The 71,659-nt window shown below is 39.5% G+C and overlaps 4 protein-coding genes across 6 annotated transcripts; 3 read left to right on the forward strand and 1 right to left on the reverse strand.

Moving 5' to 3' along the window:
* Positions 1-562: 562 nt before the first annotated feature.
* On the reverse strand, positions 563-5,213 carry tm4sf4 (transmembrane 4 L six family member 4). Of its 2 annotated transcripts, none has more exons than XM_063460152.1 (6): positions 5,182-5,213; positions 4,737-4,951; positions 3,606-3,695; positions 2,390-2,535; positions 1,690-1,870; positions 563-1,282 (listed from the first exon to the last, which is right to left on the reverse strand). In XM_063460152.1, the coding sequence occupies exons 2-6, from the start codon at positions 4,905-4,907 to the stop codon at positions 1,268-1,270; spliced, it is 603 nt and encodes a 200-aa protein (XP_063316222.1). In that variant the 5' UTR covers positions 4,908-4,951; positions 5,182-5,213; the 3' UTR covers positions 563-1,267. The 2 variants fall into 2 exon arrangements, with proteins under 2 accessions (XP_063316222.1, XP_063316223.1); XM_063460153.1 differs by having other exon boundaries at positions 5,194-5,212.
* A 1,655-nt stretch (positions 5,214-6,868) lies between these two features.
* Positions 6,869-21,336, forward strand: LOC134647158 (glutathione hydrolase-like YwrD proenzyme). Of its 2 annotated transcripts, XR_010096810.1 has the most exons (13): positions 6,869-7,083; positions 10,089-10,242; positions 10,320-10,473; positions 11,110-11,316; positions 12,669-12,821; positions 12,903-12,993; positions 14,052-14,223; positions 15,126-15,282; positions 17,524-17,706; positions 18,179-18,263; positions 19,357-19,452; positions 19,572-19,705; positions 20,612-20,656. XR_010096810.1 is itself a non-coding variant. In XM_063501377.1 (12 exons), the coding sequence occupies exons 1-12, from the start codon at positions 6,984-6,986 to the stop codon at positions 20,755-20,757; spliced, it is 1,698 nt and encodes a 565-aa protein (XP_063357447.1). In that variant the 5' UTR covers positions 6,869-6,983; the 3' UTR covers positions 20,758-21,336. The 2 variants fall into 2 exon arrangements, 1 of the variants encoding a protein (XP_063357447.1); XM_063501377.1 differs by lacking the exon at positions 19,572-19,705 and having other exon boundaries at positions 20,612-21,336.
* A 2,517-nt stretch (positions 21,337-23,853) lies between these two features.
* Positions 23,854-30,711, forward strand: tm4sf18 (transmembrane 4 L six family member 18). The gene is made up of 4 exons (XM_063500977.1): positions 23,854-24,236; positions 27,353-27,421; positions 27,909-28,051; positions 29,571-30,711. Exons 1-4 carry the CDS (start codon positions 24,057-24,059, stop codon positions 29,767-29,769), a joined length of 591 nt encoding a protein of 196 aa, XP_063357047.1. The 5' UTR covers positions 23,854-24,056; the 3' UTR covers positions 29,770-30,711.
* Positions 30,712-31,761: 1,050 nt separating this feature from the next.
* On the forward strand, positions 31,762-48,062 carry cp (ceruloplasmin). The gene is made up of 24 exons (XM_063500894.1): positions 31,762-31,981; positions 35,025-35,269; positions 35,361-35,573; positions 35,833-36,006; positions 36,154-36,245; positions 37,360-37,522; positions 37,614-37,752; positions 37,842-37,981; positions 38,538-38,678; positions 38,765-38,809; positions 38,911-39,125; positions 39,673-39,823; positions 39,978-40,190; positions 41,997-42,201; positions 42,754-42,893; positions 43,090-43,218; positions 43,452-43,558; positions 43,643-43,698; positions 43,800-43,871; positions 45,331-45,422; positions 45,530-45,669; positions 45,753-45,809; positions 47,676-47,781; positions 47,865-48,062. The coding sequence occupies exons 1-24, from the start codon at positions 31,821-31,823 to the stop codon at positions 47,888-47,890; spliced, it is 3,222 nt and encodes a 1,073-aa protein (XP_063356964.1). The 5' UTR covers positions 31,762-31,820; the 3' UTR covers positions 47,891-48,062.
* Positions 48,063-71,659: the final 23,597 nt, after the last annotated feature.

Raw genomic sequence — 71,659 nt, forward strand, 5'->3', positions numbered from 1 at the left:
AAATTTCTTGTGCAATTTATTCTGTTTTTTCAGTTAAAAAAAAAAAAGATGATGCAAAGGTTTAAAACACTCACAAATGCTCATGTATCAAATACAATACACTTGGCATTACAGTTTTAATTATTATTAAAATGTCAGAGCCAAGATTTAGGAAAATCAGCACAGGCATTACAAAAAAATACAGAACTTTTTCAAGTTTCATATGTCTCAATAAGCACATTGATCAATACCTCATCAGGTAATCTGTAATAAAGCTTTTACCAAACTAACAAATCCAAAAGCTAAGGACATTTACTCCACATATTTAGTTTAGTTAGTTTTCCAAGCTCACAATATCATTTCAGGTAGTTTTTGTTTTAATTTTTGAAAATCTAGTTGTTCGGGTTTTTTTGTTATTTTATTTAACTAAAATGTTTTTCCTCCACACCTACTTTTAGATTTTATTCTAGTTTTAGTTAATTATAATAGCATTTGTCTGGGGGATGTGTAACTTTAAGTGTGTGATACTGAAACTGATGCTGGATGATATCAATATAAACTAGTTATTGTCTAGTGAACCAGTGAAAGATAAACTTTATTAACATACCATAGAATTAAAAGTTTTATGAGAAAGGGGGAAATATCCGCAGTGATTAGTTTGGGTTTAAAGCAGTAAATGTAGTACACATAAAAAAATAGATTGGTTTAAGAAATGAACCAGTCTTTTAATAACGCCACTCTCTGTAAGACGTTATTTTTTTTCTTTTTTTTTTTAATGGTGTAGGTAAATTTACATCTTCCCCAGCAGGAGGCAGTCAAGCAACAGATAAAACTCCTTATCTATAAAAGAAGCAACCTTTAGGAGTTACATTTGTTTGACTACACAAGAAAGAAAATTGAAAAAAAAAATCCATAGTATGTCCCATGGTCCCATTTGCTATTTATACATTAAATATATTTTAATTAAATAATTGTAGAATTAAAGCAAGTTTAATTCTACAAAACTAACCCACATAGCAGGAGGAAATCAGGGACTACAGTGGCTAGTGTTGGAAATTATTTGCAGCATAGCAGATTCAGATTTCATATTACGAAGACAGACTCATCTGTGGTCATTAAGAAAGAAATAGGAAACTCTTAAAGAGCTCGTGTCATTTCCAGTGTTTTCTGATAAATCCCACATTGGAATCAATGAGCTATTTGACAAAATATCACTGCTATATGAGTCGGATCATCTGGAACCAGAATAAATACAGGAAAGTCAGCAACCTTCAGCCACACGAAGTGCTCAGTGCTCATCACCCTGAAAGACAAAAATTATTATTATTTTTGTGTGTGTGTTTTTTTTAAAATCTTTGTTTATCCTCAACATATAAGCAATTACATGATATCCTCCAGCTCTATGAAGCTAATGTGAGAACAATAAAGCATGAAGCCTGTAATTAAAACTGCAAAAGAGGCTCCAGGAGCTTTAGAGGCCAAGTAAGGATTTTTTTTTTTTAAATCCTTAAGCAAGTAAAAATGTAACTGAAAGTAAGATACTTATTCTTGTCATAGAAGAAAATAGAAAACTATGCTTTAGATAGGTGCATAAATAAATAACTATACAATTATGGGTTGAATTCAGGTCTCCCTGCACATTAGCTAATTCATGTCACAAGTTCATACACAACCAACTAAGGAGAAACTCATAGCAGAGTAGAGACTGACCCCTCCACAGCAGTCCCCGCACAGAGCTCCCAGCAGGCCATTTATCACCTGAAAAGCACACAGCGCCACCTGGATCAGACCCATGACCAGCAGCACAGAAAAGAGAGACAGATGCCAGGGCACCACACCCGCTGGCTCTTGACACACAGTATCCCTCAAAGTTGCGTTGCCTAGGTAGTCTCTGTAGAGGAAGGGTTAAAAAGAAAAGAGCAAATGTGAGATGTGTTGTGAGCCACAGCTTATTTTAAGATACAAGAGACAAGTGCAGCAAAGGTAGCACTAATACACTTCAACTTTTAAATGTTCGATTTAAGTTTAAATTTAGTTGTGCTTAAAATAAACAGCAGTCCCTACACTGTCATTGACGCAGAATTCTCAGTGTTTGGCTCTTAGCAAATCAGTTGCCAGATTCAGTGTGAAGCCCTTTTACAAGACAGTATTTGTATGTCTCTCTGTTTGTGTCATGCATCTGTACTGCAAACAGAATCCCCAAACAGGCCCCACACTATCTGAAACGAAGCCTTCGCTGAGCACTGAGAATTGGAGGTGCTACAAATTTAGCCTGTTTAAATTCCAAATGCTTTCATGTGTACCCAGCTGAAAGAAAGGACATGCTGATCATTCCATTGCTATGGACAGAGTGATAAAAAAAACAAACTACTGAACGCATTTTAACACTTGATTATTCTCTATGTCTCACCCATTGGAGAAGGGATAGCCCCAGTCGAGTGTGGTGCCGTTTGAAAATAAACACTTAGGTCCACGGTTGATGGCCACTGCTGAGACTATAACTGAGTAACCGGCGCCCACAACACCAATACCTGCAAACAGCATCGAACTCAACATCTGCAGAGAGAGAGAGAGAGTGGGGAGAAGCATGGTCAGTTACTCATACTGAGAATCAAAACATTTAACAATGCCCCTTTAAGCTTCTTAAAATAAGACATCAATGAAGTTATTGTGTTAGTATCCAGAGGCCGTGCTCAAGGCCAGGTGCACAAAGTGACACTTGCACACATTCCTGAAGTATCGATCAGTTGCGTGACCCTAACTGTACAACGCAGGCTCTGTGCTACACAGGGTGTGTTACTGTGATCGAATTTGTAGTACTTTATGGGAGGGTGTAGGTGTGTGTTTTCCCAATTTATTGCTGTGTAAATCATGAGGGGATGTGTGTACATAGTTCATCTGTGTTTGTTTTCCATTATACGCTCAGAGTATCTCAACGCTGAAGTTAACAGGTGACTGGTAGACACTCAAGCATAATACCTCTAATATAAATGTTGTTTTTAATAGTTTTAAAACTGTTAGGAGGGAAAAAAAAAACAAATGACAAAGAAAACTTAGATTTTTTGCAGATTCTCTGAAGACCCTTGTCCTCTGGGAACAGAGGTCTAACATTTCTGCCTAGACTGGAAATTTTAAAAATCGAATTTTCACATTCCTTTTAATTTAGATTAATGCCCAATTAATTGCATCAACTTACAGTAATATTTGAAGACATTTCCGATCACATTTGTGCACTGGGTCATGCTCTAGGTAGCAATTATCTAATGCAGCTGTATGCTATATATATATTTGAGTGGCTTTTCAGTCTTGTTAAATGTGTGTGTGTTTTTGACTCCACGGAACATCACTGAGCTTTGCTTGTCCAAGCAAAAAGGCCAGGTTTGGCCAAATGGTCACACCTTTTTTTTTAAACGCACCGCATATTCACTTTATTCCATGTAGCTGCCTCCTTTTAAGCATCTTTTTGCACTTTCGTTGTTTAAAGGGACAGTTGATCAGTGCCATCGTTGATGTCACTAGTTACACTTGCTGTTTATGTGTAGTCCAATTGAAACTCAACATCTCATTTAAAGGAGAGACCTGTTTCAGACAAACAGATCAAAATTGAATGCGAAAAATCTTCTCACCGCGAATCTCCGACCACAGCTTTCATTGCCACAACAACCGCAGCAGTCATTGTTCTTCAGACCCAGGAAGACCAGAGCAGGGAAGATCATCTGCCACCCAAAAACACACACAATTCACACACAGGTCATTAATGAACCAGTCATTCATTAAAGTTGCAAAAAAATTGTTAATAAAATATTTGTATTAACAATTACATATATAATATTAACATATTAATCTTTTGGGGGCAAATTTAGCATCAAGTCATTTGAAAGACATTCTCTGTGAATTCATAAGTTGACTCATAAATTCTTAATTCTTTCCCCTAAACTAATTATTTAAATATATATATATATATATATATTTTTAAGATCTGCAACTAATTCCTCTTTTTCATTTTTTTCATGTCATTTACGTTTGGGATTTACAGTCTAAAACTGACTGTGTATCTAATGATAAATTTTCCTTTGTGCAGTTTTCATATACACATCATAATAACAACAATAACAAAAAAAGAAGCTTACAATTTTTTCACAACACCGTTTGACATGCACTGCTTAACAAATGTATAAAAAACAAGAAAACACAAATATTTTAGAAATGTGCCAAAAACTTGTTTAAACCTAAATTTGGACTGGCATAACATTCAATCAGTAAAACATATTTTTCGGTTCACCATAATTAGGTGTAATTCTATACTTTTGTAATTTCTCTCTTTTTTGTAAAACAATAAATTAGAGAAATCATGGATAACAACAATAATTATATTTTAACATGAAAAAATACTGATTAATGAGTTTGCATGTACAGATGGATTCACTATTACAGAAGCATAAAAATTATTTTGGTAGTTACTAATACTGTTAATTTAGGGGAGTTGTGACATAAACTTTTTATTGAGTGGTGGTCTAATTAACTGGTTAAGTGCAGTATAACAAATACTTTGCAACTTTCTGATATTCTGTAGGTATTAACCATTTAATTCCAAACTTACTGTTAGATTATTTACTGAGAATAAATTTAGTTATACCAATAATTACTGATAATTACAACATTCATGGCTAACAATCATGACATCATGAGCTGAAGATGAATATTTAATTCATATTTTAAAAACATAATTTCATTGTATTGTTCACTAATGCACTCACCAGCACTCCAGATCCCAGAATGCCTCCAAAGTACCAGACCTGGTCTGTGATGTTTTCTCTGTCCACTGACTTTCCTCCGGGAAAGAAGAGCAGGATGTTGCACAGCACACACACAATGCACAAGGGTATCAGAGTGAACCCCAGACATCTGGCAAAGCCACCCGAACACATTCTGACGCTGATGTTTCGACAGCTCCCAACGACACCAACAACACCTAAAGTTAGAGAAGTGAACTTTAAAACTCCACCTGGGATGCTGTTTCCGTTGAATTATCTCAGCGAAATGATTTTGACTTAAATTAAGCCCAGTCTTTATCCACTTCAAGGGGCTCAAACGATAAAATGTTGAGATTGTGACACCGAAGAATATCACTGCACCTATTACAATCGGCCTGTATTTTATCTCTAAGTGCAGTGACCCCAACACGCCCTAAAAGTTTCTCACCAAATCTCAGACCTTTTGAATGATGCGTCTGCTTCACCTGTCCCAGATATGTGAGAATAGTTAATACTTGAATGAGCCTTTATAGAACCCCCCTCTCCCCTCTCCCCACCCCCCACCCACGCCTTCCCCTCACCCTCCCTTCACCCCATCCCCGCCTATCTCTGTGTGATCTCATTGCTTCAATTTTACATTAGGCAGCTGTAATATGGCAGGATCTCTCCCAGTCGTGCACGCAATGTGCAAACACACATGCACATGCTCATGGCTGCATGCAAACACACCGAGAGCCATTAATGCTGAATTACATACCTGTGTGTGCACACAGACACAGCAGTGAAGACACAGCGGTCACACTAGTTAATGTTCTACATTGAGTTCACATGGAGACAGAAGAGGAAGTGACAGACAGTTGGTCTATACAGTGAGGCCCTCTTAGCTGTTAGTCACCTGACACAGTGAGTAATCTTGGAGTGGAACATTATTATGAGCAATGTTCTTCATTAATCACTGTAGAAGTGTCAGAAACACCCAGTAGAAGTACAGTGGACCACAGCCTTTCTGGTAATAAATTATATATCGATTAAATACGAAAGGTTGTCGAGTGAATAACATGTGAATTCTGTCTTTAATCAACTCTCATTGTAAATGAAGGCATCTATTGATGTTGATTGGTTAAATTTAATTTGGTCTTTTCAAGGTAATCTGGTGAACTACTTAACAACAAGGATCTGGATTAGACATTGGTCTCTGATATCTATTTTTGTGTGAACCTGTCCCTGTGATTTTAGTTATGATAGAGACAGAGAAGCATCAACTATTGGATCTTAAGCTGGCCTAGAAACCCTTCCACTACATCATATGATTGTGGATACCACACTATAACTTCCAGTTTTCATGTCAAGACAACCAGTGAAATTAAAGACTACTTCACAGTAACTGTTCAATTAAATTCCTGGAGATGTTACAAGATGACTGCTGAGCAATCAGACTTGCTTCTGGAAGGATTCTGGTTTTTAATATAGTGAATAAGAAGAAAACATGTTGACAAAAGACGTCTAGTATCACATAAAAAGTATTCCTTGTTTGGCAGGAAGTAAACAAATACAGTAAACTATATTTGGCTTCCTCAGGTGGATCTACAGCATTTGGTCAGTCTCTTTACACATTTTTAAATATACCTGTTACTATTGATAGAGACGATTATCCGTTACTGTAAGCTTTAATTGAACTCCCAATAAAAGGCTAACAAATGTGAGTAGCTGTTAGATAACTATAAAACTTTAAACACTTGGATTGTGAATTGTATTTTCTGGCTGTTATTTTGTATTTATTGAATGATTCAATTCAATTAAATTGAATTATTAAAATTCCATTCAAATACAAAAGTGCATTTTGTTATTTATTTATTGTTTTAATAGTCCGATTTAACCTTTGTTCCACCTTTTGAAGAACCCGCATATCTAATGGAAAAGCAATTTCCATTAGATATTCCATAATCAGATTTCGTTGTAGTTTTTTCTGATAGTGTTGAGATTGTGCCAGTTCTCAGTTTTCCGAGTGAAAACTTAACCTTAAAGCAATTCATAAAGTGGCACATAAACGCAGCAGTAACAACAAAAACAACAATAATACTGATTATCCCGCTGATCAACGGCATGATCGATGTTGTCTGCGATACGCTTATCTTGTCTGCCTTGTCGACATCTGAGCAATCGATCAGAGGAGTAAAGTCCAGTTCTCGTTTGTACTCGGCCGTCATTTTCACGTAGTTTCTGCCTCAGTCGCTGATATTTGAAACCAGAATGGGAACCGACTTGACTTTCTCCTCTCGTCGGTCCCCTGTTGTGTGTTTACACGGCTGCGTGGCTTCCAGCCAACCTTTAGCTTCCAGTATAGGACTGGGTAAGTGGGTGGAGTGCCATGGAGATTTGAAACGAAAAGACAGCCAAAAACTTTATATTCTTATTTCGAAGTATGAGCACAAAGAATCTGACTGCGTGAGCCAAAATTTACCAACATGTTTGCAACCCAAAAGACAAAAAATAAAGGGTGACAGTAAAGAGTCAGTTGGTGTCGTAAGCGCTAATCTGATGCTATTAAACCATCAAATCTCAGCAACTGCTATGAAGACTGTGCTGAGCCAAAAAAGGATTTCCGGTATGTGCCAAAACATCATTGCCCGTATTCAAACCGTTATAAATGACTTACTGGCCAATAATCTGTTAAACATATGTCAAACGTATCTCTCATGAAAGATATCAAGTCATTTTGAGCCACAAATAAGAGATCTGGCCAAGAGGGCGGCGGCCAAAAAGGACTGGATTTATTATAGTATTGGTCATAAAGAGTCATAAAGATACTTGTAAGACAGACAATTTCTTAATCGTATATATTATATATTTTATATATATATATATATATCTCTATGTGCTGTGAATACTTAAAAGAAGAAAAATAATTTGACTTTAAGCTAGATGAAAACACAGGTGAATATATATATATATTTTTATATTGGCCACTAAAATTGGATGCACCTGTATTCCAGTCAAAATCCTTCTCCACCTATAAGCTATATGTTTGAAGCCACCTCAGTGTTTTTGTTTTGTCTATAAGATGTTAGAAAGTCTTAGATACTGGTTTGGTCCAACCAGAAATTTAAGACTGAAAGATATTCAGTTCACCAGTGGATCACTTTGTAAACCCTTGCAGCTGAATACCAGAACCTTATGTCAGACTTCCTTGTGGGACTTGACAATGCATTAGTTAAAATAGATACAACAGAGCATATAGGTCAGAATCCCGATTATAGGTATAAAATTGTTATTGTGTTGATCATTTCTCGTAATGTCTTGTTTCACCTAATACAATTATTTGCTCTTTTATGTAATGTGACATCCTTTTCTGCCAAAGCTTGATTGTGATTGGCTGATTTGTTTAAAGAAATCAATACATCTCACAATATTGATTAGTATTCCAGTTAGAGTAGTATTTCTATTTGCATGTATATGAACCCCTCACAGAGCTGGTTCTATTTATTCTTTCATTTCTGTTTAATATATTTTGGTGCTTCTGAGATACAAATATAAGTGGAATATAGTTTGCAGAGCCCCGAAACTGACAATACCTGTGGAGTCCTCAGCCATTGGATATGGATCGTGGATCTTTTGAGCCACTATTGATCATGTGCCTCATCACATGAGCCAAAGTGTGGAAAAAGACGTAGGTCATTATCAGCAGAGGTTTCGGGTGAAACCGTTGTAAAACTTTGCCTCACCCTGTCATGTGACCTATTGACAACACCTGACACAAGAGGGGTTGAGGTGAAGGTGACTAGGAGGTGATCTCAAAACTGCATTTTAGGTAAGCCACCTCCTCTGATCTGTCCAAGATGGTTGTTCACAGTGGACATAGATGGCCTCTTTCACTCCTCTTTCAAGCCATCTGTCTTCTCTGTCCAAAATGTGAATATTGGAATCCTCAAAAGAGTGACCGTTATCCTTTAGATGTCTTATCCTGTTGAGGTGTTTCTTCTATGTTGTGCCATGCATTTATGGAGTGGCTGTTTGGTTTCTTCAATGTAGAGGTCTGAGCACTCCAATAGGTAACCAATTTTTGTCTCAGGGTGTGGCTGGGTCTGAAGTGTACTGGAATATCGTGCTTGGAGATTCAGAGATTGGTATCTGCATGATTAAGTACTAGGAGTACCATATCAAGAACAGGGAAAGGGAGCTGCTGGTTGAAGTCTAATGCAAAAATGGTTTGCATGACATAAATGAGATGGTATTTAAATTTATTTTAAAAAAGAGTTGTGAACAGTAGAAAATTCTAAACACATTTCAGCATTACCATTTTAAAAAAGGAGTGTCAAATTAACTTATAAGAGAAAAGTGTTCAGTCACACATATTCACTTAATTGTATATTGATTATATAACCAGTTATTAATGTGGGCCAAAAAAGGCTAAACAGCAATTACACATTTGCTTATACAAGTGAGGTGGTGCGTTTAGGCAAGTGAGCATAAATCTGGTTTGTTGGTGTTTTGCGACATCTACAATAAATATATAAGCTCATTTGTAAATCTAAAAAGCTAAATTGGGCTGTGAGAAAAGAATTCAGCTAAAACATGATGTGGTAGTGTTCTTTTTGTCAAATTATGCTGGAGTGTATGGAGGTAAGGACCTAAATGCAAAGACGCTGAGAGTTAAATATCAAAAGCTGTTTATTTGTAAGCTGTTGTAATAAAAAAGTGGAAAGTGGAAACAGCTCAGTAACAAGAAACAGGTGAAGCTAATCAAAACTAACAAGAGAGATCCACAAGTACAAATAGGCGCAGTGATTTCTATATGAATACTTTTAGAACAACAAAATTGTCGTAAAATTGCTCGCAGCCAACAGGAAGAAAAAAACCCCCAAACATACAAAAACCCCCAAAGATGAGCATTATTACTGATGCTCATCAGGGATAAACAAAGACATTAGATGCTATTAAAAAATATTTTAAACCCCCCTACTATCTGAGCACAGAGGTCAGAGGGGTTGTTCTAGGAATGGTGACACTGTGACTTGACTCATCATTAGGTGGTGAGTTTACATAACATAACATGCTTTGGACCAGGTTTGGTTTGCAGCATAAGTTACTATGGTGATGTACCCTGGTAAGAAAAGAGCCACTATCACAGGATAGAAAGCCCTGGGTTAGGTTATGTGGATAAAACCAAATCCTGCTTTGTAGTACAGGCCTCAGAACACCAAAATAAATAACGAAGAATTAAAAGCCCAAGAAAATGCAAAACCCAGGGTCCAAGATCCAGGACCATGACAATTTCATTCTAGGAATGCTGTTGTGATCTAATATGTTGCACAAACCAGTCACATCCATCAGTCATGGGTACGCATTTGTGTCCAGATGTCCTGAAGCGTGGTGGCAATGCGGCAGATGCTGCGGTTGCCATAGCAGCAGCCCTGGCAGTAACAGAGCCGTGCAGCACCGGCCCTGGTGGAGACGCCTTCTGCTTGTTCTACAACGGAAACACTGGAGAGATCAGAGGGATTAACGGCAGGTGGAGAATCCTTTGGTGCTTTCCTTGTTTTTCCCTACGTGTGCAACAATAAACCAAACCTCTCTCTGTGTCCTCAGTGGTCATTCTCCCCGAGCACTGACCCTGGACTTCCTGGAAGGACAAGGTTACACCACAGAGAACCCTCCTTCAGTGTTTGATGCTCTGAATGTTACAGTCCCTGGGGCCCCAGCATGTTGGTGTGATACTGTGCAGCTGCTAGGAAGTCACAAGGTTTGCTTATGTTTGTCTTCTATATCTGTGACATGGGAGTGTTTTATAGAACACTCTGGCAGCCCGTCTAAGATAAATCATTTGACTGAGGTAAATACCTATAAACCCTGCAGAAGTGACCAGCATGCACAAACATGCCTGGAAATAGGACTTGACTTTGAACAAAAAGAGACATCAACAAAGAATAGAAAAGCTTATCATTGCCTCTGTAGAGATTTCCTTTCTTTGGTCACAGCTGCAATAACTTGTCCATCTAAGGTTAAAATTGATGCAGGTCCTTGAAAGTGGGGACAAAGTCTATCTAAAAAAACAAACAAAAAAGCTTTGAATCAAGAGACTCCCATTATATTCAAAGACTCCCATTATTGGAAGCAACAGAGATCAATATGACTTGTTCATTACTTCTCACCTTATATGTAGGTTAAATGACGTGCAATGTAAATATCACAGTATAATGGCGATGAAGGAAAATCAAACACATTGCTAGATGACTAACATTCAAATTAGTGGAATTCCCTCAGAAAATTGTAAATTAGTTATATCCTTTGCTTATTTTGTCACGGAGCAGTATCTCACTCTTCCTGTTCATTTCAGTTTCCTGTTACATGCATGTGTTTCCTCTTCCTACTTTGCTAGCTGTCCTTACAGGAGGTCCTGAGTGGGGCTGTGGAACTAGCAGAGGTGGGGTTTCCTGTGGCTGAGTTAACAGCTCACCACTGGGCGAACTGGGTGTCTGCTTTGAGGGATGCTGGAAAGGAACTGGGTGGAGAATTGATGATTGACGGTCATGCGCCCAAATGTGGACAAGTATTCCAAAACACTGGCCTGGCTCGAACTTTGAAGGTAAATCCACAGGTCACTTGAGGAGCAGAATGTCATTTATTTCTAATAATTTGTGTTATTCACACAAGAAGGAAACACAACAATGTAGAAGTTGTGAGAAACCCCTGTTTGTTCTGTGTCATTATATGATTTTTCTAAATTTAACTTAGCCTTTTATACTGCAAGGCCTTGGATAAACCCAGAGGTATCATAGGAAGTTAAATCTCTAATAGAAGAGTAATGGAACAGTGGAGAGGAAGTAGTGAAAGCAGAACAACAATAGATAATGGGGATCAGATAGAAATGGATGGACGTATGTGATACTTTTAAAAGCTTGTCTTTGGGCAGAAAAAGCTAAAGCAGCATAGCCAGAAGGGAAATTTAATAAAAATGACAAAACAGGTTGTTTAGCTTGGAACAGGCAGAAAAGCCCTATCTGAGGATATAAGGGCAGCAAAATGGCTCATGTGGTGTCAGCATTCTGGCTGTACAGCTTACCAAGACCTGGCAAAATTCTACAGGGTACAGTGTGTAACAAGATAGTCAGTAGAGGGAAGAAAGGATTTGTGTGATGTATTGCTCCTGACAAATAAAATGGTGATTATGATTTAAGTGTAGTTTTAAAAGTTACGGTGAGTAATTTGTTATGACCTGAAGCCAATAAAGCTGGACTTAAGCTTTATTCAGCTACTGAAATGTGAATGCTGCTTTTTTTAGTGTTATGTGTCAGTACTTTAAGTACTCCACCTTCATGTGAATGTCCAGCTATGACTCTGGGTCTAATTTTGTATATGTAATGGCACATTTATACAACTATTGTCATTTCATAGATTCCGGAGTCAGTCAGACTAAAGAAAACTATGGCTTATGTCATTGTGCGTTTATCTGAGTGCGTGGTTGCCTGCTTGTGAGTCACCACTAAAATATGCATTGATTGATGATCTACTGCATTCACCTATCAAACAATCAAGCATTTATAATACCATAATGCAGGAAGATGGCCAAATATGCCCTATCTCAACACCCACAGACACACGCACACACCTACACTCATGACCATGAGGCAGTGGAAAGAACAGCGATGACCTCAGCCTCATTGGATGATTAGATTCTTCGATTGTTCTTCGACAGTTGTGCTTGACTTCACTGTGGGGCAAAGTCACAAGCACACACACACACACACACACACACACACACACACACACACACACACACACACACACACACACACACACACACACACACACACACACATTGACTGGAGTGAACTTTTAAACGCTGGACAAGTGTTCCTCGATATCATGTTAACCACCATCTGTAAAAAGTTTTGTACTGTGGCTGAGTGAGCAGTACATGAGCTCATGTATCGACAGGAGCTCGGTGAGCGTGGCAAGCCAGCTTTCTACCAGGGCAGAGTGGCCCAGGCCATTGTTGACATCATCAACCAAAATGGGGGAGTCATGACCTTGGGTGACCTGAGCAGCCATGACAGCGAGGTCATCACCCCCATAAGCACAGAGTACAAGGTCAGAAACCAAAGATGCCGGTCATGTGTGTATTTTAATAACATGGTCAGCAGAATGAACTTGACTTCATTGTGTGTTTAGGGTGTACGTCTGTGGGAGCTTCCTCCTAACAGTCAGGGACTGGCTGCCCTGCTCATGCTCAACATCCTGGAGAACTTTCCTCAACTCAAAGGTAACCATAGGGACAGTGAAGAAGTCCCTGCCAGGTGCATTAGTGCCTGTTGTAAAATCTTAAATATACAGTAAATATGAGTCTGGAGAAGTGGCTGAGTCATAAAAATAAAAACCATATATCTCCTGCATTTCCATAAATCACATTTTATAACCCAACCCAGTTAGTTACAGTGTTCTGCCTGTTTGTCCCAGCCCAGCACGGGGGAAATAAAAAGCTGCTCAGCAGAAAAACTAAAGAGACATTCAAAATATAAATAAAACAGGAAAATTAAAAAGGATTTTCCTGCATTATGGAAAGTCAGCTCGCTGGTGATTTCACTGGTCCAACCTGCCGTCCCTGCACTGGAACACATCGCAGTGGCTCTGATTTACCTCTGACCAAAAAGGGAAAAGGATATGATTGTCCACAAAAACTAACCTCTGTGAGGTTAATTTTTTTCCACATAGCAGGGATGCCAAACATAAGGTCCCGGGGGCCAGAATCTGTCCAGCAAAGACTAAACCGGCCCCCTGGACCGCTTTGGAAAATATGAAGGAAGCTTTATCTGTAACTGTAACTGATAAGGACCTTCCCCGTGTCCATTTATACTGCACCAAAGTAATTATGTAATAGATATACAATGAAATGCTAGAAATGTTTCTGTTTTTTACGCTATTTACTACAGATTTTTTTCCCCATTGGCTCCACATTTAAAAAAAAGGGATTTATTTTGTGAATTAAGAAAATCATTCCATTTTATATTTACAGGAAAGACTGGACAATGAGCTACAGGAACTTTTTTCTATAATTTTACACATTAATTTCTTCTAATTTAAGTCCAAAGAGTCCTTCTAATGAATTTCTTTCTTTCACTACAGCACCACTTCTTTATCACGTAACTTATGTTATCTTATGGATTAAATATGTACTACTTCTTTACACTGACAGAAAGTAAATTGTAAAATAAGTAACTGTTTTTGTTTTTGTGCAGTCAGAGTTCATGAACCTGCATACTTGGCTTTTCCTGGGCCCTATAATACATTTCTATGTGTTTGTGTTTGTGTGTGTGTGTGTAGCTAAAGGCCATAACAGCTCTGACTATATCCATGTACTGGTTGAGGCTGTGCGATTGGCTCTAACAGATGCTCTGCATTACCTGGGTGACTCAAGTCATGTGACTATCCCTTTGGAAACCTTACTGGACAAGGGCTACAGTCACCAGCAAGCACAGCTCATCAGCACGGACAGGTGTGTGTTTCTGCGTGTGTATATCTGTTAGTACCAGTGTGTACCAGTCGTCCTCTGTTGACTTTAGATAGGTCTGTAGACTTATACTTCCCCTGACCTCAGCGCCCATCCCTTCATGTCTCTTCCCTCACATTCACCCAGGGCGTGTGTTGTTGTGTGAGTGTATATTTTAGAAACAATGTGTTTTATTGTCGAGGACTTTGAACTTGATCTGGTCTTTATCAGCGGAAAGACAAACAGACTATAAAAGTTAACAACAACACAATAATTGTATTAACATATATTGATATATACCGGGTATTAAATCCTGCTTTTTTGAAATTGCCGAGTTCATTTCGGTGTCACTGCACCATCCAACACACACAAATCCACACACTAATTCTACGTCTCGCTTCCATGTGTTGTCAACTTAACCTTAATGAGTTAACCAGGTCCAAATGAGGCATCAGTTTGATTCTGATGTCTTGTTATCCTCACAACCTCTTCACAGTTTTAATGTTTAGATGCTTCTAATAAACTAGGCAATAATGGGAAGTCATATAAAAACAGGAAATTATAAATATTTTTTACTGCACTGCAATAGTCTGGTTATTGTAAAAGAAATAAAAATCTACAAATAAAGGTACCTTAAGGCAGGAAAACTCCTCACCCCTCGTTCATACCTGTAATATTGTGTTTATGGCAACATTTATTGCATAAGCATGAAACTTTTCAATTATCTTTGCAAACTTGGTAGTTTGGTTTTGTTCTTAAACCAACACAAGTTTTCTTCTCAGTCTACTTCAGTCTTAATTTTTCTTTCATTTTTCAAATATTTTGATAACCAAATAGTAAAAAACAGACCTGTTAGGTGAACTTATTAATGAATATGATTGTTGTTGTATGTTTGTGTGACTCTGTAGGGCCATGGAGCGAGTGGAGCCCGGCCTGATGACAGGAAGTGACACGGTGTATTTCTGCGTGATAGACAGTGAGAGGAATGCATGCTCCTTTGTCAACAGCAACTATATGGGCTTTGGGACGGGGCTGGTCCCTAAAGACTGTGGATTCTCACTACAGGTCTGAAGGGTCAGAAAGAGAATGTCTTTATTTGTGCGCATGTGAGGTAGCAATGGCGTTTATCTGTTTGATTTACTGAAAGACTAGGAATTCTTCTAAATCATGGAAAAATGCTAAGAATTTAGAATAATATGAGATTATGCTTCAAATAATTAGGGTCATTTTTTAAATGGTCAGCATAAAACAAGATCCTGCATTACCACTTTCAGCTGATTTCTCAGCTTGCCTCTTATATACTGTATTAATAAAGTTCTATAGGTTTTTATAATTAAAATAAACTTCCCAGTAACACAGCAGCACATACAGTCAGGTCCATAAATATTGGGACATCGACACAATTCTAACATTTTTGGCTCTATACACAACCACAATGGATTCCAAATGAAACGAACAAGATGTGCTTTAACTGCAGACTGTCAGCTTTTATTTGAGGGTATTTACATCCAAATCAGGTGAACAGTATAGGAATTATGACAGTTTGTATATGTGCCTCCCACTTCTTAAGGGACCAAAAGTAATGGGACAATTGGCTTCTCAGCTGTTCCATGGCCAGGTGTGTGTTATTCCCTCATTACCCCAATTACAATGAACAAATAAAAGGTCCAGAGTTCATTTCAAGTGTGCTGTTTGCTTTTTGAACCTGTTGCTGTCAACTGCCAGGATGAGATCCAAAGAGCTGTCACTACCAGTGAAGCAAGCCATCATTAGGCTGAAAAAACAAAACAAACCCATCAGAGAGATTGCAAAAACATCAGGCGTGGCCAAAACAACTGTTTAGAACATTCCCAAAAAGAAGGAACGCACTGGTGAACTCAGCAACACCAAAAGACAAGGAAGACCACGGGACACAACTGTGGTGGATGACCAAAGAATCCTTTCCCTGGTGAAGAAAACACCCTTCACAACAGTTGGCCAGATCAAGAACACTCTCTAGGAGGCAGGTGTATGTGCGTCAGAGTCAACAATCAAGAGAAGACTCCACCAGTGTGAATACAGAGGGTTCACCACAAGATGTAAACCTTTGGTGAGCCCCAAAAACAGGCAGGCCAGATTAGAGTTTGTCAAACAACATCTGAAAAAGCCGTCGCAGTTCTGGAACAACATCCTATGGACAGATGAGACCAACATCAACTTGTACCAGAGTGATGGGAAGAGAAGAGTATGGAGAAGGAAAGGAACTGCTCATGATCCTAAGCATACCACCTCATCAGTGAAGCATTGGGGTGGAAGTGTCATGGCGTGGGCATGTATGGCTGCCAGTGGAACTGGTTCTCTTGTATTTATTGATGATGTGACTGCTGACAAAAGCAGCACAATGAATTCTGAAGTGTTTCGGGCAATATTATCTGCTCATATTCAGACAAATGCTTCAAAACTCATTGGACGGCGCTTCACAGTGCAGGTGGACAACGACCCAAAGCATACTGCAAAAGCAACCAAAGAGTTTTTGAAGGGAAAGAAGTGGACTGTTTTGCAATGGCCAAGTCAATCACCTGACCTGAATCCGTTTGAGCATGTATTTCACTTGCTGAAGACAAAACTGAAGGGAAAATGCCCCAAGAACAAGCAGGAACTGAAGACTGTTGCAGTAGAGGCCTGGCAGAGCATCACCAGGGATGAAACCCGGCGTCTGGTGATGTCTATGTGTTCCCGACTTCAGGCTGTGATTGACTGTAAAGGATTTGCAACCAAGTATTAAAAAATGAATGTTTGATTTATGGTTCTTATTCTGTCCCATTACTTTTGGTCCCTCAAGAAGTGGGAGGCACATTTGCAAACTGTTGTAATTCCTACACCGTTCACCTGATTTGGATGTAAATACCCTCAAATAAAAGCTGACACTCTGCAGTTAAAGCATGTCTTGTTCGTTTCATTTGGAATCCATTGTGGTGGTGTATAGAGCCAAAAATGTTAGAATTGTGTCGATGTCCCAATATTTATGGACCTGACTGTATGTAAGAGAATTTTACATGAACATGAATGCTGCCGTGTGAAGCTAAGGGAAAAAAGACATATAAAATGAAGCCTGGGTGGAAAAAGTTGTAGATTTTCATATTTCATTACCTTAATTTGCATGCTCACATTACCTTACAAGCTCATTTTTGTTGTGCATGTAAATGTATTGATGAAGCCATGAAGACATTTTAGCTTCCTAAACTGGAACCACATACACTGAAGCATAAAACATAAGTGTTTAAGCTAAAAGGGTTGAATTCTAAATTTCTTGTTCTATCTCTGCAGAATCGCGGCGCTAACTTTTCCCTGTGCCGTAATCACATAAACTGCGTCGCTGGGAGGAAGCGGTCCTATCACACCATTATACCTGCACTCCTCACCGATTCAACAACCACATCACAAAAACCCCGGCTCCTTGCTGCTCTCGGCGTGATGGGAGCTTTTATGCAACCACAAGGACACGTACAGGTACAGAGTCAGCAAGCGTCACAGAGCAACAATGTGGGGCATAAAGTGCAGAAGACATTTGTTTCTTAACACTTTTCCTGCCAGAGTATTGCCCTGTAACTAACCAGAATCACATGCAGACCTCCCTGAATAGTTTTATTCTAATAATAGACACACATATATCTATATCTATATCTATATATCTATATCTATCTATCTATCTATCTATCTATCTATCTATCTATCTATCTATCTATCTATCTATCTATCTATCTATCTATCTATCTATCTATCTATCTATCTATCTATCTATCTATCTATATATACATATATATATCAAAAGAGAGAGCAGAAGGTTTGATTTTTAACATGAATATTTTGTCATTGGCAGAGCTAGTGTTAATTTAATGTCACTACACTTATATCCAACTTGACTTCAGTGTCATCAGATATATGTCGTTCAATCTTGTGACCGATGCTGCTCTTGCGTTAGGTGCTGTTAAACATGATGGAGTTTGGGATGAATCCTCAGCAAGCCCTGGATGCACCTAGAGTCTATGCAGAGTATGACCACAAAAGTAGGCCTGCACAAAAACACACACACAAACACGCACCATTATAGCAAATGTTAGAATCATTTGCAAGCTCAAAGAGCAGAAGAACATTATGTCTTGATTAATGATCAGTAACATTGTGTGTTTAGTCAAAATATTGATTAGATAAGTCATTCGGACATTCATTTTATACCACTGTAACAGATTGTTTGCATGAAGTGAAGCACTATCGCTTTGGATCAGTGCTGCCTGCTACACGGCGATGTGGAACTCGCTTCATTGTAGACAGTTATGCTGGTGTTGAGCCCTGGTGCTTCCTGGGTTGTTCTTGAACATGCTAACTGATTTCCTCTGATCTGAGGGTGACATTTGGCAAAGTGGTGACACATCAGAATAAATTGCACTTATGTACAGTCGTTTGAAATGATGATCTGATGAACTGTACTTGTGTGGAAATGGCTCAATTGGACCTTTCCAACAATTCTTCTTTTGAGAGCTTCACTGAGTTCTTGGCCTTTCTCTTTGTTCCCAGTATTGGTCAGACCAATCTTTTTATAGTGTCAAAGAGAAACCACTAGTTGTAATCAATCATGATCATTAACGAGAAGTTAAAAGGCTCTTTGTCATGTTAAGCTAAAAGATTCTTCAGCACCACAAGAGTTAACTGCATTTATATTTGAACCTTTTTATCATGTGTGGAGAAAATCCAAAATAAATTCAAACTTGTGGACCCAATTCTTGTTTTTAGCCATTAAAGATGTATGCTGTACAATCAAGTGTGTTCAAGTGTATAATTGGCTCATGTGCTTGTGTATTTTTTATTTTTGTCATATGAAATGCACATTAAGCTGTTTGGTAGTTAATGTGCTATTGAAACACATGTAAACTTAGCAACTAACTTTGCCATAAAATATGTTGCCATGCATTTTATTAGGTGGTTGGCTGGTAGTCAAATCAGCTGTTCAGCGTGATGTAACATCATTTGTTAAGTAGATAAGATTTTCCTTAAAAAATGCTGATGTCATCTCTCATTTTTTTCTTTTGTTTTTTACTTTTGGAAACACTTGAGAAGAAAACTCCTCTAAATTATGTTGTATGTGGTCACATTTTTTCTCAGCTGGTCAGTGGTTGGTTAACCTGGAGGAGGGGATCGACCAGAAGGTAGCCGAGGAACTGAAAAGACGAGGACACCGTGTCAACTGGCCAGTGTCAGGTACACATAATTAACTGTTTGCTCACTATTAATAGCTTCATTCAATTTTTCTGTGTGATTTATGTCATACTTCTAAAAAACTGATCATTCTCTTGAAAACGCTACATCCCGATGAACAGAATCAACTTTTTGGGATCATTCTCTTGCTCATTAATGAAAGCGATTGAAGAAAAGCAGGAAAAACACCTTTGTAGTGCAAGATGTCACCAAAACAGTTACTTTCGAAGGCCTTTGCTCTCAGTCGTAAGTCAAGGTAATACGTTTCAGTTCTTTAGTCACGACTTATGTTATGTCATTAAAAGTTAATGTGTGACATTAATTATTATATTGATGTGCAATACACTAACGGCAATAAACAAATGAGGCCATTTCTTAGAATAACCATGAGGTTCAAATCAGCGGCATTAGACCGCAGTTCTCATAAACCCTTTTGCTTCCTGTTGTTAACAGGATGTTTGTACTTGTTCCTCTTACGTGCTGCTTACGATGGCTCTCTGGTTTTTCTGAGTGTGAATATGATGCGTGCATCAACTTTTGCCTATCCAAGATTTTCCCACCGTGATAGTCGGATCATAGTGCGATCAGCTTCTTGTACAACTAGCAGCACAGAATATAAAATATGCTGAAGAGTTCACATTTCTGCATTTTGAAGTTAATTTTGTATCAAATTCCATGTTGTGGTTTTAAAACCATTAACAAAATTTATCATAAAAGACTCAGTTCAGGATAATTTTAATGAAGTATTATTTAATAATAAAAGGCTTTAGTTAGAGGAATAAAAAGTCAAATAAAAACAATCCTCCCCACTGTCCTTGTGTTTTACTGTATTTTCTACAAAATGCTAACCAGTGAAGCCGGTTTTAACCTTTGAACTTTTCGTTTTAAGTTTTTGTGATTAATGATTTACAAATCTAAAATATCTAACTGTTCAAAATTTGTCAGTGAAGAAAAGAACAGTGCACGCCTCTTCCTACTGCTCATCTTCATATCCTCTGGTTTACATGTTCTACCTATTTTCAGACACTGACTAACACTCCAAAAACCTTGATTTCATGATGCTAGCATGCTAATTAGACTTAGAAAGTATTTTCATTTGTTGTACCTACAGTCCATACAGCTCAGTGGGTTTTTGCATCTTCCTTTTCGTTCACACACACAGGCCACAAGAGGTCTCAGTTTGGGCGGGGGCAGATCATCGCAGTGGGGGATTGGTGGAATCCGTCTGTCACCCAAGGGGATCGTCCTTCCAGGGTGCTTTGGGCAGGATCGGATCCCAGAGCAGATGGATGTGCTCAGGGGTATTAGAAAATGCTCTTGCCTTGTTAATGTTGTAATCAGAAGATTTCATCATAGAACTACTTGAAAAGAAATGCCTACAAATGATGTGCAGTACACAGGTTGTTATTTGTCAGCTGATATTTGACAGTGAGCTTTATAACGCTTTCAAAAACCATTGTACCTTCAAGAAGTGCCTTATGGAATCATGTTTTTATGCTTGTGTTCATTAGATGTCGAGTTAAATCACATTTGCTGGATGTAGAGTTTAATATAAATCAGTACAACCTCAGATTATTTATAATGTGAAAAGTGACAAACAGGAAGATCTTTATCTTTGCTGCATTGATGCCAAAGATGTCCTTCCTCAACTCTGTGTTTTGGCAGAGATAATTATCTGTTTCAGTCTCTTTAATTAGCTGGTGCTGATTTGAAGTTTGCTAGAAGTGCAGTGTTGTTCCATACATAAACCTCTGTCCACAATAAGTAGTCATTCCATTTTTACTCTGCTCTGAATTATGTACATCAGTATTATAGTGTCATCGTTAAAAATTCTATTTTGCATAATTTTGCTATTCCTTTTTTACCGTGAATCATTTTCTGTTATTGTTAACATCACATCAATTAAAACATCAGTATTTCAGATTTTCTGTCAGTGAAATATGCTTCATCAGTTTGCATTAACTTAAATCTGCCAAATACATATAGGTGTGCATTTATTTTAAGTTGCTGTTTGAATCTTTGGTTCTAATTTTATAGTTGTTTCTGAATTGCTTGCAGCTTTAGCCCCTGATGTCAGAATCAAACAGCAGTACAAGTAGAGTAGAAGTACACCGATCAGGCATAACATTATAAGCACTGAGAGGTGACGTAAATAACACTGATTATCTTTTCATCATGGCATCTGTTAGTGAGTGGGACATATTAGGAAGAAAGTGAATATTTTGTGCTTGAAATTAATGTGTTAGAACCAGAAAAATGGGCAAGTGTAAGGATTTGAGCCAGTTTGACAAACTGTGATCTCCAAAACTACAGCACTTGTGGGCTGTTCCTGGTCTGCAGTGGTCAGTATCTATCAAAAGTGGTCCAAGGAAGGATGAGTGGTGAATCGGCAGGAGAGTCATCAGTGGCCAACGCTCATTGATGCACGTGACGTACGAAGGCTGGCCTGTGTGGTCCGATCCAAAAGATGACCTGCTGTAGTTCAAATTGCTGAAATTCCCAGTGCCCCAGACCTCAATCCAATCGAGCATCTGTGGGATGTACTGGACAAACAACTCAGATCCATGGAGGTCACGCATCACAACTTAGAGGACTGCAAGGATCTCCAGCTAACATCTTGGTGCCAGATACCGCAGCACACCTTCAGGGGTTTAGTAGAGTCCATGCCTCGATGGTTTAGGGCTGTTTTGGCAGGAAAAGACGGACCAACTCGTTTATTAGTCAGGTGGTCATAATGTTATGCTTAATCAATATATTAGCTTATTTTCAAACCTACTTTTGTAGAGCTTGAGAGTAAAAACATGAAGCTGCAGAGCCTAATAGAGATCTTATCTTGATTTTAATCAAGTGGACTAAACTAGAAGAAAACGTTTCAAAAAGGGCTTGGATGTAGAGATGCTCGGGGCGATTCTTAATCATTGTTCTTGTAAGACGTTGTTACTTGGCACAAAAATCACAACAAATCTCTTCCTGCCTGGAAGCTGAACTTGCTTATTGCCTGACCTTTTTGGTGCGAGGCAACAAAATATATAAACATAATTATCAGAATCTCAAAGGCATTTCAGAGTGTAAGCCATTTCTGCATGTTTGCAGTGCCTGGTTTCAAGCAGGAAGGGTGAAGTGATTTGCATTTGTGTATGAGCTTTATCTTTTAGTGAATTTTTAGCCGCTGGGAAACGCCCTGCTGCCTCCCAGTCTAACACACAAACAGAACACATAAAGACAGAGGCACAGTGACAGAATAAATTACAGTGCATGCTTTTTCAAATCTGTGAAAAACTCTCAGCAAGTTGGTAAACAGCTTGAGAACCACTTAGCTGCCAGTTCACACATATCCACCGCACAGATTTCTCTTTGTAGAATAACGATGTTGGACTTTGTTTCAGTGTTGATCTCCTTAGAGCCCCTGGAGCCACCCTGGTACCACGCGTTTGCTCTCAAACATACACTCTGGTCTTACAAAATCTGCCTGAATCGACGCAGCTCTTTAGTCCAGGTTGTTAGCGGTCAGTACCAGCTTACCCTGCAGTTGATCTGGATGTGCTGAATTCCAGCTGGATTATAAAACAGCTCACAGTGTTGTGGGCATCTGAAACACACACATGTATACATACAGAGGTCACATTATGCTTTATTGACCTACATACACCTGCTGACCTACGGCATCATTACCTGAAACAAACAGGTAAATTGAATCAAACGCTTTAAAGCCATGACTGCCTACCCTACAGTGTGGAAACCTTTAATACACATTTTGCATCCACCGATCACACAAACACTGCTGTTGTTGTCCGATGACAAAACTAGTTTACTTGTTCACAGATTTGAATATGTTTTCACCTCTTTTAGACTTTCAACTGCATTTTTCTCATTACCTGATATACTAAAAATCTACACCACCGTGCAGTTTTAACCAATAAATAAAATAATTCGAGCAGCACCTTACATACCAACTAATACCAAAATAGATGTGGTAGGAAACTCAAAAAGTCCATTCTCAGCTAAGGCAGTCCTGCAGGTATTTAGAAAGCGATCTGGATTCCCACTAAAACTTCCCACTTCCCACTAAAACTAAATATTATAGACTATCCCAGATTATGGATCTGCTCTTATGATTAAGTCACTGTGAGGGAAATTGGCTCCTTGCTGTGTAAGTATAAAAGTGCTCTAAAAGACCCTGCTATCTAAGAGGCTGTGGGAAACACACACACACACACACACACACACACACACACACACACACACACACACACACACACACACACACACACACACACACACTTGTGGGTTTCTTCATTATATTTGTGCCAGAGTTCTATTGGGTCACCCTCCAGCTTCCTGTGAGTGTGTACTTCCTCATACGTGTGTCATGGCAGAACCTTCTCAGCAAAGGAAGGAAAATCTAACACACTAGCAGTTACACACACACACAAGCACACACACACACACAAACACCAGGGTCTTGTCACTTATTTTCGTTTCCTGCCTCCCCAGCTGCTCGGACCCTTCCCTCCCCTCTTTCACTCGGTCTCTGCCTTCCTCAGCCCATTCTAGCTCTCTCCTCTCCACCCTGTGGTTGTGAGCGTGGATTTTCTGGGGGGTGAGCGATGTGTTGTTCGGTGGGTTTTGCCAGGTCTCTGGGCCTGGCTCTGTTGCCTCTGGCCCTTTGCTGTATTGTGGCAAACCTGCTGCTGCTGTTTCCCATGGGAGAAATCACCTACATTAAGCAGGACCGCCTGGCCAGCTACATCTGGTACTTTGGTGGCCTAGGAGGTGGGGGGCTGTTGGTGAGTACAAAAAAATAAAAAAAACCCCTCTTTGATCATCTTGTGTTATATAATTTTTAATTTGTAACATTATAGTTTAGGGTTTAAGTTTGATTGGATCATCAGATATCTGAAGGTTGCATCTGTTTTTAGCTTCCGGTCATGGTGGTGACTGTGCTCAAAGATTCATTTATTTAATACTTTGTATCACATGGAGAATAAACACAGTGGAGTAGTGAAGAGAAAATATACTCTTCAAATTTTAATCAGACGTTATTATAATAGTTTAGCTCAATAGTAAACTCAGAATGGATGTATTGCCAATCAATAATAGAAAAACTAGCTAGTTATTTATCTATATTTTTTGTATGTACGACATTTTGAGGTTTTAGACAACACCCTGTCCAAATGCTCCAAAATAATTGATCGTAATAGTGTTTGTTTTTTCATTTTTTGCTGTTTCAATGGTTGGCAGCTGTAGTGGAGAAGAAGAAGAAACTAGAAGCTTGTGCGTCTGAAGGTTTATTTGTGTTCCATTTGATGAGCTGTTACTGAAAACGTGACATCACATGATACAGAGTTCAATGTCCTTTTACTAAAAGTTCAGCTTGGATGCTATATAATAAGCATTTTTTCTTCGTACTGTGGAAAATTTAAAATATGTGTCAGCAATGTGATTTGGGACAGATGCCAGTGGTGTATCTATCTCCTTTAGATTAGGTGAAAGGGTGAAATTCAGTGATTCTCAGTGTAGTGAGATTTCCTTTTCATTTGTAGCCAGCCATTGTTTATCATGAGTCATTTTCACTGCCGTGTGTAAGAAGCATTCTCTCACTCGTGACCATGTGACTCTGAAACACTACCCAGTTAGCAGATGAAATCCTTTAAAAGTGCGATTACAATTGCTGGATGCTTATGTCACCTTCCTGCCTCCCTCATTCAGCAGTAAGTGCAGCAGGTGCTGGCACATGTAGTCAGTGGCAGTGCCACTGTGTGTAAGAATGCCTCGCTTTTGTTGATAAGTTGATACTAGTCAATACTCATTTATGCTTTCAACTTGCTTTTAACTTCTACTAAATTAGTTTAGTTGTAGTTGAGAGGATTTTGGTTGAGTTTTGATTTTACGTCAAAAGTTTGTTAAATTCTAGTCGTTTTCCCATCAGCACCATTCAGACCGAGTGTTTGCAGTTGCTCAGTGAGAACAATGGAGTTTTGTGTGCATCCACAGTTAATCCGTCTGCTCTGCATGCCGCTGATCTGATGGGTTTATGCTCGGACTGAGCAGAAAGGAGCTGTTCTTTTAATTTGGTTTTGTGGAGGAACAGAGGAGAGACTGTAATTTTTTCCTCCCAGACAAGACCAAGTGTGTTAATCAGCAGAACACGTGCACATTTTGAGTAAAAAAAATATGCTCAGAGTGTCTGTGAAAGTGCTCAGGGTTTGTACAAGTTGTAACATCAAGACTTTGTGAAGAACAACACGATAAAGACTGGATGTCGTGCATTCCACTATCGCCTTGCCTATGTTTCTGATTTTTCAGTTTGGTCTTAATCGAAATGTTCAAGCTTTCAAAAACAGGCACCACTTATGGCAGGTTTTGAACCTTTAAAAAAAAAAATTTCTGAGTGTGATGAGTCTGTACGGCGGCATTGATAGCTGGTGGTATGAAGGCCTGTGAAGTTATGAGAGAGAGAACTTTAAACCTTTAAATCCTGCATAGGATAAAGGAAAGAAGCCTGAAAACCATATTGACTTACACTGTATATTCTCACTTTCCTGCTCTTTCTCTGTAATATGTCACGTCTTTAACTGCTAAAACGTTCTCAGTGTAATTACTTTTAAACAAGCCTTATAAAATACTTATAAAGGGCAGTCTGACTAAAATCCATCTTGGGCCTCTTTGTCTGAGAAAGGAAGGATTTTTAGTCTGAGTTTGTGTTAGTCTTTCTGTGCTACTCTTATTTTTTCCCTCTCTGGGCTTTATCTTTCTCTGTGGAAATGACCAAATGCCGAGAGTCAAAGAGCAAACTGAACCAATCAGGGCCTAATCTATTTTTGGGTTACTCCCTTCCTCTCCCTTGCTCTTCTGGCTTCCTTTTTCCTTCTCTTCCTTTCTCACTGTGCACCTCCCGCCGCTGCTTGTCGTCAGCCTCCCCTGCTGCCTCTGTTATAGGATGGGGCTTTAAGAGGGATGTCCAGGATGTGGAACAACACTCTGATCCCTCTCTTTGTTTCTGTTCATATGTTAATGTGTTAAACCAAGTGAACTGCCTTTCCTCTTTTACAATGTAGTAGGAGAGCAAAAGATACCGACACAGGGAAGAGGAGGACAGAAAATAAGGGATGAAGAAGATAAAAAGTAGATTCCTGAAACAAACAGATGTTGGATTGCCTTTAGTTCTTGAGTAGTACACACAAGTACACACAAGTATACTATGTGGCAGCTGCCGCAGTTCACACTGCACTTTATATGGCCTGTGGTCATGTTCGCCCATCTCAAAGTACTCGTACCATTAGGACGCAGAAGGGTCTGTCATAAAGTTATGTTTAATGTGCACTATTAATTAACTCCAGCTATAGCAAACCATTTCTCTCTGTTAGGGCAACGAAGAGAGAGCAGGTTTATTCATGTGGAGGTTGGCCATTTTGTTTTGGACCAGAGTCAAACAATGTACGATATGTATCATTAAAGTCACTTTGAATTTGGATCTCAGGGAGAATAGTCCCATTTTTCACCACCTACATGAAGCCAAGAATATCTCTAAGACTAAGTCCCATTAAAAAACTAACAGCTGAATGAACATTACAGCTTCAAGCTGATTGTGTTGAATATATGTGATTTGTTGTTAGGTGACATTTGTACAGTATTTAGTGCGGCAACATGACATTTGAGGATAGAGTGTGCCACATGTTGGCTAGATTGCAAAGCTCTTTGAGAAAACTTTGTGGTATATGCTGTATGAATGAAACACAGGATTTAACTTGTAAGCGGTGATCAACAGTAGGTGGCAGTAGAGATGCTGGTATAGAGCAATGAATTACTCTGGCAGCTCCTAGTAACCAAATGCAAAGATTGCTCTCATTGGGTGTTATTAATGGTCAATAAAACAAATAACAAATACTTTCTGTACTTTTAGATGCTGGTTCCAGCTGTTGCCTTCACCACGCTGGGGAAATGTAGTTGCTGCTGGAATGAGAGTTTAATGGTAAGAGACGTGTTAAGCTGTAAATAATGCTTAAAAATCTACAAAGGAGACGCTGTGCTGCACAGAAAATTGTGTTCACAACATGCAGGCCGTTATTTCCAAACTGCCGGCTGCCATTTTCATTTTCTTAAATCTAAATGTTTTCCTGTGTCTTTTCTTCTCACTACTAACTTGATTACAAGGGTAAAGTTTTTAAGCGGCCCAACACTGTGTCCTTATGAACTGAATGCTAATTCTAAGCCAGCTATGATAACTCAACAAGGCCCCCATTGTTAGGTAACACTCAACAAAGCTTGGCTCACACCCTTCAGGCCACAGGCACAGCTGCAGCTACACGTGTGTGTGTGTGTGTGTGTAGCAGCTGCCTCCGTATCTCATTTATGAAATGCATAAGTGAAGCAGCTTTCATTCAGGCAGAAATAAAGCTGCACAAAAACACGAAAGCACGTGTTTAAAAATCCCTTTGTGTGCTGCTGTTCCTCTGTAGATGTGTGGGTCAGTGTTGGCAGCTGTGGTCGGTCTGGTGGGGTCTGCCTACTGTTTCATCGTATCAGGGTATGCACTCCTGCAGGGCCCCCAATGCTTTACCTCATATGGATGGTCGTACCCCTTTGCAGACCAAAAGGGCAGGTAAGGATACATCCTAGCGCTTTGTGTGTGAAGATGTAGATGCCTGCATAGGTGCATATTTTGTGCGGCGTTGGTAATACAAAGGTATTTTTTAATATAAATACCTGTATAAAAACAAAACAAAAACAAACAGAAAACCAACTGTAAAAAAGTAACTGAAAAAGTTGTAAGTTGTAACTCTAACTTATAATGCTGCAACACTGATTAATAAAAGAACGATTATTAAAAGCATGCTTTTACACAGAAACTGTGAAAAGAGATTATATCACATGCATTATTATTTACGCATTATTACTATGTATTATATCAGGTAATTAAAATACAGAAGATCAGTCACCTTCAGTTGTGGGTCTCTCCCTTCACGTTTTTCTCCATTAACTGAAAAGCATGCTGGGATGAGATCAGTTAACTTGACCGTTGAAGAATATCCCGTTTGATTATCTTGAGAAAATTTGCAGTGTGCATTTGTGCTGTTCGATTAGTTTTGCAGCATTTAGCTGAAGCTGAGCAGAGAGTATAGCCATTTACTGGTATAGTCTGGTATAGTCTGGCATTTTTGCTGCATAACCAGCGGTTTGCACATGGCTGTAAACCCTATATTTCTATATATTAAGGTCTTGACTATTGACTTGGTTAGATGTTGCAAAGTTGATGTTTTTCTGAAGTATAAATAATTTTGTCAATAATTGTATCATATACTTTAGTTATTGTCTGTGGCCTTTCAGGCTGAAATGATTTGTGCATTCGTTTATTCTAAAAAAGCACCAGATTGTTGATTTGACCACTCTTAAAGCTTTTGCTCTCTCTCTGATAGTTTATTATGATTCTTCAGTCTACAAATGACCTCCCTCACTTGCACTGGCCTCCCTTAAGGCCTCATCTTTAAAATTAGAGTAGGAAAGCTTTTAATTTAACACTTTGAATCAACTTATCACATTTTGTCTGCTTCATTTATCAGTTCGCTTCAGTTTTATTTATGTAGCACCAAATCACAACAATAGTCTCCTCAAAGTGCTTAACCCTTTCACCCATAATGGACAGCTATTCAGAGGCAGTTTTCTTGTATTTGTGTCAGTGTTGATGGTTTACTTGCACATAAACCCCTACATTGGACACTGATATGTCACTCCATTCTATAGCCTGCTGCCCACTGGTCGTTTAAATTTCAGTCAGAGCATGGTATATCATGTTTAGGTGGAAACTAGCATTAAATTAAGGATTTTAAGTGTGCCTTATAGTGCGGAAAATACGGTACCTAAGAAAAATGCGCAACAGTGGGAAGGAAAAACTAATTTTTAAGAGGAAGAAACCTCAGGCAGAACCAGACTCAGGGAGGGGCAGCCATCTGCCATGACCAGGTTGGGGTGAGCATTAGGAGGTTAGATTTCTGCGTTTGAGTCTTCACTGCCTTTCTGGAGAGAATGTAGCGCAACAGCACTTGCTCTAATTTTCTGGATCAGTTATGCCTTCACCAGTTTGTGACTTGCTCTTTGATAATCACACTTACTCTCTGTCCCAGGTATCTTCTGCAGCCAGAAACGTGGACACGGTGCCTTCAGCCGGTTAACATTGTAGAGTGGAACATCACTCTGCTGTGTGTCTTACTGGGCCTGGCAGTGCTGGAGTTCATCATCTGTCTCCTACAGCTGGGAAATGGCCTAGTCAACGCTGTCTGCCGGCCCTGCTGCTACAAGCAGGAGTACAGTCTTAATGCTTAGATTCACCTGCACAGACATACCACAGATGCATGCAGATACAACCATAGCGTACACGTACAGTACAGTAATGGACACAAGCACAAAAGGAAGTCTCCACACATAACCTCACTGCAATGTGTGTGCGTGTGTGTGTATGATTACAGCACCACATCTCCAGTCAGCCAGGTTAGATTTGTAATCAGTTTATTTTCAAGTTCTGAAATTAGTCAAAGTCACCAGTGGTGCCAGGATATGTGTCTGCAACAATGTAGCTCTGTATGACTTTTTTTATTCCATAAGTAGGACATTGTAACTTACTTTAAAAGCAGGCATAGCAAGCCAACATGTACAGATAGTAAGAGAGGATCGGAGTATAAGGTTTACTGAAGTAAAGTCTGTCAAACGTGGTGCACAGGCTTGCTCAGTTTCTTCACTGTTATTTTATGTTGTATGCTACACAGCTGTGTTAACATTTTTAAGGCCTGAAGAGAGCTACGTTAATAACAGCAATCAGTATCAAATCAACTGCCTGATATTGTTTGATAATGTGAACATTACCTTCTTTTGGGTATTTCCTTTCCCTGGTTAATGGTGTTTTTGCAAGAAACAGTGCATGCTGCCATGATTTTAGTCTTTGAATGTGTCGTCTTGGCTAAAATGAAGCACAGTGATGTGCCCGTTATGTCTAGTTTTATTTTTGTGCTCCCAGGACTTGCAGCGTGTTGGATCACACATGCAACACAAGCCGATTTTCTTTTTGTGCATGTGTGTGTGTGCGTGTATGTTTTTACATCTATTTTCATTTTCAGTATACTTTGTTGTAAATTGTTGTCTTAATGTTTCTCAGATGCTAGTCCAGTGTTAACAAACATTATATATATATATATATACACACACACACATATATATTTTAGTGGCATATTTTTATAATGTATGGTTTGTTTGTGCTGCCTTGAATAAAAACGAACAATTTCTGTTTTATATGTATGTATCCAGAGTTTTGTTATTTTACAAACAAAAACAAAACAAAAAATCAAACTGTTGCTTCTGTAGAGGGAAAATATCCCAGAAGCAAATGCAATCATGTCCTTTGAGGTCAAAATGTGGATTTTTTTGTGTGCAGCTCCTGTGGTGTGTTGTAATCAATACTAGTGCTCTGGGTACTTGAGTTTCCAGAGTTGCCTGATACTGATATTTATCAGATTGAGTAACTGTTGCCTTTAACCCTGAGAGCCATGCAAATTGTTGCTCTTTTTTTTTTAAGCAATGTCCCCTCCCTAAACTGTGTGCACAGCGACCGTTTTCTCCTTATTCTGAGAACCTTTACACAAAGATAAATTAGGAATAGTATTAATTAATTATCCTAAACTGACCTTTAGCAAAGTAAACGCACAAGTAGGAATGAATCCAAACACAGAGACATCTTTATTGTTTCAGTGAAATGAATCTGGTTGTGACACAAGGTCGTTTTCAACATTTAACCTCTTGCATTTAAAATCAAACATCGGTATTTACTCAAAAGTCCACTTTTACGTAATTGGCTAAATATAACGTCACTAGATATTTTTTTTTTTTGCTGAACAGAAAAAAACTCCGATTTGACACAGATAAGAATCTTTAGATTCTTAAACGAACGATGTTGATTTTAAAAAACTTTATTTTAAGCTGTAGTGAAACTCTACAAGGGAGTAAATGATGAAGGTTGAGCCTAATCTCTTGGTGTTTGGATTTACGAGAACAAAACTGTTTGTGTTCTTATGCAAGTCTCGCCTGCTGATCGAACACCTGGCAGTCTTTGCTCTCTGTCGGTTTGGCTCGAGCACTGTCTGATGGTCAGTGACCCCCTCTGTCCTGCTTGGCTGACCTCAGCCTGCGAGTCATCTGACGCAGTATAAAGACACAGAGCTTTAAACGTCTCTGAGACACACTGGTTGACAAACATCCAAGACTTTTAATTCTCTGCGCCGTGGGTCTTTATCTTCAAGTTCTGCGAGAGTATTAATAATAATTCAAATAAAACTAAGAGTCATCATTATCATCATCACCACTGTCAGCTTTTATTTTGGACAAAAATGCTGAGGCTGGATTTAAGGGTTGTTTTGCTGTTGTTTTGTGTGGTAACATGTGTTTCTGGGATGAGACGAGAGTACTTTCTAAAGATAGAAGAGGTGTCGTGGAACTATGCTCCAACTGGGATGAACATCATCCAAAACCGCTCAATCCAGGACGATGAGTAAGTGCCTACGATACATTTTCCATTTTATTACAGAGTCATAAATCAATATGAAATAATGAATCAAAATGGGTACAATTAACCCCCCCAAACACGACATGTTAATATTTGCTTCAACAGCAATTGACAAACAGGAATGATCACTTATGGGCAGCAGATACTAATATAAGAACACAGTTATAGCCTACTGAACGTTTTGCACTGCATATGACAAATATATAAGTTAATATGAAGACACTGTGATGAAAAAATGGCAACTATATATTTATAAATGTACTTTTTTGGATAATTTGGTATCCTGGTGTTGCTCATGCTGAATCACTGTCATGGGTTATTGGTTATTTACACGTGTACCATCACAGTGTTGGTACACGTGCTTCATCTTGTAGTCACAGGACCAGACTTATCAGCTTAAAATCAGTTTTTGGTGATAAAAAACTACTTATTATTTATTATAGAGGTGGAGCGTAAACTTTGCCCGGTGCTTTTGCGGCTGGCCTTTTGCACGTGTATTTGTAGGAGTTTCCCTTTATTTAATATTTAAATGAATCATGCAAACTTGATTCATTAAGTGTTATTCATTTGGAGCGAGATAAAGTCTCGGAGCTGTTAGAGCAGTGTGAAAATTTTTGTTCTGTCCTGTAACCCTTTCTTATTCCTGTAGCAGAATCTCAGTTGTGCTCCTCTATGAAAACCTACTGGGCTTGTTACGAAAAGATGAGAATCGAGCTGATCTGAACTTCACACGTATACAAAGGAGTTGTACCCGTTGTTTTACTGGTAGCCAAGTTACTTTTTATAGTGAGCAGATAAGTTTGAAGTCTGACATTTTTACCCAATAAAACGTCTCTGCATGTCTTTCCTCGACAGTCACTCTGTGTTTTTTTCTGTCTTTCTTTACTTCTCTATGTCACCGCTGTTATATCACATATTGAAATGTCTGTCGGGGAATGTATGAGTGTGTTGGATTAATGTCTACATCTTGCAATAGCCTACATAGCAGGCTTTTAATATGCATCTCTACGCACAGCCTCACACAGCGCGCGTAACGGTGTTACTCAACACGTTCTCACTCCCACACAGTGGCGGTGGCGCCCTGGGCGAACACTCCCTCTGGCGCCCCCCCCCCCCCCCCCCCCCCATACACACACACACACATAAAACATATTAAGGATTACACATTAACATAAAACTGTTGTCGGAACCATACTGAATTTCGCCAGAGAAACACACACACACACACACACACACACGAAGAGAGAGAGACTATGCATTGTATGCAAACAGCTACCAAACAGCCATCATAATTCATCATACAATGAGAACAGGACAAATCAGCAATTGACAATGACTAATTAATATTAAAATCTGTAACATAATGTATTGTTTGGAGTTTAGTCTGTTACTGTTACTATTTTTACCATTTCTTCTTGGAGCAACTGTAACCCACATTATTTCCTCAGGGATTAATAAAGTATTCAGATTCTGATCCTGATTGTTTCAGGATGACCTGCCATTATCCAATGACACATCTGCTTACCTGTATCTTTTGCTCGTTTCTCCTCCTCTTCTTTTCTATTTTTTCTAAACTGAGCACCTGATGGCTTTTAACTTTTCTTGTCTATCTTCCATTGGTTTTAATTTTGCACTCCAGTATGAAAACAAATCCCCCAACTTGAGGATCGCCACAACATAACCTAATAGACCTACACCTTAGTTCACAGATTCACTTTGTCTAAGGTGTATTTCTGGGATTTCACACAACCCAGGATTCAAATCATGAATACATAATGGGCTTGGATTTACAACATTATGAATGAAATGTGCTCTATTTGGAAGCAGCCGGCCTCCCTCCCCTTTCGACAGGTTGTGTGTGAGACTTTAAATCATCAAACTGTAAATTATAAATTTTAAATTGTTATTGGTACCTTTACCCCTAATCCTATATATTTATTTTCTTACTCTTCTTATATTTATTGTTTGTTTTCTTGCACTGCTGTAACAGGAGCCTCGTCGTCTCGTCTCTCTATATACTGTACTGTATGTAGCGGAGATGACAATAAAGTTTACTTTGACTTCAGCAGCAAGCAGGCGCACCGAGGGCTCTCGCGCTCACTTTTCGCGTGTAGAATTTCGAAAAAACATCGGTGCAAATTATAAGTCTGTATCATAATGTCTGGTGTTTTTGTGTTTGTTGTTTTGTTTTTATTTTCTTTTATTTTGCGAGTTGGTTATTAGATGCTGCTCCAGCCAGTCAGAGAATCCCCCGCCGTCCCGCCCTCTCCTCCCTGTGCTGCAAGCAGCAGGCGCACCTCGCAAACGGAGGGCGCCCTTACTCCCAGCAAATGGGCGATAGAAAACCGATCGGTGCCTATGCCATTCCCAATATGCGCTGGCTGATGGGCAATATGCGCTGGGCAGCATGAGTGGGAGCAATTTTTTTTAGCCGATGCCCGTGATGCCGCCCCGGGCAACCGCCCGTGTCGCCCGTATCAAAAACCGCTACTGCTCCCACATCGTAACGTACTAACGCGTCGGGAGTGAGAGCGGTCTGGTTACTGCGATGCGCACAGTTACGCAGTTGAGCACTTAGTAACAGTATCATCATTAGCACTCATTCATTAGCTGTGTTTTATGTTTTTCTACACATCATATATCTTATTACAGGTGTTGCACACAGATTTCGGTGTATTTGGGAAGTGTTCGCCAAAGTGCAGCCTTTCTCTTGGATAAATCGCGCTCCAGTCTCAACCTGCCGGTTATATCATATATTTTATGCTATATATCAAAGCATAAGCATATATCAAACATATAGATTCTTTTCCAGCTTCCCCTCTCTTATCTGATTTGCTGTGCTATTTCATGAAGAAAGACGCTGCGCATTTTTGACCTTAACCTTTTAGTAAATTTGACCCATGATGTCTTTTGTGGAAAAAAGAGTGTTAGAGACACTCAGTCTCTCTAGAAGCTTTACTGTTTTAACTTACATAATGACACATACACAACACCACTCTCATGCATCTCTGCCTGAATCCTTCAACAGAGAAGCCTCCGTCTTTTTAAAGAGCGGTCCGCAGCGTATCGGCTCAACCTACAAGAAGGCTGTTTATAAGCAGTACAGCGACGCCACCTACAGGACGGAGGTGACAAAGGCAGAATGGCTGGGTTACATCGGACCTCTGTTGATGGCTGAGGAGGGTGATACACTGATTGTCCACCTGAAGAACACAGCGTCCAGACCTTACAGCGCCCACCCACATGGTCTGAACTATACTAAAGGCAACGAGGGTGAGAAATGCACAAACGGATGTACTACTAGAGTGGAGTGGAAAGGTTAACACATGCAATACGTGACTGTGTTTGTGGGTTCACTCCTCAGGAGCCCTCTACCCAGATGGCACGGGTCCAGAGCTGAAGCGAGATGATTCGGTAGCTCCTGGTCAAACAGTGACCTATGAGTGGACCCTCGCAGAATCCCACAGCCCAACATCACATGACAGCAACTGCATGACCAGATTCTACCATTCCCACGTCAGCCCGCCAAAAGACATCAACTCAGGGCTGATAGGGCCCCTCATCGTCTGTAAGAGAGGTACATTTACTCCACTAAATTTACTTAAGTACAACTTTAATATATTTTATTTATAGTCCAGTGTCTTTCAGAGCCAAAAATTCTACTTTTTACTTTTGTTAACATTATGTAACTATGTTTACATTATAAATTCATAATAGAACATAATAGACAGTTTTTAAAAACTTGTTTATTTTTATATTTGTATCTATTTTTCATCCCCCTTTTCTTTTGTTTTGGAAAGCACTGCCTCTCTTTCTAAATGTCCTCTCCTCTGCAGGAACTCTGGACTTACATGGTGATAGTTCAGCAGACTACCAGTATGCTCTGCTGTTCATGGTGTCAGATGAGAACTTCAGCTGGTACCTGGATGAAAACATCAGGACATACATCACAAATCCTGCCAGAAACCTGAAGGAGGACGAAGACTTCATTGAGAGCAACAAGATGCATGGTGAGAGGAAGCATCAGAATCAGAATCAGAAAGACTTTATTTATCCCAATTAACATATCATGCTAACAAGTAGCATATCACCAGCGCGCACACTTACAAGCTTGCATTTGCATCCCTGCACTATTTTACCCTCGCTATGTATTACAGGTATTAATGGTTTGCTGTATGGTAATCTTCGTGGACTGAGCATGTGCCAAGGCAACAAGATCCAGTGGCATTTGTTTGCATTAGGCAATGAGGTAATCTATGTTATATTATCACATCTCTATTCTTAATATTACTGTTACCAAAATATTCAACTGAACATTTAATCTAAGCATTTAGTTCAATTTATAATGTTTACAAACATTTAGAAGAACAGGTTGGTTCTTTTAGGGGGTTTCAAAGTGGATCATTTGCCTCTATCTCACCCTGTTCCCTGTTCACACTGACCCTCCTCTTTCACTTTATACATGAATCTTCTCTGTTGTCTTCCTCTTTCTCTCCTGCCTTTCCTTCCTCTGCACATGTCCATAATATCTCCATCTTGTCTCTTGAACTTTGCCTCCAAACAGCTTAACCTGAGCTGTCCCTCTGATGAACTCATTTCTAATACGGTCCATTCTGGCCACTCCCAACAAAAATATCAACACCTCCAGCTTGGCCTCCTGTCTTTTCATTAGTGCCACAGTCTCCAAACCATCCATCACAGCAGGTCTCACTACTATCTTGGAAACCTTCCCTTTCACTCTTGCTGCTATCCTTCTGTCACAAATCACCCTGACACTCATCTCCAAGCACACTCCACCCTGTCTACACTCTCTTCTTCACCTTTCTTGTGTGCTGTCTGTTGTTTTGGATGGTTGGCTCCAGGTATTTAATTAAACTTGTCCATCTTCCCTCCCTCTACTCCTTGCATGTTCACCTTTCCACCTGCCTCACTCTCATTAACACACATGTTTCTGCTGACATTCCTCTTCTCTCCACCTCTCCAGGCTCTCTTCCACCTACTTTCAACTCTCAGGAGACAGTTTTTCAAAGACAGAAAGGGCTGTGGGCATTATCCTAATTTTTGCTAACTAAACCATGAGACACTTGCAAATACAGTCAGTCTCACAGCGGTTGTTCCAACCGAGTGCTTTCAAAGGTTCAGCTTTTTTAAGGATTTAAGTTTGCATTGCTGAGACTGTTGCAGAAGTTTTCTACTGATAGTCTTTAATCAGATAAGGTTCAAGTTTAATAAAAATGTGAGCATGTGTTACTTTCTGTGTTACAGATTGCTTTGATTATTATTATTAGTTTCAGAATTGCAAAACGGATTTCTAGTACATTCACCTCCTTGTGTAACATTATTTAAATATTATTTATCTACAGGTGGACATGCATTCAGTTCATTTCCATGGTCAGATCCTGACCACTATGAACCATCATACAGACACAATCAGTCTTTTTCCTGCTTCTAGCACCACAGCTGAAATGGTAGCTGACAATCCGGGACACTGGCTGCTGACATGTAGTGTCAATGACCATCTGATGGGTGAGATTATGGATTACAATTCAGGGAAGGATACATTTCAGCACACTGATTAATAATGTATTCAGCATTGTTTTTCTGTGCTTTTGTCTAGCTGGGATGCAAGCTTTGTTTGAGATAAAGAAGTGTTTCCCCAATGTCCACAAGCCCCGGCCTTATGGAGAGCAGCGACAGTACTTCATTGCCGCTGAAGAAGAAGTTTGGGACTATGCTCCTACAGTGCCTACAGATGGGTTAGTTACTGTACAAACTAACAGAAATGCAGAGGTCTGCTGGTCTGTAGAGATCTTTCTTAATTTGAACTTTGCTTTTGTGTGAGCAGTGCGGCAGAAACGTTTGTAACCCGAGGTCGAAACCGCATTGGAAGCCGCTATAAGAAGGTTCGCTATGTGGAGTACACTGACAACACCTTCATGACAAAGATGCTCCGCAGCCCAGAGGACCAGCACCTTGGAATTCTGGGTAATTCAAGCTTGAGAGGTTTTGGAAAGTTTGATGTTGCTAAAATCTGGAAAAAAAACAAACCCAAAACCCAGAAACAACACACAACAACAAGGACCCCCCCTCCCCTTCCTGCACACATTAACTCCCTTTTTTCCTGCAGCACAACCAAACATGTATCTTAAAGAAATAACAACAGTGTCAACCTGTCACTGTTTGCAGACAGAATGACACAAGCGCACAAATGCTAACAAAAACCATAACTGCCTCAGTTAATTACAGGTTTTTTGAATTAATTACGTGTCAGAAATACAGTTATTGCAATTCAAAAGCACAGCAGAGTTGTGGAACATTTCCAAAAACTGCCTTAACTCATATTTGAACAAACTGATTTGGTTTAGTGTCTTAAACCATGTTGATAATCCCTCTAATTTTATGAGCTGTTATTATTAAAAACTATATTGCACCCTAACAGCATCTTATGTACAGTTATCCTAAATTTCTAGCCTTTAAAAAAAAAACCCGTGTTATTTCATTTGTAACTTTTTTATTTATCTTTGCACGTTAATGTTTCCAGGTCCTGTGTTGAAGGCTGAAGAGAAAGACACTATCAGGGTGGTGTTCAAGAACAAAGCCAGTCGGCCTTACACAATACAACCTCATGGAGTACAGTACAGTGTGGAACAGGATGGCACACTGTATCACAATGAGTTGGAAGGTTAATGCATGTACATTCATAAGTAATGCTATCAGTGTTAATATCTGTTTCATCCATCTGAACTCCTCTTCTTTTCCTCTCTTCAGAGTCTTATACAGATAAGAAACTGCGGGAGCTGAAGAGGCTGCCAAGTAAGTGGAAGTCTGCAGTTGGAGTACCATTTAGCATTTTGTTGATGCTGTTATTATTGCTAATGAGAATTCTCCATTTCTCTGTGGAAATGCGTGAGTAGGGGTGGTGACTCCTCCCCCTGCTGCTCTGGTCAGACCTGGGATGGTGCACATCTATGAGTGGATGGTGCCTGTAGGTGCTGGACCCGTAGAAGGGGAGGCTGACTGTCTGACCTATCTGTACTACTCTGCTGTGGACCCTGTTAAAGACACCAGCTCTGGACTGGTGGGGCCACTTCTCATTTGTCGACCTAAATCACTGAAGAAGGGAGTACAGGTGAGAGGAAAGACAAAAAAAAAACAAAAAACCCCAGCAGGTCAACATATTGTGTGGTTCAGGTTACAGAGCAAGTTACATCCTCCTGAATCTGGTATTATGAAGGTAGATATATTTGGAATAAAATGATTCACACCAGGCTGTGCAGTGGACATATAAATGTTTTTTAAATTCAAATAGAATCATCAGTAAATTACACAGAAAATATTGATGACACAGGACTTGTTCTGCTGGCCTGGAACAAGTGTCTTGTGTTAGACTGAAAAAATGTTGCAGTTACTCATAAGAAACAGAATGAATCTTCCTGACATCCTGATATTCCTGACAGTGGCATCCAAAGAGGCGGATCGTCTTAAAATCAATAAAATATGCTTTTGGTTTTAGTCATCTAATATCCACGGCTCCTGTCTCCAGGCTGGAAAATCTCTTCAGTCCCACTCTGACATCACAGAAAAGAAAAAAAACAAAACAATGTTTTGTGGCCTTACTGGATTAATGAAGCAAAATCTGACACATCCCCTCTTCACCTCTCTCTCTTTTCATGCAGAAAAACTATAATAAAGAGTTTCACCTCATGGCTACTGTATTTGATGAGAACCTGAGCTGGTATCTCGATGACAACATTAGGACTTTCACTACTGCTCCCAACACTGTCAACAAGGAGGATGAGGGCTTCATCGAGAGCAACAAAATGCATGGTGGGTACAGTGTGAGGTTTAATTTTAGTCACAACATGTAATAGTTAAATTGGGGACAGTTACTATTATCAACTAATGTCCTTTACTGGCTCAGCAATTCACCATAACTTACCTAATCCCTGTGTGTAATATTTCTGTGTATTTCTTTTTTTAGCCATCAATGGGTTCGTGTATAACAATCTCCCAGGGCTGACCATGTGTAAGGGCGATAAAGTATCATGGCACCTGTCAGGACTGGGGTCAGAGACAGACATCATCAGTCTTTACTTCCAGGGCAACCGTTTCATCTATGAGCAGAACAGACGGGACGCCATCAGCGTATTCCCTCACATCTCACACACTGTCACTATGGAGCCGGACAGCATGGGTATGGAGCTTTGAACCGTTATTTATGTTGTTCTGTTTAGTTACACTTTAGGTGTGGCCCATGCATACAAAAAAATAAAAAGCCCAAAGTTCAAGTTCAAATGAAATATAGAGGTAGATGAGTTGAATTGATTTATTGGCAGCTACAGCAGCTGCCAATAGGAAACTTACATTAATCATTTGAAAATGATTGACACTACTCTCTCTTTTATTTTAAACAGAATGGCATCACAACAAAACAGATTAAACTTAATTAAAAATGTCCGACTATCTGCTGGTCTTACCTAGCAGACACATGGATTTACCTAGATCGGTGATGCCAAAGATGCACCCTGTGGGCCAGAACTGGTCCAATCAAAGGGCCACTGGATACTTTTTGAAAGATGTGGAAACTCCACAACAGTGCAGAATAAATTTGTACTTTTACCTTAATGTCACCTTAAAGAACTGTTTGTCTGTCTTCCTTCTCTCACCCCAACGCATTGTGGCAGATGGCCGCCCCTCAGTGAGCCTGGTTCTGCTGGAGGTTTCTTCCTGTTAAAAGGGAGTTTTTCTTTCCCACTGTTGCCAAAGTTCTTGCTCATAGGGGGTCATCTGATTGTTGGGTTTTTCTCTGTACGCATTTTTGTAGGGTCTGCCTTACGATATAACGCACCTTGAGGGGACGGTTGTCGTGATTTGATGCTATATAAATAAAACTGAATTGAATTGAAGTTGCCATGACAGCGGTTGTAAGAACCATTAAAGTGGACATGAAAAACTAAATGTATTAAGGTTAATTTATCCCATGGAGTACTGCCATGTCTGTGAAGCTGGGTTTAATAAATAAGTGCTTGAAGTTACAGTTTCTAGAACATGTGTAGCGCTGTTTTGTCCGAGTAAAGAATGTGACATCACTGGGTTGGTCTAGTTGGCTGTTGCTAATAGTCTTACATTAGTTTATTAGCTAACTACAGTAGTGACACAACTGATAATTCAGTGGAAAACGACTAAAACTAAAAATCAGTCGAATGTCCTTCATGCAATTTAACCCCCAGTTCTACTGAGGTTCTCTCTTTTCCCAAGCAAATGCAAACAGTTTACAACGTAACATATTACTATGTGTGCATCATGCCATAAATATAAGTAGGTTTCCTACCGAAGCATGATTAGGAATCTTAACATCCATCAGCATGAGTCATTCTAATACAGAAGTCTGAATCATTGCTGAATTTACATTTACAGCCTTCTTACTCAAAGACATTACCCTGAGGAAATGTGCTTAAGTCAGGGAGCTATGCTGGTGCATTTCTTTGATTTGTGACAGGTTAGCATACACATATCCATTGATGGCTGCACACAAACATGCACACATTGATTTGTGACAGTAGGTTGCAGTTCTTAGTAGACTGACTCAGTGCACAAAAGCTAAAAGGTACTGTTGAAATGTTACATATTTTTAAGGCATCACAGACTGTTCATCATTTGTTTTGTTGGATAGTTCAGTAAATGGGAATGATTTCAGAATGGAAAAGTAAACATGAAATACAATTACCCTTACTATGACCTTGGCCATTAAATCTTCAAGAAGTGTTGAGTGAGAAGACTTGAGAGCTAATTCCAAAAAAAGGACAAGTGTCATGATTTGGTGCATTGCAGACTGAGCTAGGAAGGTAAAACAAAACAGTGGTTTAAGTGTTAAAAAACAACAACATTTGGACAAAACAACAAAACCAGAGAATATAGTCAAAAGAGCACATTTGTGTTCTATGTAAATCCAACAGTCACGTTGTGTGTTACTGTATCTGCATGCGTGTATGTGTTTTAGGTCAGTTCGAGGTGGTGTCTGCTACAGTGAACCATTACCGTAATGGGATGAGGGCCAACTACACGGTAGAGAAGTGCAGCATACTTCATCGTCAGAGTGAGATGATGTTACATTCAAAAACCTACTACATCGCTGCCATGGAAATAGACTGGGACTATGCTCCAAACCGCACCTGGGAGGTGGAGATGTTCCGCGGCATGGAGAGGTATCAGCTGTAGGGCACGAGCCTGAGAGCTGCCGTAGAAACAAATACAGTATACCAGCAGCACATATATGTAACTCTTGTGCGTCTACCTTTATACAGTATACATTATGTATTACATGTTTACATAATGAAGCTTATGAAACATCACAGAAAACAATATAACAAATTTAGTAAAGTTTAGGGAAAAAAGTGTCCCATTGTTACATGAGAATGCTCATTACTCTAAACATGCAGACTCTGAGTATCTTAATGCCTTTTATGGTAATAAACTGTTTTTGGACATTACAATAGGAACATTAAAATAGCAGTGACCAACCAAACAGATGTCAGTATTATATTATAAAGTTTATTCTGTATATAGCAGAGCACTATACTATTTTTAGGATATGAAACTGTCGTAGATTGCGGTAGGAGCGCTGAGAAAGAATTAAATAGTAATGCTGGCAAATCGAGTTGCCTTTGGTTGCCTCTTATATAACAGTGAAGACTTGTTATAGTGGAAGTGCAACTGTTTTAGTAAATGAAAATGTGTTGGTGACTCTCTCGCTGCAGTCCTGCCCCCGTCTTTCTGGACAAGCAGGGTGGATTCATAGGCTCTCGTTACAAGAAGGTCGTCTACCGACAGTTCACCAGTGACAAGTTTACCAAACAGGTAGAAAGAACCGCTGATATGGAGCACCTCGGCATTATGGGTGAGAATATTGAAGAGACCACTGACACATACTGTACAAATTCATATTTTTCCATAAAGTTTTTGAAGCTCTGACGAGAATACATTGTTGGTGCAGTAAAAGCCACTGATTGTGCTACGTATTGTAAATAACACATGATTAATCGTGTAACGTCTCAAGCTCCAGTTGGTACTTAAAACATTTGCCTTCTCTTTAGGTCCAATGATTCATGCTAATGTTGGAGACAAAGTTAAGGTGGTTTTCAAGAACATGGCAACCAGACCTTATTCCATTCATGCACATGGAGTCAAAACAGAAAACCCCAGCGTCCACCAAACCCAACCAGGTACAGAAATGCCTAGAAATAATAGAAGCGGATGGAACAAAAGGACACAATCAATAAACAATTTCAGTCACTGTGGAACTTTTTTATGACTTCAGCAGAATAAATGTGTTTTTCTGAGAACATAGAAAGGGCATACATTATTCCATCTACTCTTCTTTTCTCTAATGGATTATGCCATGTTCTTAATGTATAAATGGTGTCCAAAACACTAAAAACTACATTGTGTTTCTCAGGTGAAATTCACACCTACTACTGGTATGTCAACAAGAACACTGGACCAACAACAGAGCAAGAGGAGTGCTCTGTGTCAGCGTACTACTCTACTGTTGATGTTGCAAAGGTACGATGATGTAGGCAAGATCAAACACAGTACAGGCAATAACAAGTAGTCACAGACTTACATGTTGTCCCCCTGCCCCTCCAGGACCTTTACAGCGGACTGATTGGTCCATTAGTCGTCTGCCGCCGTAGTTGGGGCAGGTGACTATCTACATGTTCACCTGCTTGATGTACAGCACAGCACACATTCTGTTTATGCAGTACCACATAATAAAGTATGATAAAATCTTTGCGTCTTCCAGGACTTTAGGACTGAAGAAGGAAGTGGAAGAGTTTGCACTGCTTTTCCTGGTTTTTGACGAGAATGAGAGTTGGTAAGTAGCAGATAGATTCCCTTTGAAACCTCTGCTTAGGCAATACATGCTAAAATGACACAAATTTGAAGTAAAAGGATCCAACCCAATTTCTTAATTCCAATTCAAAATGACATAATCCTCCTTAAATTCACATGCTTGCAAACTCACTGAGGGTAAATCAGATGGAATGGACGCAGCTGAGTTATGAGAGACAGGTGACATCAATCAGGAGAAGACACTTGAAAGTAAAACACAAAGCAAGGTAACTACAAAAGTAGAATGGGACATGAACACCATAACTGAAACAAGTGAAGACTGACACATGAATCAACAGAACAAAGGTTGATACAGCCATTTTCTTTGCCTTAGCTGGCGCGACAAAACCTAAAATTCCAGTAAGAGATAACAAATATTATGATGGTGGTCATCAGCTTACTCTGTTAAGCAGTGATTTCCGCTTCACGCTCTTTATGCACTCACATTTAAAGGGGCGTTTCACAAGTCATGTGACTTCTCAAAGGAGTCCACACAAAACGACTCCCATGAGTGTCTCCTCCTGATAACTAGAGATGTTATCAGGTGATAAAATGCTGAACGAAAAAATAACATTACAATAAATTACAAATTTATGGAGATTGATTCTGCTGAAAAAACATCGATCTTTAAAGAAAAAAAAAACTTTAACCTGCACAGAGCTGTAAAATAAACATTTTAATTCAAGTTAACTATTTTATCACGGATTGAGCCTCTGTTTGTTTCTTAATAAGTAATCATAAGAAGTATATCAGTATGATAAGTAATTATTAGTTATTTCTTCTTTATGAAACAGAAAAGTCTGACTTTAAACTCAACACAGCTCACTAAGCCATTAGTCTCACTTTGTAGGACAGTCCTCAGGAGGACAGTGACTACAACTGCAAATTCATGAACCAAACCCCAAAAAACAAAAAGAATGAAACCCACTCCTAGAAAATCACAAGGTCCGTGGTTCAGGTGGTTGGGAAGCTCATCTGTAACCGGAAGGTTGCCGGTTCGATCCCCCAGCTCTCTCTGTCCTGGTTGTTGTGTCCTTGGGCAAGACACTGTACCTTACCGCCTACTGGTGTTGGCCAGAGGGGCCGATGGCGCGATATGGCAGCCTCGCTTCTGTCAGTCTGCCCCAGGGCAGCTGTGGCTACAACTGTGGTTTACCTGCACCAGGGTGTGAATGTGAGAGTGAATGAATAGTGGCATTGTAAAACGCTTTGGGTGCCCGTATAAATGCAATCCATTATTAAAGGAAAAACCAGAGCCTCAGTCACAAAAGAGGAAATAAAAACAGCGATCCAACACTAAATACGCAAACAGAATTCTAAAACAGAAACAGAGATCCACTCTGAGGACCAGGACAGCAGGATATGATGCTTAGCTGAATTTTCCTGCAGCGACGGCTGAAACAGGAAGGGCTGTATATTTATGACTGCTGCTTAAACTACAGGTATCTGGATGAAAACATCAGAGCGCAGATCAGGAACCCTCGTCCAAACTTAAAGGATGATGAAGACTTTATAGAGAGCAACAAAATGCACGGTGAGACAAACAGACACGTACAAAAGGACTTTTGAACTTTTTTGTTTTTTCATCTACACATAAAAATATATATTTTTTCTTTACAATGTGTGCATGTTTGTGTGAAGGCATCAATGGATATGTGTATGGTAACCTGAATGGTCTGAACATGGAGGTGGGCGATAAGGTGTACTGGTACCTAATGGGAATGGGCAATGAAGTGGACATACACACAGCACACTGGCATGGCCATAGTGTGGAATATAAGGTATATAGAAATGATTCAAAAATACCCTCTCACACAACCACACAGTATATAAACGCAGTTCACAAATGCTCTTTTCTCTGCAGCTGGGTGGAGGTGCTCACCGTGCTGATGTGTATGAGCTGTTTCCAGCCACCTTTCAGGTGAGATTTCAAAAGAAGGGCTTCTTTGAAGAGCTGAGTCTTTCCTCTTTGACATTAATGTCTGGTGTGTTTCACTTTAACACTAGCATGAAGGTGGATGACTTTAATTGCATGTGGTCAACCATCCAAAGGAACAGAGAAGAGAGGTTATGAAGAGAGTGCAAGCAGGGAGGAGTGGGCGGAGATGAGTGTCTCTCTAAGTTTGGAGACAAAGTTAGAGAGACATGGCTGAAATGTTTCGGACATTTGCAGAGGAGGGATAGTGGATATACTGGAGCTGCCAGGCAGGAGGAAAAGAAGAAGTTCATGAGATGAAGGCAGATGATGCACTCTGTCAAACACTAAAGGGAGTAACTGAAAGAAGAAGAAGAAAAAATAAACAATCACAAGAGGAATGTATATTCAAAATCACAATCATTATGCACCTTACCATTAAAATTTAGTTTTCTAACATTATGAAATAAACATGAAAAGAAATGTGATTGTGAAGAAATTGTAAAATTTACAGATATAATTTAATGAACTTTTGAATTTTTTCACAGTGTTTGAAAAGGAGGAGAGATATTCATAAAATAGTCGTGAAACTTCATTTGTGGCCAGTATGATAAATTTGTATGCAATTAGCATTCCTTTAATTTGACTACTGTCACGTGGAAGATGAAAGGTGTGGACCCAAATGCAGACACAGATGCAGGGGAATAATTAAACAGAAAACGAGCCTTTATTTTGGCTGACGAACCACTAGAGAAACAAAGCTCAGGGAAACCGAGAGAGGCAAACTAAACCTAAACTGGGTGAAGCTAGAAATAATAACACCCGTCTAGGGCCAGGCAATAACATGAGTGAGGCACTCGCTTCAAACAAAAACAAATCTACACAAATCCCGCACCCCTGACCTTACCAAAACAAAGTCCAAAAATAAAGACAGAGTCTGACCTCCTTAACTAATTCAAAACAGGAGAAAACTGGTGATCAAAAGAAACGGCAGCTCACCCCTACCCACTCCACTTCCACAACTTTCAAGCCGCACTGCAGCCAGCGGCTGCCACAATTACACTGCTGGGTCACGAGGAGAAACGCGAGGACCTCTCCCGCCGTAGCACTCCAGCTTCCTTTTAATGGGCGGGTCCTCCAGTTGGAACCAGTCACGTCGGGGCGTTGTATCCACGCACCAATCGGAGCAGGGCCCTGGCACAGCTGAATTAACATAAACAGATATTACCTGCCCAGAACAAACACATGAAAATGCAAGTTCGTAACAGGGAACAAAACCTAACAACAGGGAACATGGCAGATGAAACACTGGGAATGACAAACAGGTTTGATACGCACACGCTCCGATGAAGAACAGAGGAAACCATGCACTAAATATACACACAAGGTAACAAGGAAATGGCACACAGGACGGAGACACAGCTGAAGCTAATTAGACAAGGCAACGGGAAAGCAAAACCAGATATGTGAAACATGGAAACACAAGACCTACACAATAAAACAGGAAACTGGGGAACATGACACAGGAGTGAAGAATAGGCAGACGAGAGGGACATGTTGGACTGGGGAAACATGGATAAACCACAAGGAGGAGAAAGAAGACACAACACACATAAGCACAAACACAGATAGGGGGCAAAGACATGAGGGGAGCCTAAATGTACAACGGTAAACATGGTGGTAATCCTGAGGTTACTCTAAGAATAATAAACCATCACACAACAAGTCAAAAAAACACAAGAGACACAAAAAGCTGGGTCAAAAGGACCCAGAACCATGACAACCACCTTAAAACACAAATTGGAATTAGAAAATTGAACTCTAATTGTGCAGCTATTGAGTCATGTGATTTTCTATCTACTTTCTTTTCAGACAGTAAAGATGCGTCCTCAGTATCCTGGTACCTGGCTGCTCCACTGTCACGTCACAGACCACATTAAAGCTGGCATGGAAGCCATGTACACTGTTACTGAAAAACGTAAGGAACCAGTCTGAGCAGAAAAATTCAGGCAAATAAGAATGAGGATGCTGTGTTGGTGATAACTTGTTTGTCTTTGACAGCAAAGAAGAGTGGAATCTTTGGCTGAAGGAAAAGCGAGAGACGAGTAAAAGGACGATGTCAGTGCCTCAGTTTACTAAATGCCTCTGTTAACGATGCATAGCAGAAACTTAACATGGAATCAAGCATTACCAACAGTTATTGTATAATAAAATGTCTTTTTTATAATCATTTTTGTTCTGTAACTTTTCTAAAGACTGCCAGACTGTAGTGAAAAAATAATTAAAAAATAAATTTAAAGTCAAAGTTACTGTATTTGGGTCTCAGTATCAGTAGCAGGGGACACTCATTGGTCACAGTTGTCAAGATTGTCTGTGTGTGTGTGTGTGTGTGTGTGTGTGTGTGTGTAGTCTTTTCTTTTTAAGTATATGATTTGGTAATTGTGTTTGACAAAAAAAACTTTCTGTATTTGATGAGATTATCACACAGCAAATATTAATATGAGTACGAAATTCACAAAAGAGGAAACTTGGATTAAAGGGATGTGGAAAAAAGAAGCTGAGGAGGCTGAGGGCCAAGTTCAGTTATGGTGCTGTGCCACATGAGTAAGTGATTTGTTTCCCTGCATGCTGTGTGGTGCTGCTGGTATTTATAAGTTAAGAAAATGCGGAGTGATCTATGTAAATTGTGTGCTGAAATCAGACCTATTATTCGCATGCATTTTGAGGGCAGTAAATATACTATATGATCCTATGAAATAATCAACAAAAATCTATTTTAAAAAACTTAAAAAAAATTGAAAATGTCCACGTTTTAGTCCTTGCATATTATTTTTTGAGTGACTGTGCATGTTTGTGTGCAGAACATCTGATATTAAATGTGCCTTCATTTAAGTTTTCTCAAGAAACGGTGAACAATCAGACAGTTTTGACACAATCAAATACTTTGAAGAAGGAAATAAACACTCATATTAGAAAACAATGAACAAGTGGTTTGATTTTGGTTCTGAGGCTATGCAGTTGTGGCAGACTGAGGCAACCGGCTACAAAATGCTCCTGTGCAGAAGGAATGGGTCACCCAGACTAAACAATGGAGGGACTCACCAAGCGGTATATTAAACAGCTCAGCAAGGCCGTGCTGCAAAACCCACAGTATACGCTCAGTGGTGAGCAGCTGCTGGAGTACGTCATTGTGTCAGAGGATCCTGCTGTGGCCATCACAGTTATTCAGTCTTTGCGGTAAACCTCTGCGTATATTATAGGTCACTGGGTTTCCTTCTCTGAAAGTTAATGTTTCAAAGAAACTGCAGGAACTTTTTTGTTTTACAACAATCATTACTTACTAATTACTGACCATAGGTCTGGTTTTTCTTTTTATGTGGCCTTTTTCAGCTTAATTAGATAAATTTAGTAAAGAAATGACAGGAAAGCAGGGCAGAGAGAGAAGACATGCAGCAAAGGACTGTGGGTCAGACTCAGCTATATGGCATGTGGGTACCCGCTCGACACGCTGAGCTAAACCGGCGCCCAGGTCTGGTTTTTTATCCAATTTTCAGGTCAAAATTTCTAGAAGCTAATTTCTTCTACAGATGTTAAAAATCGTTAACCGCTAAAACTTCTTAAGTTAGACTCATGCAAACATCCTCATTTAAACATCAGTCTGAGCAGACATAATGGGAGTTTTACATGTATGTTCATACAATCATGCTTTATGTTTAAATTAATGATTATGATCCGAAAAATTGGTTAAGTTATTGTCTAAGATGTCACATCTCATTGATGTGGTTCATTTATGCTACAATTTCTTTTTTAGAAAATAAAGCAAAAACATTAGTGGGAAAGTGAATTTCACGATCTAAGATCTCTAAATAATCGTAAAATATAAACAATGTTTCTTTTGCACTGATCTCTCCCAGTTATGCTTCTTAATTAGGCACTATATTCCCTTAACATACTTTATGTGATAAAGTATAATGAATGCCAGCTGTAAGCATGTCAACAGTGAATGAAAACAAACAAGCAAACAAATAAAAACGGGTCTTAATGGTTATGTCTGTGGGCATAGGTGTGCAATTGAGATAACGTTCTTAAAGCACATAGAATAAATAACTTTTTTAAAAACTTCTTTAAATTTCTTGCTCTGAAACACAGCCAGTCATTTGTGACATGTGTCACAGCCAGTCATGTGGCTTGTACTATAAAGCACTTGGAGTAACCAGTAAGACTGGAAAGCACTACATAAATGCCAGTCCATTGCAATACTTCAGTGAGGGCTCAGTCTGGGCCACCATTAGGTGGCAGGATTGCCACTTTAATGAATGTAGGAATTCCTGCAGAGCTGAAGACACAAATTAGTGTAAAGCAACTCAGACGTCCCAGACACGTTTGTCTGTTTTACCTAGTGTGAGGTCTCATTTTCTGTAAACTTGTACATTTAATGTACATCTCCTCTTATTTCCTGCATTATATTTACAGGTGTGTATGAGAACCATGGGAAATGTAGTCTGTTTAATGCAGATGTCACTGTGCTGTATAGTATTATACTTCAGATTTCTTCTTCTGAAACCCAGGTTCCACTTTTCTTCCAGCTGATGTCACTGCTCCAGCTCACGGGGATTCTGTGATGGAACCGCGACCTTTTGAGCCTGTCAGTGTCCCACAGCGGCACCTTTAGGGTGGCTGGCTCCACTAGCAGCAGTAAATCCACGGGTACTGATGAGAAATTCAAAGTTTCAGTCGCTGCTCATCTGAAGCACGCCACACAGAAGGGATCCAACAGCTCCTATAAAATTTGCCCAGAATTCTTGGAGACCATATGGTGCAAAGAAAAAAAAAGTGCTTGAGAATAGAGCTCAGTATTCTTTAAACACAAAATGAAATGAGTTGCTTTCAGTATCCCAAACTCCTGTAGGACCCTCAAACACATTTTAAAAGTAAATATATGTTTTGACAGGCATGCGAGGGGCCAATTCTTCTCTGATTTTGCCCTTTTATTGTTGAGGGGAGCTGAGATTGTGAAGATTACCTATCACATTCACACAACTGGCACAAACCAGAAACGTATATGTCGCGCTCGCACACACACACACACACACACACACACACACACACACACACACACACACACACACACACACACACACACACACACACACACACAGACTCTGCCTTACTGAGTGCAGATCAGTGTCTAAGCAGCCACCTGCAGTCCCCCATTAGCTGGCAAGGAAATGGAATTGAAAAGATTCAGACCATGAAATGTGGCCAATAATGCCAGCTCTGATCTAAACCTGTACTGAATCTCAATGATGTAGTAACAGCACTGACACATTCAGCTTGTGAAACCTTACCTGACACATCACTCTAAGCTATGGATCTGTCCCTGCTACCGAAGCTGGCTGAAGCTGTCACAGCTGTCCTCACTGATGCGGCTAATTTAATGCTGCGCATCAGACAGCAAACCAACAAAATCAGACGTGTTAATGTCGCAGTGGCAGCTTTATCCTTGGCGTCATGGTGTTGGGTTTTTATTAAGTATTGGTAGAGATTGTGTTTCCCTTTGAGTTTGTTTGACACCTTGCCTTGATGTGCAGGTGTTTTATGAAATGTTGACTCAACAGTGTCCTTAAGACACCGGTGTATTCTGATCTAATTTGTTTTATAGTGGCTATATAAATACGGACCTCTCAAATATATTGTTTCATTAGCAAGGTTTGAAAAAGATTATAGCTTACCAGTCATGACAGTGAAGTAAACTGGTTAGGGAATGCAAAAATTAAGTAAAACTGATCACTATTCCTAAAATCCAAAAATGAGGACATAAATGTGGCAAGCTAAGTTACACTACAGTCTACTCTTCACTTTGATTGGCTTAATATGGATAATTAACTTCATTGTACGGCACTTTGTTACCCACTTTACCAAGTTCATGACAAGCAGATTTTAATGAAGTAGCGCAACGTTCACGGATCGCCTGTAGGTTTGACAAATTGTTGAATGCCCAAAATGTATCTGCATATTATCGAGCTACGGCCTGAAACGGAAAATGCAGCATTAATTTTACATGGTGCTCTGCATCACTCGACAGGTGCATTGATCACTTGGTTTTGTAAACGTGCACCACTTTCAACTGTGGGAGGGCATCACCTCCTGTCCTCTCATGAAGGATGATTCAGTGGATCCTCTTCTGAAGGAAGTAGTTAAAATGAATCACTGAAGCACTTTTGCTTAGTTTTTTAAAGAATTTGACCAGCCAAGCAGGCATTTATGGGTCTCTTCACTTGATTCGGATCATTCCTAGCAATATAGACAGTTCAACCACAACCTCAGTATTGTGTCCCTCTGTCTTTAATGGATTGTCTCCTTACCCACCTGATTTTACTCCCATTCCTCGCCATCTAACTCCTCCTTGCAGTTATTTTTGGATTATGTTTGGATGGATTCTTCCAGTGTTTGCTGGACTTTTTTGTTTGTCATTAATTTCCATTAGATGTATTTTTGTTTGCGTTTTGTTTGCGTAAAGTTTCTGTTCAGTGATCATTTCAGGACACACCAGACCTGGCTGGTTGTGCTTATCGCAGCATTTTTAGCACTTACTCAAAAAAACTCCAGTCATAGGCACACAGCCGCTTTTAATACTTCTTAGTCAGAACCAACATAATAGTAAAAAGGCTGCAAAATTGTAGTAGCAGTAGTTCCCATCAGTTAACAAGTTCTTTGTTTGACTAAAAAATATTTAAAGGTAGCAAGAGGTATTCTTGTGGAGACAGGATTAAAATGGTAAATGGTAAATGGCCTGCATTTGTATAGCGCTTTACTCAGTCCCTAAGGACCCCAAAGCGCTAAAAAACAAAAAAGAAAAGAAAAAAACCCAGCTTCCCTTCTCCCACCAATCCCACTTGGTATAGAGCAGATTGCCTAGGCTCAGATGCATGTCAGTAATTAATTCATTCTGTGAACAGGAGAATTTGCAGAGAGATTTTGCAATAACAAAAAACTTTCATACTGCAAACATTCAAATTAGGGTTTGTACCTTTACAAATGCTTTCAGTTCACCTACAGGCAAACAGTCTTAAACCCCAAAGTTTTATTTTTGTTATTTTTATTACTTTCTACATATGAAGCAAGATATATGGAATTATGTAGCAAAGAAAATATTGATAAATAACTCTAAGTGTGTCTTATATTTTAGATTCCTCAATGACGCCACCCTTTGCTTTTTTTTGACGGTGCTGCAAACCCTTGGTCTTCTCTCAGTGAGCTTCATGATGTAGTTACCTGAAATGGTTTTCACTTCACAGGTGGGCCGTGTCAGGGTTCATTTGTGGAATTTCTTGCCTTCTTAGTGGGGTTGGGACCATCAGTTGTGTACACAGCTGACAGTCCTATTTGACAGTTGTTAGAATTAGGGATGGGTACCGGTATCCGGTGCCATTATGGCACCGATTCTGACATAAACGGTAGTAACCACACCGAAAAGCAGCGTACATTTCGGTGCTTTATTTCGGTGCTTTTTTTTTTTTTCCTGAGATATCATACACTTTGGATTCTAGCCAATCATTTCACCTTTGCAACGATAGTAGGTGGGCCCAGGTACATTCTTTCTTTTAGAGCTACAGATTAAAAATGCCCAAGGCGAAGCGGTCAAAAGTCTGGCTTTACTTCACAGCAAAAGATGCAAACTCAGCAGCCTGCAACAAGTGCTTTAAGGTGATACTGTGCAAAGGAGGTAACACCTTGAATCTGACGACCAACCTGGCGGCGCATAGCGTTTTTTTAAAAGCCGAGAAATGCACCGAGTTAGCAACATCCCCCAAGAACCCGAAGAGGAGAGTCCTGGCCCCTAGCCCTGCCAGTGTAGCAGAAATGATGACGGATGATGATGGCAGCAGCAGCCGTTCTTCTCTGCGTGAGTAGCTTAATGTTGTTCTTGTGTAATTTACGTTGAGTAGGCTAACCACGTTTTTAAATTAATGCATGTAAGGTGAACTAGCAAACACCGTCGTAGTTACATGTGGCTGTCTTCTTGTTTGATGGCAGATTCTCCCTTCACCCTGGCCAAAAAGGCTAAAATGACCAAAGAAAAAGTGGAAAACAGCTAAACATGAGAGGTTTTTGGACAAAGTTAGTGTTTTTTCCATTGTTTAAGCACTGCTTCCAGCCAAGAGTGAGACCATATATGCCCTATAGCTGCAGAAAAGGCCAACATTGTTATCTTTTTACAAAAAAACAGCTGAACATGACAGGTTTTTGGACAAAGTTTGTGTTCTCCATTCTTTAAGCACTGGTTTGAGCACCGTTTAAGCACCGGCACCGTTTCAAAAGTACCGGTTTGGCACCGGTATCGGATAAAACCTAAACGATACCCATCCCTAGTTAGAATTCATATTATGGCAAGAACCAGTCAGCCAAGTAAAAACAAACAACAGTCCATCATTACTTTAAGAACTGAAGGTGAGTCAGTCTTTGAATGTGTCCCCAAGTGCAGTCGCAAAAATGATCAAGTGCTAGGACAAAACTGGCTCACCTCTGCTGCTAAATCACCAGCCTCAGAAATCACAATTTAACAGCACCTCACATCAGTGCCTAGATTAATGCCACACAGTGTTCCAGTAGCAGACACATCTCTACATCAACTGTTCAGAGGAGACTGTCCGGATCAGGCCTTTATGGTCAAATAGCTGCTAAGAAACCACTACTAAGGAAAAGGAACAAGCTCTCAGTTCTTTCGGGGAGAGTGGCATGGTTGCCCCTCCGTTGGTCTTCCTTGGTCTCTTGTGCTCCGAGGGCCTCTGGATGTCTGAAGCCTGGATCTCCTCCATACCTGCTTCATGCCCTGGAGGACGGGGCAGTGCCCCCCCACACCCTCTAGCAGATCATTACATGAAGGAACCTTTTAAATATAAGCGTGCTCATGCTCACAGGTGTACACACGGGTGCTCACACACACAAACTACACCCTTTTTGGCTCCTACCTCAAAGCACACTGTGCGCTGTCGATCCTACGTGCTGCACAATAATATTCAGTATTTAGTATTTACTGTTATATTCACATAGATCATCGCGATGATGTTGTTTATTATATTGCTCTCTTTTTTTTGCTTGTTTTTTCTTTTTTCTTTCTCAACAGGTGATCCAGGTGATTGATATATGTATTTTTTGTCTGTTTGTTTTGTTGGTTTTTGTTTTTTGCCCTTTATCACCGTTCCTCTTCCCCGCTGTTTTTCTTTCCCTCTTTCTTCCCCCCCCCCCCCAAGTCAACTCTGTCCCGTGTGTAGCAAATGAAAAGAAAAGAAAATAAACAATAAAAGCAAAGGTGAATCAAATAGATCAATACGGCAAGGCCGGGATGGTCCATTTGGTAAAGTAAATCCGTTGGGCATCTTTCTTTGCCTTTAGACAATAATTCTGATGGCAAAAGAACCAAACGGGACAGGCGGAAAAAAAAAAAGAAAAAGGAAAAGGAACAAGCAGAAGAGATTTGTTTGGGCCAAGAAACACAACGAATGGACATTAGACCAGTGGAAATCTGTAGTTTGGTCTGATGAGTCCAAATCTGAGATTATTGGTCCACCCGCTGTGTCTTTGTGTGACGCAGAAAAGGTGAACAGATGGTCTCTACATGCATGGTTCCCACCGTGAAGCATGGAGGAGGAGGTGTGTTGGTGTGGGGGTGCTTTGCTGGTGACACTGTTGGGGATTTATTCAAAGTTGAAGGCACAATGAACCAGCATGGCTCCAACAGCATCCTGCAGCGACATGCATCACATCCAGTTTGCATTTAGTTGGACCATCATTAATTTTTCAACAGGACAATGACCCTAAACACACCTCCAGGCTGTATAAGCGCTATTTGACCAAGAAGGAGAGTGATGGAGTGCTGCGTCTGATGGCTTGGCCTCCACAGTCACCTGACCAGTGAAGGCCAAAGGACCAACAAGTGCTCAGCATTGCTGGGAACTCCTTCAAGACCGTTGGAAAACCATTTCAGGTGACGACCTCATGAAGCTTATTGAGAGAATGCCAAGAGTGTGCAAAGCAGTAATCAAAGCAAAGAGTGGCTATTTTGAAGAACCTAAAATATGAAACATGTTTTGAGTTATTTCACATTTTTCTGTATACTACACTGTTAGAAAAAACATCTTAAAAAAACAGTAATATTCCGGCAGCTGGGGCGCCAAAATAATACCAGAAAATAACAGAAAATAACTTTCTCATAAAAATACGGTTATTTTCAGTAATGACAATACAGTTTGTTGCCCTAATTTTACATGGGATTTTGCCTTTTTCAAGTGCTTTTAAACATTAAATTAGGAACATTTTAATGTGATTAAACATTGAAATTACCTATAAACAAGGTCAATGAATGCGGCAATATGAATAATAATACTTAAATGTACAGAAATATACAGTTAACAGTTGGTTTAAATAATAATGGATTGCATGCCCTGGGACAGAGGCGAGGCTGCCATATCGCACCATCGGCCCCTCTGGCCAGCACCAGTAGGTGGAAGGTGAAGTGTCTTGACCAAGGACACAACGACCGAGAGTGTCCGAGCCGGGGCTCGAACCGGCAACCTTCTGATTACAAGGCGAACTGCCAACTCTTGAGCCACGATCGCCCTAGATAGCAGTAATAATAATAATTATTTGATGTCAAAAAAGCTTATAAGAATCATTTTATATATTTTTCCATAGCATTACATTTGAATTTAACAGTTCAATCTTTCAAATAACGGACACATATTTGTGAAATCATGATACATTTGTGAATGTATTTTAACAATCTAAATATGCATATGTACAGACAAATACATTTAAAAAACAAGAAAATTATGTTTTATTACATTACAGTGATTTTACGTTAATTTACATTTGAAATGTGAAATCACAGTCTATTTATGTAAATTTAATGATATTCTAGAAGAACAGAACAAAACTGTAAAATACACAGTAAAATACTTTTATATTAGGATTTTTTTTTTACAGTGTAAATAATTCCATATGTGTTCAGTCATAATTTTGATGCCTTCAGTGAGAAACTACAATGTAAATAGTCACTGGAACAAGTGTTATCCATGTTGCGGAAGTTGGGAAACATTCACAGTAAGTAATTGTGAGTGCATCAACATGTATGATAAGGTGAAAAAAAAGGGCACCAAAGAAACAACAGACTGAAATTCTGTACAAGGACCCGACAGCAGAAGACTGAATCAAAATGACTTTCTCTGTTGATGCCTCCTTTTGACCATTTGGGACAATATGCAAAACGTTGAGCCAACAGTGGAGCTTCCCTGGTCTCTCTGCAGAGTTGCATCTCATGCAAAACAAAGAATGTGGTGCTGGTTTTCCAGTTTGATGGAGCCCCTTGTCCCACGGCAAAAGATATAACTAGATAAAAAAGATAAAACAGGATCCTGTGAATTTTGATCAGCTTGGAGAACTAATAATGCAAGAATGGATCCTCATTAGTCTGGATTTAAAGTTCTGATATCCATTATGTCACAGAGAATTGCAGAATGTAAGAAGAAGAAGAAGGATCAACACTGTAAATATTCTTTTCATAACTTTGATTTAACTATCAATAAAATTCTTTGAAACATATGAAATGCTTATGATTGTTCTTCACTATAGTAAAGAGATCCATAAAAAATAATCCAAATAAAAACTGAAGTGAGTGAATGAAACAAAATGTTTTCTTCTGCCAGCTTCTAGCTTCTCACTACTAAAGATGGATACTAAATGATTGTTCTGGCTCCGGCTGGACAGAGGACCTATCAGGACTAATCACCTGCGACATCAGCATGTTAGAAGCAGAAGGCGGGTGTTGCCTGCAGTCATATCTCTCCCTCACCAGGCTCTCTGAGCAGATTCAACATGAGCTTAATTAATGATTTGATAACTGCAGAGGCGTTAAAAGGAGCATGGAGACAAGCATTAATCCCATATAAAAGAGCTAAACTGGTTAGTGATGTGTGGTGAAGAAGCTTCTTACATGCTCACACTCATTCTGATTGGCTCAGTGTGAGCTCACCAGCATGCTGAGAATAAGACCGAAGTAAGAACTAAAGAAAGCAGATGTTTATGGAAGGGTGTATCAGTGTGAACCTTCACACTGCAGGGAGCAGCGGGTAGTTATTAAATCTAGATGGAGATGCCATCTGTAAGATATGCAAGTCAGTTTGGATGAATAAAGGTGGGAGGATTGGGCGCTGTAGGTGTAGGTTTGTGACTGGTAGTTCAAAACACCATAGGTGGATTTCTGAAAAGCTTCAATTTGCACAAGTGGTCAAGGAATCCACTGAGCTTCACCTGCTATGAAGGAGACCACAAAATGAACAGATGCGGATGGATAAAGTTTGGTTATTTCACTTGAGAGAATATACTTTTGTTTTAAAAACTTTTGCATGAAGTACATTGCTATGAGTTTTTGGTACCAACCAGAGGACAATGATCACAGTTTTTTATTTGCTTATGTATTTTTTTATTACCTCTGGCAAACAGGTAATGTCGCTCAGCTTTAGATGCATTTACATGCATCTAAAGCTGCTGAAGCTGCTGTGACACTCAAAGTATAAATAACGGCTTTATAACCAATTAGCTTGACCAGTTTCAGTTTGTGGCCTTTGTCTGGATCATAAAAGTATTTGCATGTGCTTTATTAATATGTTGTTCTGTCTGAAAATACAATAGCTTGAAAAGTTTTAAATAAATTCTGATAAAACGTTATCAAATTTGACTTACATCCACCCAGGTGTTGAAGGTCTACTTAACAATTTACTGGTTGAAAATTGACAAAAAGCCTTAACTTAAACCATGATGCTTACAAGTATGGTGTGTACTGTCAACATATAGAAAGGACTGTATTAAGATTTTAAAATATCAAGTCAGATTTTACCTCTCACCTCTTCTTCAAGGTCAGTAGATTGATCTGAATGTCAATGTGATAATAATGTTATATAGAGGAGTTTGAAACGCTGGTTCTTAATGCCGTTGTTTGTACTGACAACAAACGCGTATACAGGGAATGATATATAGTCAGAAAAGGTCAAACTTTCATAAAAATTGTTTTATCTTAAAATTCTACTACCTTTGTTTGTATTGGACACGTTTAGGACATGATACTGGTCTATGGAGATTCAAAAATCACATCACAGTTTGCCTCCAAATACGTCACATTCAAATCTCTGACCTCACTTTTACATTTCACATCTGCCTTTCTTTGAAGTTGACCCCAAAATGTGTTATAAACAAAGTGAAAGAGAAAGAGAATGAGGTAAGGTTAGTTAGAAATGATAAGATCAAGTTATTCATGTCCACTTGTTCTTAATTCAGTACCTATTATTCATTATGTACTTCTAAAATAAACATGTCATACTACCCTTATCTGATTTTAACTGCAGTACAAACGTCATAATATATGTTAAAAATGAAGAAAACAAAATAAAAATATATAAAATACATTATAATTCCCTTAAAACTAAATATTGCTCAGAGAGTCAGCTGCCTTTGCAAAGGTTGCAGAGTGCTTCTTGTATTTATTTATTGCCATTTTAGTCATGAATATTAATGGTTTAAAGTAAAAATAAATCACCAAAAACTCCAATAAGCTTGAAGCCGAGAGATTTACCAGAGGGCAGGTGTGGTAGTATTACAGTGCGGTTCTGAACTCATATTAAATGTACCACAGACTGCGCATTTAAACAATGAAACAATGATGATCATTTATGTACAAATCTTCTTGCTGTAGAAGAAAGAGAGTTTTTGTTTGAGTCATAGAGCATGACAATGTATCGCATTCTGCAGCCAGACTGGAAGAAGCTTGGCACTTGCATCACTTCTGCTGAAACAGAGCATGGCAGATATCAGGGGGACAACATCTTTGTGGCTCTCTCATTGAACAAACCCAATGAAACACATCACATTAATTCTTTGCTTTGCCATGAGGAGGCAAAACACCAAACAAGCCAGCTGTCAGCGAAAGAAAATCCCCCCAGGCCAGGTATAAATCTGGATAGTCCAAGAGTAAAACCACACACCAGCAGTCAGCAGTAAAATCCCTCCACCATTCAAAAGCATAATCGCCCTAATCCCACATGTATCTGTCTAGAGGCTCGAGACTTGGCCTGAATCTGTCCTTCCACTTAGCCATTCCTCTGTGTCTGTGCCTCTGCTCTGTTTGTGTAAATGCGTTTGTTGTTGGGCATTATGTGGCGTCTTCATCATCAGTATGAAGCTCTGAACAAACACGTTCAGTACTCCCCTTCATTTGGCATTAAGTTCATCATTAAAATGGGTATAAAATCAAATAACCTCAGACAGAGTGCCTCTTCTTTTTTCTTTTTCTTTTTTTTTGCCTGTCCCGTTTGGTTCTTTTGCCGTCAGAATTATTGTCTAAAGGCAAAGAAAGATGCCCAATGGATTTACTTTACCAAATGGACCATCCCAGCCTTGCCGTATTGGTCTATTTGATTCACCTTTGCTTTTATTGTTTATTTTCTTTTATTTTCACTTGCTAAACACGGGACAGACTTGACTGGGGAAAATAAAAGGGAGAAAGAAAGAGGGAAAGAAAAACAGCGGGGAAGAGGAACGGTGATAAAGGGCAAAAAACAAAAACCAACAAAACAAACAGACAGAAAATACATATATCAATCACCTGGATCACCTGTTGAGAAAGAAAAAAGAGAAAACAAGCAAAAAAAAAGAGAGCAATATAATAAACAACATCATCGCGATGATCTATGTGAATATAACAGTAAATACTAAATACTGAATATTATTGTGCAGCACGTAGGATCGACAGCGCACAGTGTGCTTTGAGGTAGGAGCCAAAAAGGGTGTAGTTTGTGTGTGTGATCACCCGTGTGTACACCTGTGAACCTGTGAGCATGAGCGCACTTGTATTTAAAAGGTTCCTTCATGTAATGATCTGCTAGAGGGTGTGGGGAGCCATAGCTCCGTCCTCCTTGGCATGAAGCAGGTATGGAGGAGATCCAGGCTCCAGACATCCAGAGGCCCTCAGAGCACAAGAGACCAAGGAAGACCAATGGAGGGACAACCGTGCCACTGTCCCCGAAAGAGCTGAGGAGAGTCCCAGATGAGGGGTCACTCAGCAGCCGCGGAGCAGAAGCCAGGGGGGGTTGCAGTGACGTGCCCGTGAGCCAGCTGTGCCAGAGTGACCGAGCCCCAGGCCGAGAGGCCGAGGGCACCCCACCCCCGAAGGGGCCCGAGCGAGCCCCAGGCTCCAGGCCCCGACAAGCAGCCACCAGGAGTGAGCCGGTGCGTACCTGGACGCTCATCCCCGGACACAAAGAACCACCAATGCACCAATGTCTGAGGGCGTCTGCCACTGGCAGGGGAAGTGGTGGGGGGAGATAGGCCTTCATACCTTGGAGGGCCTGAGATGTCGGTAGAGAGGTGACGTCTGATACCTGACCTGACATATAGACACAGACAAACAGGCACACACAGATACAAACATCCATTCCCACCCTCATGCTCTCATATACAATTACTCAGCAATCACCCAATGTGGAGACAGACATAAAGAGACACTGTACACACAATCACACTCCCCAAGCGTACTCTATACCCCAGGTCTAGGTACCCTTGCCCCTGGAGGGGGAAACTGCACCCAGACCCAGGTAGTGTTACCCTCTTCCCTGGGGTGGAGAGAAGCAGACCGCCCCGACTCGGCAGCAGCAGGGAAGCCCCACATTCCAGACCCCAATCGGATGGCCAACTCCTCCTCCCAGCCCCCCCGCTCCAACAGGCAACAGAGAACGGGGGAGTGCCTTTTCTTTTTAAAAGAGATTTACGCTATTCATCCAAACGTATGCAAAAATAATACTCCTTGAGTAAGATTTACTCAATAACTCTATTAATTTTGAGATGCTTCTAGAATTTCTCCGTTGCATATATTTTCCACTTCCAGAAGTTTTATTTCTACATAAATGTTATTTCTCTTTTTTAAGAGTCTGGTTACTGTTTTATTTTGGAATGCCTGCACCACCAAAAACAAGTTTGTGGAGAATCGATCCCAGTATGCAGAGTTCCAATGACTAATTGTGACCTCTCCAGCAAACTGCAATCACACAGTATTGACTCCATTTGTGTTTTGTCAGTCTTTGGTTGTGAGGACACTGCTGATGATCTCAAACACTCTCACAATGTCGCTGAATAATGTTTTATAGATCATTTAAACGTCAGCGACATTTAAATGTCTAAATCTGGTCACATTCTAAATAGTTACTACTAATACATACACTTACTGGACACTTTATTAGGTACACTTTGCTAGTACCACGTGGATCTTTCATTTACTTTTGGAACTTCCTTAATTCTTGGCACAGATCTAGAGTTGGATGTCTCGAGACCGGTCTCAAGACCACTTTTACGTGGTCTTGGTCTTGTCTTGGTCTCAACGGACTTTGGTCTTGGTCTTGTCTTGGTCTCGCTGTCTCGGTCTTGCTGTCTCAGATCAACATAGTGGTCGGGAGATTTGGAGTCAACAGTATCCACACACAATGTAACGTTCGATAATGTGTCATGTGCAAAAGCATCAGTTCTAAGAGCCGTGCTTAGAGAGTGCTTTGTAGTGAATCAGAAGAGTCGACTCCCATTGAGCGAGAGCCGGCTCCTCACTTAATTTCCTTTCGCTGCTCAGCTCTCACACAGTGGCTCAGCTATGCTCCAATCCCTCCATATTGTGGCCAATCACATGCAAAGATATAGGATAATATCATTATGTGAAAAACAGAGAGCGTGAGAGACGCGACAGTCAAGTGGAACGTGCGTCTGTCCTCTCAGTAAGTGAGTGAGACAGTAGACAGCAGTGAGGAGGGCTGTGCGAGTGCATCGCAAAAACACATAAACATGCCTGACACCCGTAAACGAAGCAGCATCTGGCTGCAGTTTAAGGACTTTTTTGTCTTGGTCTCGTCTCGACTTTGTCTTGGTCTTGACTTGGTCTGTCTTGGTTTTGGTCTTGGTCTCGATACCCTCTTGGTCCTTTGACCTCTGGCTTAACAAGGCATTTTTGCCCAGAGAACTGACACTCACCAAATATTTCCTTTTATTTATTTATTTATTTATTTTTTACTATTCTCTGTAAACCCTAGAGATGGTCCTGTGGCAAAATTCCAGTAGATTTGCTGTTTCTGAAATACTCAGACCAGCCTGTCTGGCATTAATAGCCATGCCACATTCAAAGTCACTTAAACCACTTTTCTTTCCCATTCTGATGCTCAATTTCACAAGGGATTTTTGACTATGTCTATGTGCATAAATACTGCAAAGTGACTGGCTAATTAGACATTTCTAGCAATGAGCAGTTGAGCAGCTGGTTCTAATGAAGTGGCTGGTAAGTGTATATCATCATACAATCTGCCTGGATTCAATTTATAAATGTATACATTTAAATGTCTGCTGGGATTTGATTGTGTAGCTGGAGGGTAAATTGTGTGGTTGTCTTAGCACAAACATTTCACAAGCAAATAAAAACTTAGTCAAAATTTGCTTCTAAAAGCTTTTAAAAGCAAATGTGCATATTTAAAACAATGATGTCTCAATCAAATCAACCAAAATAATTTTAACCAAACAATTCAATCCTAATATTAATCTTGATGCCTGATGGACTGTTTAGACATATTTAAACCTCAAATCAGAAGAAATAGCTCCTAGGGGAAACATTAATTAATTGAAAGAAAGAAGACAGGATAAAAGACATGCTGTGGAAGAGAGCCAGAGATTTAAAGGCCAGAGCCTAAAACAAATTAAGTTAACTACACAGTGATTAATTTATAATGCAGATTTCATGCATTGTGAGATACATGCATATTAAGTGAATAAAGAGGCAGAATTAACACACATTTGATGATGAAATAGTAAAAATTAAAAAAAAAAACCAGTTTGTGTACGTTTTCCAGACATTTTGTCCTGACGTGTTTGTTAATAGCAGGTAACACAAAAAAATGCCACTTTATCTTAAGCAAAAACAACCATATGGGTCAGATAAAGTGGCATTTTTTCTGTTTTTGTGTTCTTAGGATGTGAGAGTCCAAACAATGGATGGTAACTGTGTGCACAGCTGGTCTTGCAATAAAAGCATGAGTGCAGGCTTTCCCGCAGAACCTCTCCTGCTGGTATTTCATGACAACCTTTGGTGTTCAGAAACTTTCAGGAACAGCAAGTCTTTTTATTACTTGGCTAACCTGGTTATTGGCGAGAGTAAAACTCACTTTTCAACTGCAGATCTAGAGAGCATGATAGTTCATCATCATACTTTTTAGGGCAACAAGCAGTCGGACTTTTGCTTTCTGCTTCAGGTTTAGAAAGATTAATTCAAACACTTGTTGTGGGATTTCTCTTTAGCGTATTGTCCTTTAATGTATTGTCTTGATGAAATGCTTTCATGTTACTTAGTTTAGTATGTCTGGTTCACACCTCATTCACGCTGGGAAACAGACAGTGAAAAACTGGTGAATGTCTCCCAGGAGACGGAAGCTCACACAGGAAGACTTGACCCCAGAGTGGGGGAGATTCACACAGGTGATAGAGAGTTTTTCTGTGTAGAGCCAAGGTGTGAACTGCAACTGTAAAAGCCTTTTGTTCTGTGACAGTGTTTAAAAGGGACCTGAACTGTTCATTGTCAGAGATGACTTTCAGTGCCCCCTGACTGACGTCTCTCCTCATGCATGGGAAATAAAGTGTTGGGTTTTAACTGCTCATCGTGTCTGCAGGCTTTGTTAATAAATTTCCACAACACACTACATTAGTGTAGTACTTGAAAATTGGAAAGTCACAAGTAGAAACTGAGATCTTCTCAAGTGAACAGTTGTTTCTTGAGCCACTTAACACTGCCCTGTGAATTATTCAACCACAACAAAGGCATCCAACTCAAAGGATGAACCAGTGTTTCACATAACAGACGACCTTAAGAAACTTAAGGGACTTTGTTATCAGCCTTTAACAGAATCACAATATTTCTTCCAATTTATTTCCTCAGTCTTTAAAAAATAACAAACATAACACAGTTTGAAAGGCATAAAATAGTCTTTTTCAACAGCAAGGTGACTCAAATAGAGGTATTAGCTGAAAACTTGACATATCTTGGCATGGTGTGCAGTGGAGGACAAAAGAAGAAGTTGCAGGCTTAAAAAACAGACAAGTCTGAAAATCTTTACTAAATATGAAAAAGAGACGTGACACAGGACCTGAGATGAATCTGGATCTTCAGTTAACACATTTGCTGCTCACTGCAGTGTTAATTCTGGCAGAAAATTCTGATTCAGTTTCAGTCATGGTCTTGTGACTAATATTTCACTTAGTTTTAGTCATAATTTAGGCATCTAAGTTTAGTTTTACTTGACTAAATAAGATTATCATAGACTACACCTTAAGTTGATTTAGCAGTCAGAGATATAAAGTGTAAAAGCTTCTTATGTTTGTACCGAGTTTTGAGTTTACAAAGCACTTTATTTTCCTTCACATCAAATGCGGCATGTGTCCATATGTCTGCTCTTCTCTTCCTGACTTTTTGTCATGTTTTCATGAGAAAGAGGGAGTATGGAAGCTCCCCTGCCTCCCACACTGTTTGTTAGCAGCAGATCAAATGTGCACATCTAACCTTACTCAAGAAGGCAATTACTTTTGATTGGATCACTTCCAAACTCGTTCCGCCTTTCTACACAACTTAACTAGTTCTGATTGGATCTTGTCTCTCCAGAACATTTTCATCTTGTTTTATTAGCTGATGAAAGGGTAAATGCTTTTCATCATAGTTTCTGTCCTGGTGTGTTTTCATCTTGTTTTAATCAGAAACAAAAACTATGGTGATAATTATTGGTCAATGAAATTAAGAGTGGTTCATTAATGGTGCTAAACATACTTGCAATAAAAGCATACCTGATTAGAAAAAGACACAGTGGGACACTATCACTCACTGACTGGCCTCCCCAGAATGTGGACATTATTGAAGCAACGTGGGATCAACTTGAAGGAGAAGAAAACAAACGGCAGCAAACATCCAAAGAGCTTTGTCCTTCAAGAAACCTGGAGAACTATTCCTGAAGACTACTTAAAGAAATGACAAGAAAGGTTAACTAAGAGCATTCAGACTGTCTTGAAAGATAAATGTGGTAATACCATATATAGACTTTCAAGTTCATTAGAGTTCATTAGAGTTTTATAAACTCAAGGGTTTTTAAGCACGTTCAAGATCCATTTTCAAGCTTTTCCATCACATTGCCAAAAAACAAATGTGTGCTTCACTTTGCATCACCTCAATAAGACCATGTAAAAATTTTAAACAAATCATCTTAGATTGACTTAAATGTACCTTTTCACCTTTGGTTAAAAACATAGAAAACACGAAACAAAATGCTGCAAAATTAATTTCCTATAAAACCATCAGTAAGATGTTTAACTGTGTTGCTGTCTGTATTATTGTTTAGGTCCTAAATTATGGCCTTTAAAGTATTTGTCCTAAACGCATCATGTACAGTAAGACAGGAATGGAGAATAGAGGAATGGAGGCTTTGAACAGATGACATAGCCAGTTCAATTCAACACATAAAACTTTAAGAATGCAAAAGCATCTATCTAAAAGCTGTTTATTTAATCTATCATTTGTGATATTATTATATACAGTTATAATGCATTGTTCATCTCCCTTAAACAAACAGGCAGCCTCAAAGTAGGAAACATTCATATACGAAAACACATAGATATTTGTCTGTTGTCTCAGTGGCTGATAGTGCCCCACAGGCCTCAATGTGAGCTTGAAGCAATTTATAATTTTTAAGTTGTTTAATGTGTAAGCCCTGACAATAAAAAGATTTTGCATTAAAGCCAGGAAACTTGGCTTTTCTTTGTGACCATATGGATCAGTCATATTACCCCTAAGGTGTTGCCAAAGGCGCCAAGTTAATAGTCGAAAAAGCTGCAGCAATACACAAAAATATAAACAGTATTCTGTTTACTTGGTGACAACTTCGATTTGACCCTTTACTTAGAAAGCCTTAAGTTGGCTAATTATGTATTGAGCTAACGTTTAAAGCTTTCACTTGAGGGAAGTAACTCACATTACTGCAACTGCTAAGTAATGTTAGCTAAGTACACAGCCTATTCCATAAATTACCATGCCATAACTAACTGCTATACTAGCGCTGCTGTATTGCATCACACTCAGTGCATTTCAATAATGTGTCCCCTGAGTTTGCTAGCTAGCAAAATAATAATCAATTGTAACATCATATGAATCAAGAGTGGAAACTCCACCATTGTGAAAAAGTGCAAATCCTTTTTGCAGACTTTTCAGGTGTCTACTCATGAATTTGGTCCTTGTCTTATCCATGATTTGTATTTGTATCAGATAGTAATTTGTTGCGAATAAAGTACAATTACAATTTCAAGCAGTGTTAAGCACCACATCTGAAACTCAAGCACTTTTCAAACCTTGAAAAGACAATATTAAAATCCAAGTATTTTCAAGGCTTTCAAGCACCCATATGAGCCCTGAAACTCTGTTAATGTCTTATATACTGTATTTCCATGTATGTTTGCACGTTTTTATAAATTATTTCAATAAATTTGATGAACATAAAGAATTGAGGGGTATGTCATTGGGGTGATGGTTGGTCTAGTTTCTCCTTTCTTCTAATTAAACTTCCTGCAGTTATTCTCCTCTCTAGTGAGCGGAGCTCTGTTCCCACTCCTCAGGCTGACACTGTTGCTGATCGTCATCATTAACGCCACTATATGAGGACCAGGTGATCCATCTAGCCTCTGCCAGATAGGCCAAATCTAACCTCCTCGTACTTACCTTTCGCTCAGTTCCCTGCGGTAACCATTTCAATAAAGACTACAAAACCTTCTCTGAGTCGCTTTTGGTTCTGCATTTAGTGTATACACTTAGTGTATTGTGTTGCCGTTCAATACTCTGGCCACATGATGAACCCAGGTAAAGTGTAGAGTGCATGTGGAGCCTTGAGGAGCATTCATTGAAAGCTGATTAAAAATCATACGAAAGCAGAATATCTATTTTGTAATTTCTCTCTCCAGAAGAAATGTTTCGGATTATTAAGCAGATCGGTGCACACATACTCAAAACAGGGTAATTAAAAGATTTAATTTTAGATAAAGACAAGATCAGTACTTGTAACAACACATACATACATTGGAGAGATGAGTTTTTTTTCCCTCTGTAGTCAGTGCCAGATTGTTACCAAGAGACCACATCTTAAAGGTACACAAATATTGATTAAAGCAGTTTTCCCTTTAGAATTTAATCCTTGTTATCCACAGTTAGAGTAGCACTGCATAAAAAGAAAGGGCAAAAGAAATGTCTGGGGACAGAAAGTCCAGCTGGAATTTCAAAGCTTGTTTTTTCCTTTCTTTTCGTTTTTAGTGCCAGCTGGCCATCCTGTCAAAAAAAAAAAGGACAGTCTGAATGGAGTTTAGCCAAGGACATATTTGCGTGCTGACATGTCTATTCTCTATAGTCAAGCCTCTTGATGACAAAGAAAAAGAAAAAAATCCTACCTCGTGTTGTTGTGATTGAACGACCTTGGGTTTGTTTGCTGCTGTCAAACTCTTGAAACAATGTGTTGGAGAATCTGGGGACTTTGATTCTTAAGACTCAAATTTTTCAGCGACAACATTCAACAAAAACACAGATTAAGACCCCCTGGAGATACAAGCATCTACTGCTGTCAGACTGTTGTCTGTTTCATGTTTCAGTTTTCCTTTTAAATAGTACGCGTGCAGCACACTTCTCGTACAGTTTTAAATACACTTGGTTCCCTTGTGGCGATCAGTTTCGGGTAATTGCATATTCAATATCTCGGTATTAACTTCAGCATTACCTTGTATCTACTCAGCCCTCCAATAATTTCAGACAATGTCTCCAGCAATGGTCACTCTGATTCAGTGACGACCTTTCAGCCTCCCTTAAAGTAATTATGAACTCATTGCTGCAGGCAGCGTAAAGTCACAAAGTCTTTTCTTCAAGCTGTGCTGAAGGTTTTATTCTTTCAAACCAGTGAATGACATGGAAAGTATTAAAAGAAGGATTTAATGAATAATAAGCTTAAAAAATGAACATCAAGTGGATTGGAGGGCAGACTTTGGGAGTGCACGAATGACCCGTTTCAATCAGAGATTGTACATTTGTGTCTCAACCTCCTTATATCAGCAGAGTGACGACATTGTATTAAGTTCAGGTAGACATAAAATCCCTGCTTCATTACTCTTAAACCTAAACTGTGACAGTACAAATTAAGTATAAGACTATTGAGATGATTTCCCCCTTTTTTTATAATTCACCTGAGATACTGTACATGAATATAGATTTCCATATTTGGGTGCAGAAGTGGATGATGTGATGACATACTGTGATAATGTTGAGAAATGAGGACTCAAGCCTGGAGTCAGAAGCAAGAGTTATTTCAGCTGGGCTTATTTATGAATTGGGAGCATTTGGGTTTAGCAGAATGCGCCACAGAGAGCTGAGATTGCTGGTGACGCTTACATGGTAGTTGAACTAGTCTGGCTGGTAACAGTGGTAGGAAGGTTCGCCACAGCAGGACAGCCACATGCAAGATAAAATATTCTCCTCTCCTGTGCTCTACACACTGTTCTTAAAGGCCACTTGAAGTTTGGAGGTCTGCAGTGACTCTGCAGAAAGTTGGTGACCTCTCCCTCAGCATCCGTTGACCCTGCTCTGTGATTTTAGGTGCCCTGCCACTTTGTGGCTTAGTTTCTGTCGTTCCAAGTTTCTTCCACTTTGTTTTATTACCAGTAACAGCTGACTGTGGAATATTTAGTAGTGAGAACATTTCACAAATGGTCTTGTTGCGCAGGTGACATCCTATCATGGGATGATTCACTGAGCTCCTCCTAATGTTTGTAGAGGTAGTCTGCATGCCTAGAGGCTTGTTTTATACAACTGTAGGCACAAAAGTGATTGGAATACCTAAAATGATCAATGATCTGGATGGGTAAGTGAATATTTTGGCAATATACTCTGTCTATTTCAAACTTCAGGTTTGAATAGAACAGTTTTGTCCTCTATGGGTAAATTTTTTTCATAACTCTTCCAATTGAAGGAGCGTGGCCACTGACTGACAGTCTACTAGGCATCATCCACCGCTTTGTGTCATTAAACTGGACCTCTTCTCTGTGTGTGCACTGTTCGTGCCTCTGAGGTCTTTTAAATTGATTATATGACTAATATTGTTGCTTACTACACTGAAAAAAAGGGATTGGCCAGCTCTTGGATTTACGTAAGCACCTTGCGTGTATTTAACGCAAGTGCCTCATGCTTTAAAGTTAAGTGTAACTATATAGTGTAGAAACTACATGATATGCAGAGAGGCTAGATTAAATTGTTCATATCATGTTCAAGTGAATTAAGTCAATAATATAGCATTGTTAAATCCCGCGACACTGCACAGGTTTCAGTCTCGCGCTCTTTGGATCGTGGTTTGAGGAAGGCATCCATCTCAGTCAAGTCGAGCAGCCACCTCTACTTTTTTTGGTATACCGAAAAAAGTAAACTGGGTGGTTGTTACATTAAAAAAAGTCTAACTTGTAATTTGAACACAATAATTTCGTGTTTCTATGAACGTAATTAAATCATGAAGGATCTGTACGAAATTCAACAACTTAATTTGTTCTTGTTGAGATGACATGATACAGTCTAGTAAGAGTGGTTAGTTGCTGAAATCATGAAATTCACAAGATCGCACAAGATTTTAAACTGCAGGAAAATCACTGGAGTTATAAGAGGCAGACAACTACACACACACCACGTGTATGCTATTGCTATTTATTGTGGATTAACCTGTGAAGGACAAAAAAAAAAAAATTCCGCATCAAATACAGGAAATCATAGCTTTCCTGTATTTCCTAGATTGTTGGCATGGTGGTTAGTGCTGCTGCTTCACAGTAAGAAGGTCCTGGGTTCAAATCCACATTGCAGTGGTTTCTCTCTCAGTATTCTGGTTTCCTCCCACAGTTAAAAGTCATGCAGTTATTAGAGTTAAAATTACCCGTGAATGTAAGTGCAAATGTTTGTTTGTTTCTATGTGATAGACTGGTGAGCTGTCCAGGGTGTACCCTGCCTTGTAACCTATCACTTCAGGGTTATTTCCCAGCCCCCCTGCAACCAGGATAAAGATAGGAGGATGGTAGTTGTTGTAGACCCATTCAATTTTTATGGTAACCAGGATCTAGACTTTGTTGAACATGTCATATGTAATATGAAGACAACATGTAGTATTTAAGTGACCAAGTTGTATTGGGGTAAAAGTTATTGAATAGTGTTGAAATAAAATGACAAAATTGTGAAGGATTTAAATATTCCAAGAGCTCAACTTACTTCATCTGAACATGTTTCAATCACGTTTTATGAACACAAAATGCACAGGTTTATTGAATATGAAAAAGTTGTGTTGATTTAACTCATTTGTTTAAGTTTCTGCAAAAGCAAAACATTTGTGTGCAACCAATGTCCACTACTGAATCAAGTAAATCCAACATGGCTTTTTTTCAGTGTATGTGGTACAGTAAGCCATGATACAATAGCACTTGTGTTTACTCTGCCTCACTTGTTCCCTATCAGCTGTTTCCAAAGCTTTAGACTGTCTCATGAGCCACACACAGCTCTCATTTTGGTGTATGACCACTCCCTGCAAAATGCCACAAGATATTCAGATAAAAAAGGCACATACAAGTGACACTGCTGTCTGTAACTTTTTAAGGTGTGATTTTAATGCGATATTATAGTTGCCCTGGATGGATTACCAATTTTAACTTTTTAGGTATAAACTGTAAAAGAGTCAGGGGAAATACAT

Source organism: Pelmatolapia mariae, linkage group LG17 (genome assembly GCF_036321145.2).
Source record: "Pelmatolapia mariae isolate MD_Pm_ZW linkage group LG17, Pm_UMD_F_2, whole genome shotgun sequence".
NCBI classification, from domain to species: Eukaryota; Metazoa; Chordata; class Actinopteri; order Cichliformes; family Cichlidae; genus Pelmatolapia; species Pelmatolapia mariae.

Coding starts and splice junctions, on each gene's coding strand:
- cp (XM_063500894.1), top strand. CDS start 31,821: ATGCTGAGGCTGGATTTAAGGGTTGTTTTGCTGTTGTTTTGTGTGGTA. Junction 35,574..35,832: donor CCTCATCGTCTGTAAGAGAG/GTACATTTACTC, acceptor TCTCCTCTGCAG/GAACTCTGGACTTACATGGT. Junction 43,872..45,330: donor TTTGACGAGAATGAGAGTTG/GTAAGTAGCAGA, acceptor CTTAAACTACAG/GTATCTGGATGAAAACATCA.
- tm4sf4 (XM_063460152.1), bottom strand. CDS start 4,907: ATGTGTTCGGGTGGCTTTGCCAGATGTCTGGGGTTCACTCTGATACCC. Junction 3,696..4,736: donor TTCTGGGATCTGGAGTGCTG/GTGAGTGCATTA, acceptor TTTGGGTGGCAG/ATGATCTTCCCTGCTCTGGT. Junction 2,536..3,605: donor GCTGTGGTCGGAGATTCGCG/GTGAGAAGATTT, acceptor CTCTCTCTGCAG/ATGTTGAGTTCGATGCTGTT.
- LOC134647158 (XM_063501377.1), top strand. CDS start 6,984: ATGGGAACCGACTTGACTTTCTCCTCTCGTCGGTCCCCTGTTGTGTGT. Junction 11,317..12,668: donor GCCTGGCTCGAACTTTGAAG/GTAAATCCACAG, acceptor ATGTATCGACAG/GAGCTCGGTGAGCGTGGCAA. Junction 18,264..19,356: donor TGCAGAGTATGACCACAAAA/GTAGGCCTGCAC, acceptor ATTTTTTCTCAG/CTGGTCAGTGGTTGGTTAAC.
- tm4sf18 (XM_063500977.1), top strand. CDS start 24,057: ATGTGTTGTTCGGTGGGTTTTGCCAGGTCTCTGGGCCTGGCTCTGTTG. Junction 27,422..27,908: donor GCTGGAATGAGAGTTTAATG/GTAAGAGACGTG, acceptor GTTCCTCTGTAG/ATGTGTGGGTCAGTGTTGGC. Junction 28,052..29,570: donor TTTGCAGACCAAAAGGGCAG/GTAAGGATACAT, acceptor TCTCTGTCCCAG/GTATCTTCTGCAGCCAGAAA.